Source organism: Puntigrus tetrazona, chromosome 11, assembly GCF_018831695.1.
Source record: "Puntigrus tetrazona isolate hp1 chromosome 11, ASM1883169v1, whole genome shotgun sequence".
Lineage (NCBI taxonomy): Eukaryota > Metazoa > Chordata > Actinopteri > Cypriniformes > Cyprinidae > Puntigrus > Puntigrus tetrazona.
The window spans coordinates 10,637,552-10,709,640 of NC_056709.1; the positions used below are offsets into that span (position 1 = coordinate 10,637,552).

The window sequence follows — 72,089 nt, forward strand, 5'->3', positions numbered from 1 at the left end:
TTTGTGTAATATAATAGAATATAGTGCTTTCAAACGATTCATCACGATTAATCGCTTTCGATATAAAAGTTTTTGTTCACATAGTAGATTTGTGTGTGTACTGTATATATTTATTATGTACATATAAATGCACACCCATGCATGTATATAAGAAAAAATATGTTTATAAAAAGTACATATAGATTTACATATCGTATAAATTGAATATAAATGCATGTAAAATATATATATATATATATATATATATATATATATATATATATATATATATATATATATATATATATATACTTTTTATAGTATAGTTAAATGTAAATATCACAAATAGTAAGTAAGCTTAGTAATCAAATATTATACACTCAGCCATAGTTCTTTTAAAACTTTGTACAAAGCACAGAACCTCTCTAAAAACATACGTTTAATGTATATTCACTACAAATCTACATTAATATTATAACATTGGTAAGCACTGATTAATGTGCCTTCCCCTCTTGTGGTTGTTTTAAGTTAATACGGAACAGTAGTGAGAAAGAGGCGGAACAGAGTGGACAGGCTAGAATCCACAGTAGAAACGAGCTACACGCTTCCTCTGACGTTAGCACTGTTTTACTCACTTCTATCAAATATAGACTTATATGGCATTGATTCGCGACAGCGCAGATACGCTCATTTAGAGTTAAAATCCTCAGCCTACGCGTCTGTAAACGTCTTTCGTCTCGCTTTAATCGAAAAACAGTATTATTCTGTTAAATGCGCACTGCATACATTGTGAAAGTATGCGTTTTGAAACTATGTTGCGAGCTTTGTTGCATATCCACCACACGAGTGCGCTGTTGCAAAAATGAAGGCAAAAGATCTTGCTTCTGTGGTTCCGCCAGTGACACCTGTGTCGAAATAAAACGAAACATGCAAAGTAAATAAGATTGCAGTGTTTCTCTACGTATATGCTGTACTGTAACAATGCGCGAAAGTAGGCTATCAATTAATTTTAGCATTGCTAATCATATTGTGTGCTTGCGGATGTGCTTTGATAACAACAACAACGGTGACTGTAATGTATAAAGCAATTATTATTATTAATGGGAATTTATGCAGGCTGTCATTTACACCGCACAAACCCAAATCTTTTGCCTGTTATACCTATAATTTACGTCCATTTAACGTGATTTTTGAATGAGATGCTTTGTAAGCAATCCAAAAACATTGCCATCATTTGCATTTTCAACAACTGTCAGTCAAGTTGTTAAACAGAAACAGCAGCTGATAGGCTACAGACTACAGAGAGAGAGAGTCCCTGTTATTAATGTGCCCTTATAAAGAGCAGCAGCCGTGTCTAATCTTTCTGTAATGGTTTCTAAGCTATAATCTTGTAAAAGCCGTTACCAGATTTCAAATCTCTCATTTATATATTATCATTTTTTTGGCCTCTGGGTTTTGCCCTTTAGTCTGATGTCATCACCTCTAGGTATCGTCGTCATGGATACAGATGGATGCGCAAAGGTCCATCTGAAGTTCTGGGGAAGAGAAATGCAATATTCCCTGATGAACATTCAGAGTTACGTAAAGATAGTATAATCAGCAGCAGGCCTGATAACGCGCTGTTAGTCTTAAGGTCATCACCGCTTTAGAGGAGTGTTGAGAGGGACGATCATTCATGAAGTGGAACTTTTAGTCGCTTTCGTGGCGTATGTCAGTCCTCGTCAAGTTTTCCTTTTGCCTTCTGAGATTTGAACTAAATAAGCGACTGTGTTTGTGCATGTGCGTGATGAGCTCCCAAAGATGGGCTTCTTCACGCTTCACGTGGCAGAGGAAGAACATAGATATGAATCAACATCTCTTTATAAGTGTTTTTTTTTTTAAAATCAACTCTGGGGTGTAAATATATATCTGACACAGCAAAAAGAACTTTGATGCATTCAGAATTTAAAAATCAGTTATAAGAGCATGTAATGTAGGATATTAGGTATTGATTTCACATCCAAAACATGATCGATAATTATTATATATGCAAAATAAAAATAACATTTTGGCCATGTAAAAGCAAATTCAGCTGCATTGTTTGAGTTAATATTTCATTTCATGGTGTAATTTGCTCCTTGAAGCTACATTTGTGTTAGCAGCATTTTTGAAACAAATATGAATCATACCAAAATGTACAATTAAAACTGAACTAAGCAATGAATCACCGCATAATTTGTGATGATAATCACATAATCAAAGTGAATCACCGCCAGAACAAATATTTACACCTACAGTGGCTGAACATCCAGATAGATAGATAGATTCATCAAAACTTTTCAGTGCAATGGTATTTCAGAGAGTGGTTCTTGTTGCCATGTGAACAACACAGCTCATAAACATGTGATATGAAGCATGAAAACGCTGTGTGCGGTGTTTTCTACATGTGGCTCTGCGCATCTGAGCGTCTCAGGGAAGTGCGGATGAAGGACAAACTATTCATAGATTACTCTTCATCTCTTTCGATGAATGTAGATTTCTAAGCGTCACTGAGAAGTGAGCCATTCACCGCGCATTCATCTCCCGTCCTGCCGGAAACCTGATGAGTATCCACGCACACTATATTCATGTCTTTAGAGTTCTATTTTTAGACCCTTCATGTGTAAAGTATGGAAACCCCTCTCGGATATTCACAGCGATCTGCATAGAAACACTTGCTCTTTTTAGGAAATAAAAAGGTCAAGCGATGAAAATGATTCATGCCTTAATGACAATCAGTTCAAAACAGCATCGATGGAGATTAATATTGGCCATTTAACATAAGCCTACCTTTTTCGATTTGATTGGCCATCTCAATCGTTTTTACATCGATAAATGCTGCTATGGGCTTCTGAGGCAGACCGAATAAAAATAAATAAATAAAACATTTGTCAGATCAACAGAAAAAGCAACATCAGTCTGGTCTTTCCTTAATGTCTATGCTGGACCCAGCTCTTTAAGGTTGGAAAGTAGAGATTCACAAAGTTTGAAATCTCCCATCGCTCCTCGATAAGCGAGTGGTTAGAAAGTCTTTATGACGTTCTGGTCTCTAAATACAATCCTGCAGGATTTTTAAACCCGTTTAATCATCCACCAGGTGAAAATCATAAGATTGCTAACCAAGCGATTAGGCGACCTTCGGTTTTGTGGTTGAATCATTGCAAAGAGGTCTATAAGGTTAATACACCTAAATACTCCCAACCCTAAACTACGATCATTAAAGCTTGACATAGAAGGCACCACTAACGATGCATGAAATCTCCAAATCTCCTGTCACGAATTCAGACAAGAAGCGCTTGCGATCTGATAATATGTATGAGATTATCGTAGTGTTAAACTCTTTAGCCTGGTCTGATATGCTTTGAATGCCGATCCATTATTTGACAATGAGATAGAGGAAGGGGTGGAGGGGAGTTGAGTGTTGGCAGAGTGAGAGAAAGAGAGAGAGCGAGTGAGCGAGAGAGAGATAGCTAGTGCTGCCAGTGTCCGTACACCACACACAATCCCAGCTCTCTGTCTCTCTGTCACTTTATCTTCAGCAAGGGCTGCCCACTGGGATAATATTCTCTATCTGTCTTTCACAGCGCATTAATCAGTCATTCTCCGGCTTTTCTCTCTCCTCATTATTTGACACTTTTTCTCCATCTGCTTTCTGTCATCTTTCTCTTTCACCTCCCTGTCCTCCTCCTTTATCACTTGCCTCTCACATCATCTCACAGACTGGAGAACTCACAGGACGCTGGAGGACAGACAGGTAAGACTGCGTGCGAGAGAGAAGTAAAAGATGCTGTGCATGTTTAGGCAGCGTGGCATGTTAGATTGATAATCCATAATCTGCTTAACTGTAAAAGTCTCTTTTAGCTTCATTTATTGTTCGCGAAGTATCATCTTGGTGGTAGGTGTTTTAAAATACTTTAGGAGACACAAATGGAATGCCGCCAATGTCATATGCTGTAGTAAATTCACGATATTGCGTTGGCTGCGTGGCTATGGTCTTGGAAGCTTGTGTGGAGATATCTGACTTTCGGCTGAATCTGAAGCGTTTGATGAGATTTCTTGAAAACTCACCTGTAAAAATATATTTTTGTAGATGTTATGAAATGGTAAATCTGTGTGAATAAATCTAAAAGACATTTGTTGCTAAATTTCACTGTTATTCCGTTGTGCTTTCCGACATTATGTTTATTTGAGTGATTGCCAGACATCACAGAAAATAATATAGAACTGTTTTTAGAGCGTCAGTGGAAATCTCACGGTGACCGGGAGAGGGACATCTTTGGTTCACTTAGTTTTGTATCGTAGCTACGATTCGTTACGTTGAGGGAGCGATATATTTTTCTCGTGGCACGCCAAGTTTATTGCAACAAAACAAACGGTGTGACCATACCGGGATTATCAGAAAGATTACATTATATCTTTTATTGTTTTATAAAAAAATTATTATATTGACTGTATGCTATCAGACAATAAGTTCATAATAAGTTTATCCTGAAGAAATGTGAAATAAAGTAAATTGATAAAGTAATATTTGTATAACATCGTCATCATTAATTATAGTTTTATGTCATTTTTTCCCTTAATTTTGATCTCTGTACAATTTTAGACATGCCAACATTGAAGCTGACGTCATGCCACGTAGAGTTCTGGGAAACTGCTTTGTTTATCCGCCATTTTGAAAGGATTGCTATGACTCTCCTTCTATCGAGTTCAGGGCAGGATTTTGATTTGTCATAATTGTGAGAAAATGGCGTCATAGTTTGTCTTTCATGCTGCATGAGAATTGCGAAAGTATTTTCGATCATCAGCATTCAGACCAATCAGCAGAGGTGACTCTCTCTTAAAATGGCGCGGCGCCCAGCATAGCACGCAGATTGTCTATAAAGCTTTGATTTTGCTGGCGGGAATTTTTAATTTAAGATTTTATTTTTTGCAAATTTATTCGACACGTTGGTACTTTAAAATTTCCAAAGTGCCTTCTGTGTGAACATAAACAGGGTTGGGGACATGAAGTAACATTGCGGGTTCGGTCCCAGAGCGAGCTCTGTGTGAACAAAAGCGGAGCCAATACCCGATCTTTGTGCTTTATTAATACTATGAATGTCAGTTTCAGTTTTTTTAAGCAGTCAGAAAGTTTCTCATCAGTCAGTCAATAGACTAATTTAGTGAGCGATAAAACGTCCCTCCTTTGAGACTCCACTAGAAGGTAACAAAACAACAGGCTGAGATAAACAGATGTTTCTATACACGTCTGAAGACATTTATCTATGTAGGTAAAGTGACCTTGATAGCAATTCACACATCTCCTCATGTTGTTTAAGTTTTAAATAAAAGTGAAAAGCAGGTGTTTTGGTTTCAGAGTTTGTGTATCTGTCTACCCGTGACTTCACCCTGAATTGTGAGAGAACTCATCTGAGCATGAGACATATGGCTGCTGTCTTTTTCTGCCCTGCTTTTCAATTGAAATTCCACTAAGGTTAAAGCAGCGAAGGCTTACCTGTGGTCTTCACAGATGGGCTTCTAATGGCCCAAATTTTCAGTGTCATCTTTTTCAAACTAATTTCTTATCACTTGCTTTCCATCCATCAGTCCATCCATCTGTCCACCTGTCTGTCTGCCTGTCTATCTATCTATCTATCTATCTATCTGTCCTTCTGTTTGCCTATCAATCTGTCATTATCATCTATCATCTATCTATCTATCTATCTATCTATCTATCTATCTCTATCTATCTATCTATCTATCTATCTATCTATCTATCTATCTGTCAGTGTCTGTCTATCTGTCTATCCCTCCATCCATCAAACTATCCTCCAATCTGACTAACTATCTAACTGGCTGCCCATCTTTTGTGTGTGTAAAACGTTCTTTCTTCATGTCTTATTGCAGATTTTTTGTCCTCTTTAACATTATCTCCATGTCTGTCCTTCTGTTTTCCCTCCGCTCTTCCTGTTCACAACCGGCTGGAATCTCGCTGTCACTTTGACAGATCTATGTTGTGATGGATTTGCGTGTGTATCCATCTATAGAGCCATAAAATATTTGTGCGTCCATTTTAGTGGCTCCGAGGTCATGCGAATTTGGAATGGGCCCATCGGTGCTTTGTTCCAGATCCATCGGGAGGCGAATGCGGTGTGCATGTGTGCAGTGAACATGCGATTCCCGTTGTTACAAGTGCACATTAGTGACAAAAGATTGAAGCAGTGTGTGCTGTGGACCGGTGTGATGTGGCCATTGTGTGATTCATAATTAATGCTATTATTTTCATAATTTATGAATGGGTACAGTAGTTGGGGAGAGGAGTGGGCATAGTAATCAAGGTTTTGCTGGGTTAATTATGTTGCTGCTTTTAAAAAAGGGTCAGGCACACCACTTTACGAATGCAAACTGGTCTTTTAACAGCTGAAAGTAAATGAGTTTATTTTTAAACTCAGGGAGCGTTTATGCTGTTATTGTCAAGCGATTTCAGTGGCGCTGTTGTATTTAATGTCAAGTGTGTTGCCATGTTGTGAACACCTCTGGCCATACGCTTGGTTTATTCCGTTCAATAATTAATGGATATAATTATAATTAACGTTATATTTCAGCAACATTTCTCAGCTCTCACGGTTCTCCGCTGGGAAAAGCATTGATTTAGTTTGGAAAAGGAGAGTCAGGTGAAGTTTTAAAGGTGGAAAGGAAAGTAAACTCCCACTTGAAATGGCTGTATAAAACAGACTAAAGTGTGCATGCATGTTTGTGAAGCGAAAGTACGACTGTCGTTGTTTCCCTCTCCACGGGGAAATCAATCCAAACATGCGAGTGCTGGGCGCTTATTGCTATTCAGCGCGCGTCTGTCTGTATCATATCTTTAAATCTGCTAATTAACCTCATTCACGGCGCTCAGCCTGCAGGGGATCAGTGTAAACCAAAGCATACGCTCATACACACACAGATTCACATGAAAACTACTCCAACCCAATGCAGACTGCTTTTCCAGTTTAATTATAAAAAGCCAATGATTGAATAATTAATACCGTTGGGTCACCCTCAACATCTCACTAAACAGAGCCAGAAAGTGGTCACTGCGGTCAGATAGATATGCTCTAAATAATCCAAACAGTCAAAGACCTCTGTAAAGTGCCAGCAGCCAAAAACATGACCCATGCAACTAAGATTATACCCTTCGATACACAAAGCACTCAATACATGCAAGCCTTCTGTAGATTTGCACCAAAGCCTGATCATTGAACAAAACATCAGAACATAAGCTCTAACCACACAAAATCAAGTAAACATGTTTGTTTTGCAAGGCAAAATGATGGTGGTCTTCCGGCTTTGGCAGCTCACATAAATGACTGAAATTGCACTTATTCAAAAACAGGCTTCACTGATACTATGGAACAAAGCATTTTAGCAGCAGTAAGGTCGTCAGAGCTAGTTGAAAGGCCCTATAAAATCTGTTTTATTTATTCCGAATTCAGTTTTTCCATTTAAATCTTTTTGGTATCCTATTTTTCTTCGTTCAAATTTTCTAAATTAGAACATTTTGCATTAACAAAGCGCTTCGTTTAATTGTCCGAAACTTACAATATTAAACGAAATTCATTTTAAGGCCCCTTTAAAATATGTTTTATTCCTTCTTAAATTCTTTTTTTATTTAAAATATATATTTAAATATTTAATACATTTAAATAATGCATTATACGTTCATTAAACAACAGATTTTAAAGCTGAAATTTACATAACTGATAACAAAAATGATTGAAAACACACAAAATGTACTTTAAAATGTGTAGTGTCACGCAAAGGATATCAGGTTACAGTTTTTGACTGTAAACTATACGTTGATTTGTTCTATTTACTTCTAAAAACCGTACAATTAACATCATTTCACTGAAATGACCGGTTAGATATTTTACACTTTAATGATCATTTACATGTGTTCATATTCTGTTTTTATTTAAGAGAACTGACCTAATGTTGATGTATCCATCTAAATTCTGTTACATTATGTAACATTCTCTATTGAACGTTTTTATGGCTGCATGGATTCTGGAAATCATAGGGCACTACAGTGAGTAGATTACATTTCACATATACGAGGAAAGACTCTAAATGATTATGAAGGAGAAAAGCAATAAAAAGTTGCCCACTTTCTGGGAATAATTATATTTCTTCATTACTGCAGTTACAAAAAAATGTCTGACAAAGTACAAAACAGTGAAGAAAAAGGTAATGAATTCATAGTGATTTGCTAGCACTGGTTGGCGATTTGATTCTCAGGGAACCCAGTTACTGATTGAAGAATAAAACATATTTTGAATGCATCGTCACTTTCATTACAGGTACAAGCTTTACGTGAGAAAGTATGACAGATGTGTTAAACAATAAATCCATGTTTGCTATTAAGATAAGTTATCCCAAGTGCAGTCAGGGGACCGAAGCCCATAATTTGTGCTGCTCCAGTTTCTTTGTTTATTTCATCACTGATTTGATTTGCTGCACACTTAAAGTGTTTCTGGTATCAGGCATCATATGAGAAAGATCTCAGCATCTGCTGTGCAAAATAAATTGCAGAGTGGGAATGATTTGACAGTAGACACCTGAAGAGGCATAGAGTGAGTATGTTTAATTTTTTTTTTTGTTGCTTCAATTGATTTCACAATAATTGTGATTAATCGTTTGCATAGTATAAGAATTTTATATTAGTATATTTTATATTATAAATAAATATATTTAATATAGAAACATATATTTTTAAATATATGTGTTATATATGTGATGTGTGTGTGTGCGTGCATGTGTTTGTATTCACATATACATAATAAATATACACATTCATATATTATATGTAAACAAAAACTTTTATTTTCAATGCAATTAATTGCGATAAATTGTTTAACGGATGGAGCTGTTGTTCTAATTTTATCGTTCCTAATTTTTTCACATTATTTTTATTTTTTTGTGACAGTTTATCTAAGAACTGCCTTTAAGAAATGCCTAACCTAGTGTCATTCAATTGATGTTGACATCTACAGTAGCATGGAACATACACATCCAGAAGTTTTCCTCTGTCCTACTCTAAAGTTGTCTTTTCTCTATCATTCTAACTGAATACTAGACAGCAGCATTCTGCTGTTTTGATCTCAAAAAATACTGCTGTGGGCGTCCAATGCAGCAGTCCAGGACTTTCACGAAAATTGTGAAGTTGTGCTAGAGTCTGAGAACTTTAGAGATGATCCTGCGGTGATGATACAGAGGCATCAAAGCACTGACAGCACCTGATTCTGTCGGCCCTTCAAAGCATCACTGCCAGGACTTTTCTCGAAGCAAAATAGCTACTGGACAACTTTCGATGCATGTCAATGTGAAGTAACACATATTAGTTCATCAAAACATTTGGATTTTTGTTTCATTTAATTGCATTTTCTATACATATCGCTATGTCTGAAGGACCGTTTCCCGGTGTATCAGAGGTAGCTCAATGTCTAATCTTTCATAAACCCACAGCGTTAGCAGATAAAACAAGAAAGCTTTATAAAAAACAAGGTTAAAGCGTTGACATTTGTCTGAGCATTTCTCTCTGTTGTTTCAAATGAAAGTTGAGGCAGCGACTCCAGCTCTCATAGATCCTGAGCCCAGCTTTCCAGGCCTCACGGCTAAGAATCACAATGGGACTATGAAGAACAGATGAAAGAAAAGACAATCAAAGACAACTCAAAAAAAACATGTTGAGTTTGCTTTAAGTGAAACACTTTGAAACCCACTTCCGCACTGTTTTTATGCAGAAACTCTCATTAGTGTGGCACACATGAAAACAACAGTATTTCAATCTGTGTGAAAAATTAGCTCAAAGACTAATAGACTCTCTATCTCTGCGTCTTCAGTTTTACTGCTGTAAGTCTTTACTGTTTGTCAGATGTTGAGTTATTGAATGACGGATGCTGTCACTGAGAGCTCCTCAACATGGCAGTTCTCTTTTCTCTCAGCATAGATCCTTTATTTTTTTTGATGTACTACGCACAAAGGACCCATATTAGATTTTTGCACACCCTGGCCAAAGGAGAATAAATTTAATGACCATAAATCTTTCTTACTGGCCACAAGAATTGTATTTTATTTTGTATTTTAATATTAAAGCTATATTTTCATCCCTTAGGCAATGCAATTATTCCAATGTTTTCCCCAGTGCATGTCAGCGTGTGACTCACAGCATTATATATGAGATCTCTACTGAAACTATATCTGACATTTGATTTTTGTTCCTCATATTTTTTCATGTTGGTGGTTTAATCAGTGTTTGTTTATAGTGCAACCAGCAGACAGATTCTACCTTCTTTTTTTGGTCTTAAAGCAGTCAGGTACTTCATTTAATACTTAATAATAATAATAAATTATAAATTATAAAGATGATTATATATATATATATATATATATATATATATATATATATATATATATATATATATATATATATATATTTATTTATGTCAACAACAATAATGCTGACAATAATAATGTTATTGCTAATGTTTTGCTATTTGAAATAGAAATATAGAAATAGAAGATGTTATGTTAGACATAATTGTCCATTTCATATCCATTTCATCAGCTTCAGAAAATCAATTAATCAATTTTAAAATAAACCATATATTATATTTCCGTTCCTGTTAACATAAAATGACTCATTTTACTTGCATTTGGTGCCTAGTGAATGCAAATTGAAGACCCTGAACGTTCATACACGAAGCGGACTGTGGTTGAAGCCTGAAAGCCAATTTCAGAGCCCCTGGACATATCTGTAATTGCGCTCACTCCATTTTCCATACACTTTACCAATTAAAGGTCTACACCTCATCCTATTTAAGAGCTGTCTCCAGCCACCAAGGAAATTACAAGAACAGATGTTCAATCCAGCAGCTACACGCACAGCTCTCATTTGAACCCTATAGACACTACGTTTTTATTGATTCTTTCATTTCCACTTGGATTCATAAGTGTATGTGCGACAGTTTCCTGCTGAGCCAGAGCTGGTTTGGCCGTATATAGCTGCCATATGCTTCCTGCTGCAGAGCTCAGGGCCACAGCAGGAGTCTGTGTCCCTAATTGAACTGTAATTGACTCAGCAGCAGGGAAGGTCAGTTTGTCACTGAGCACTGCATACAATAAGTTGTCGAGCCCTGTTACCTGATCTCACAGTTATGACTCATGCCACTTTTTATGAGATAAAACATGGAAACTGGTGCTTTACAATTAAGAACACGCATACAGAAGCACCATATCAAGTGAAAGAGAGAAAATGTACATATTCAGTGACATGTGGATTCACATTGACTCTAAAGTAATTACCTAATGTAGCTGACGCTATTGATTCTTGGATTTCTGTCTTGTATGTGAACACTAATTAAAGACAACAGGAATTTTGCTGTCCTCACTATCCCGCTCTAGACACACGTTCTGCAGGAGAAAATGTATATTATGCAGTTTTTCCCCAGAAAAAAAAAAAAAAAATACAAATGATAATAATGATAAAAGTAATAGAATAATTATAAAAAAAGAAATCAAAGTAATTTTATTTATTATGATTTGTAATGTTTTATTATAATAATTGTAATAGTTTAATGTATTATATGTATTGAAAGGCATTTTTATTTACACCAAATTCAAATCTTAAGAGTCAATAATTAGTTTTTAATATAATATGTAATTAATACTTATGTACTTTATACATTTTAAATTGTGTTTTTACTTTCCATTTATGAAAAAGACAACAAAAACAATTCAGTTTTATCGTCATAAGAATAAATTAAATTCTAAACATACAACTGAAATTTTGAATTGTAAAAAATATTACAGTATTTCACATTTTAATATACCATAGGAACAGAGTATCTCAATGTGGCCAGTTAAACCTAGCATCATTAACCATGTTGCTACACAATTAATTTCGATGCATAATCGATATGTTTGCATCGTGTAAAGGGCATTGTTATGCCAAATGACCGTCACCTGTAAGTGCTTGTGGATCTCTTTGAAGTTGCTCTCTCTATACATTTGCACATTAATTATTCTGATAGAAAAAAACAAGATCTCCGATTCAAACAGAGGCAGCATCTGCGAGAGCAGCCGCTGTAATAGCATAAGATTAGCTCTAACCGTCTCTCTAGGTTAATTACTACAATATCGCTGGAAACAAAGGTTAAACAAAGGTGAGTCTTGTTGGCATTTAGCTTGGATATCCGAATTCCTCCTCAGCAGAAGCGTGAAAATTTGAGTCAACTCTAAACCTCAAGCGTGGGAGATTCTACGAAGGAAGGGTGAATTTTACTTGCGCAGGAGTTAAATGTTTTAAATGAGAAGCTCTTCCAAGGCTGGTATTATGAAAATGTCATTGCACTTCTAGTGGGTGAAAAGTGATTTCAAGTGGTGAGGCGTCCTGCAAACCCACCTGAAAATCGCTGTGGAAATGAATGCGCGTGTTATTGCCTTCTAAATGCATGTGTGTGCAGTAAGCGGCTTACTTTGAAACAGATTGCCTCGAATAGACGTCTTAGGAAGGGGGTGTTCGTGAGTTTCCTGCAGGTCTAATGATGCCTGTGTGTTAAAGATTAAAGACAAATTTGTTCATCATTCTACAACCCCTCGACCCTCAAAAACAGAGCAGAAGATTTGAGGCTTAATGAAAAGGATCGCCCGTTTAATCAGCCAAACAAACTATTTAATTAAACTTTCCAGCGAATTCTCGAGTCCCATAATTCCTCGAATCAATCCGGCCTTCTTGAAAAATGAGTGTTGTAATCAGGCGGTCATTTGTAGGTGCTATTTCTACTTCGTGTGTGTGCGGATGCATCGGAGTCTGCACATGTGTGAGTGAATGGAGTCCTGTCGGAACTGATTAGCTTTGTAATTACTCTCCGGTCTCGGTCAGCGCTAACAGACATGTTTAATGCTAGGCGTCAATCTACAGTCCCACGATGAAACGAGCGGGGAATTTTGAGATAACAGCACTTGGAGGAGCGCGAGCGGAGAACTGTGTCTCGAAGCTCACTTCAGTTGTGACAGGCTTTTCAAACTGTGTGACAGAGCCGAATCAGCTAACCAAACATTTGATGCGGATCCAGTCAGCGTTGTAGTACTGTGGAAGGAGCGTGATTTACATTTTTGGATGGAAATTGGGGCAGGGATTGTGGCGAAAGGAAGAGACAGATGTGGAGAAAAAGGAGGAATTATCTCTCAGAAACATCAGGAAATAGAATGGGAAGTTACAGAGCTGAGTAGCTAATGAATGGAGACTATTGGAAGCAGAAATAAGAGCTGTTTGCAGACCATTATAGCCAGTCGACAAATTATTTAATCTATGATCATCAAAGAATCCGTACCTCAGAACTATAATAATCATTTCAGCATACTTCAGTCAGAAACCATATTTTTTAATTTTGATGATCAAGAAACATTCCTTCTTATTAGCATAGTTTAACATTTTGTGGAAACGTGATACATTGTATTTTTTCATTATTAGAAAGTATTGGGCAGCATTTAAAAATATATATCAGTCTTTTTGTAACATTTTACTGTTACTTTTGATTAATTTAAAGCATCCGTTAATACTTTAGTATAGGACTGACTCTCACTGTTAACTAGTTTCTTATTAGCAACTACCTGACTATTACAATTTATTAAGGCAAATAATTATGTAAATTAAATGTGACCCAGCATCCTTGCTAAATAAGAGCATTCTTCTCATTATTCTTATTCTGAATCGTACATATAGATGAATCAATAAACTGAAAAATATTAGCTTTCTTTTGAGTTGACTTTTTCATAAGATTCAGTACTGAACCATATGCCTCATAACCCTGTTCTATTCCAAATCATATTTGATGTCAATGGAGCAGTGAACACACAAACAGAAACACACACCTTTTTAGGTGCATTTGGAGTGGTTTGACTGAGTTAAGGACCTCCTCCTCATCCTTCTCAGAGGTTAATTGACTACTGTTTGTCTGAAACAGATGTTCCAGTTCAGATCTACAATTATTTAGTGAATCCTTACAGCCTGGCGTCTTTAAGAGTTTTTTTCTCTCTCTCTGTCACTATACAATATTTCGTCTTTATCTCTCAGCTTTTCATCACCTCCTGTCTGTTCTCTATTTCCCACCTCTTCTCTCTCTCCAGCCTTTTCTTCTTTCTGCTAAATACTTGGAGTTTGACATGGCGGGAATGTGGCAGACGTAATTTAGCTGAGTGGAATCAGCCACGGTTCTTTGTGCAGCAAAGCACCGAGTGTCCTGTTCATCTCTTTAAATGTTCTCCTCGAACAGAGCGCACGCTTCATCCAGTCAGCTCTAACGAGCGCCAATCAATTCCTTCAAGAGCCTGCATGGATATTTTTTCCCCTTTAGGAAAGTGTTTATGTGTGCCTTAGAGACAGACGAATAAAACAAGACAAAGAGGGAGCGAAACAGAATCTGGAGTAAGGATTTCACAGGTTTAGCTTTTTCGTGTAAATGTGTTCACTGTCTCCAGGGGCGTATACTTCTTCTCACTTTTTTGATTTATTGTGCTAAAACTTTCAGACAGAGATTTTAAACTAACGTCTAGGTACCGAAACACATCTGGATCTGTGGCTGGAAGTTAATTAGTACTGTGCATAATAAGCACTGACATTTTGTATATAATATTGTATAATATTTCACCATTTTGACACATTTTGACAGTTCTTGATCAATTTAACCTCAAATTTGACTTAAAATCATAAAAACTTTGCAAACCGTAGCAATGGACCCAACGTAGACGATGCTCAATTATTAAAGACACTTACAATAACGTGTTTAAAATGAAAGCATCAAAACAAAGAGACATTAAAACAGTTTTAAACAACTTAAAATGCTGGTTGAACAAAATACTTCTGTGAGATTATAATATGATTTCGATATTTCTGATTACACTTGTTAGGAAATTATAAAAATATATATAATGAATAGACGTGAAAGGTCCTTAACTGTAGGATCAGTACAATTTGGTGTGCTTGGTGTAGGGGTCAGCGATTAAATAGTAGAAATTTGTGGTAGAGACTGAAACTGGTAGAGATGTTGCTATGTTGTCAGGTAATCTTAGCATTTGCGCACATTTTAAGCACTGCAGTGTAAAAACAAGGTTTTTTTAAGCGACTGAAATGCAATCAGCAGTGAAAAAGAAGTCGTTTCGCTACATGCACCCACCGTCGGAGAGGGACCGTTTCTAAGCTTTGTCAGAGAAGTGTGTGTATGTGAAGACAGTGCTCAAAGACCACGGGGGGTTATTTTTGCCACTGTATAGGAATTGAACGGTTAAATACACACACTTGTATGTGTCAAGTATCTTTCTAAACACAGTCATTTTAGGTCTTAAGCAAACAGGGAGACTGGAAACACACGTCACAGAATATTGGATCCAAGCTGCTCTTAATATACATTTATATCCGTTATACATTTGATTTGATTTAATCGATTTTTAATTAAATTAAATTAAATTTATTACTTTATGCAATATATGTAGCATTTCTTACATATTTGTTCTGCTGCAGTTTTTTGTCAATTGGTTACAATAGTCTTAATTAACCACTGACTAATTACTTGTCCTCATTTAGCTTGAGTTTGATCTATGATATTTCTATGGTATCAAAATTGCTAACAAAAAATAACTACATTGTGATTTAGAGAAATAAAATGACTCTTATTGCAATATAAACTTTTCCCCACCCCCTAGCTTAAGCCTAGCCTAGTCTAGCACTTAGCTTAATGGATGAATTCTCATTAGATTGAAGGAGGGTCTAGAAACCAAAATGTACAGACTTTGACCAGTGAAGTGTAAGTCTTAAATTTCTAGAACTAACTAACTAGCTATTGTGTATATTTCTTTGCAGGTTAGATACTAACAGGCTGACAAAAGATGGCATTTCTGAAGGGAGAGATTACCTTTGTCTTCTCCCTGTGGGGTTCCCTCCTTTATGTAGCACTAATGTCCCTTCCACTGGGGGCAGAGGCACCAAAAAGAAGCCAGTACATCTGGAAAACAGGTGAGTTGACAATATTTCCAACATTAGCTTTTTGGGAGACAGAATAGAAATTCTACATGTGGCCCCAGCTGATTTATGAGTGTTTTTCTTCCATGATTACTTGTTTCTGTCATCATTCACTCACTGCCATGTTGCAACAGTACAAACCTTTCGTTCTTCTGAACACAAATTGGGAGTTTTTGAAGAATATGGCCACTATTTTCCATATGAAAGCGATTCATTGAAAAGATATGACTCAAAAGATGTGTTCAGATACTTCTCTCATAGGAAGCTAAGGCTTTCCATGAATATCTAAAATGTGGTCTTTTGTCAAAGCAAAGCAATCATATGGCTTCAGAAGACTTTTATGCTGCTTTTTTGGATCCAGACACTCCTCATTTGCTTTTAAGAACAGCCAAGATCACCTTTCTGGGCTCTACAGAAGAAAACAAATGCAACAAATGCATTTTCATTATTGCATTAATTGTTTCTTTAACAGCGCACATGGTAAATCTTCATACAGATAAAAATGCAACCATTATTTCAAGGTTTTGAGACATGTTAAACACACAGCTTGTGTTTGTAAGATCCATCTATATGAGCCAGAGAATTCTGACACATTTTTTTCTAATCCAGTTGAAGAAGTCACTTATTAGGATTGCATAATCAAATGTGAATGACAGTGTTTGGTACAGTACAGGCAGTCGAGAAGCTAGGTAATGTACATTTCTGGTCTGCATTTGATAGAGGAGAACAGAAGTGCTAAAAAAATGGTCCACGTTGGATATTGATCTTTGTTGTCGCAGATCTTGAATCAGCAGGCATGTATGTACAGCACTTCAGAAAACTGTGAGACCATCTGCCTGTGTTATCTGTGAAGTCTGATCAATCTTATATCCAGCTGGAGTTGCACTGATAATTCTTCATGTCGCCATAGCAACAATTGTTAAGTGTGAGATTGACAGCTCGCAAAGAACAGAAGATTATTACTTGGCCTATTAATGCCGTCCGGCGCATCCAAACTACATTTCAAGACGCCACAATTAAGCACTTCTCCAGAACTTGTAACAAAACATCCTACATATGGCTGTGAAGACCTCAGGTAGAAACTTCATATCAGGCAACTGTGATTCTCAGTAAATAAAGACAGAAATGAGTATCCCTCAGTTTCTCTGGCTGGATGCAGGGACCAAATTGTGGGAGTTTTAAGTGATCTGACAGCTCTTGATTAGATACATCTATTCCATCGAACAGCTTTTAATAGGATATCTTTAGCATATTCGTTTTTTGTAGGTGTTATCATTTTAAACATTTTTCGATATGTATTTCTTTGTGTAAAACGTTTTTACAATAATACCATCCTTATATTTCAACAGAATTAATTATTTTATGATAACTAGCTGATTGACGGCTTCTTTTAAAAAGTTTACTCCCTTATTGTAAAATTCAAACGCTGGATGGATGGATTGATGCATGGATGGATGGATGAGTGGATGGGTGAGTGGATGGATGGATGGATGGATGGATGGGTGAGTGGATGGATGGATGGATGGGTGAGTGGATGGATGGATGGATGGATGGATGGATGGATGGATGGATGGATGGATGGGTGAGTGGATGGATGGATGGGTGAGTGGATGGATGGATGGGTGAGTGGATGGATGGATGGATGGATGGATGGGTGAGTGGATGGATGGATGGATGGATGGATGGATGGATGGGTGAGTGGATGGATGGATGGATGGATGGATGGATGGATGGATGGATGGATGGGTGAGTGGATGGATGGATGGATGGATGGGTGAGTGGATGGATGGATGGATGGGTGAGTGGATGGATGGATGGATGGATGAGTGGATGGATGGATGGATGGATGGATGGATGGGTGAGTGGATGGATGGATGGATGGATGAGTGAATGGATGGATGGATGGATGGATGGATGGATGAATGTCCAGCGCTGCTGATGAAGGCAACTGTAAAAATGCTTTATAGACAAAAGTGGTGATGATAATAGAAGTTTGGTGTGAAGTTGTGGTCAGTTCTCTGAGACTCTGAGTGAGTTTCCTCACGTGCTTTGTGTGGATCGAAGAGCAGCTCTGCAGGGCCACGGGGTGATGATTCCTGGAATGTAAAATCGATACTTGTTTCATCCTGAAGGAGTGGGTCCACTTTCACACTGTGAAGAAATGCTCATTTGTCCACCTACACACTTGCTATTGTACTCAAGGTCTAATTTTCCTTACCTGTTTTGTTCTTAATTTTTCTTCAGTTTCCCTGTTCTGGAAATGAGAATACTGTGTGCAGACAAGAAAGCAAATTCCTGAGATTGTGTCTTAAAGCACTCTGCCTGCTTGAAAATCTCATTTTAAAACCAGTTTCCCTGGAGTTCATGTAACTGACGTCACAAGCTGGACAGATAATGACTGTCTCGGAAAACAAGAGGTGCAAATTAACCTTCTAGAGATAAAGACAGCTAGCATAAGGTTGTTCTCAAAGCTAACAGGCATGTACTAAAAGCCATAAACGCATTTTAATGCAGGAATTACTTTCATGCATCAGCCACACTCAGTCTTTTCAGCTGCACTCTTTATAACGCTAAGTGCTTCAATAGTGCCTTAGGATAAACTATCACTTAATACAGTGAAAGCATGATGTTGATTTATTTTCTTTCATTATTATATAGGCTGCTCTCTCTATATATATTTATTTATTTATTCATTTATATTTTTGCCTGTATGAAAAGACACTGGTGACCTCTCACTCTAACTCAAACCCCAGTTGCTAAAAAACAACATTTGTTTTATATTAATAATAATATATACATATATATATAAATACTATAAATACAAATCTAAACATGAACATGCATATTATATAAGCTGAATGTAATTATAAAACATATACATATACAGACTGTTAAAATACATAATATAATACAAAATATACAATTTACATTATTACAAAAAGGCACCAAACACTTTACAGGACGATCAAATATTTGTTTAATATTGACCAAACAATTCAATTTCTTCAAAAAAAACATTGACATCACAACCCTTACCAAAGTTAACAATGGTTTTATCATAGTAAAACTCCTTAATTTCATTTTGTGTGATTTCTGAATCATCGAGACCATAAAGTCAATCACACTGTATTAATAAAATCATATATCTGTACAGAACTTCAATTGTAATTAATATATAATACAGTTGAATTACAATTCATTTATTTACATTTATAGTTTATTAAAGTTCTATCTTGACCCCTCTTTTGAGGCCCTGACAGTAAGTACTAATTTACTGTGGGGTGAATGAGGAGAAACCATCACCATGTACAGATGTTCACACACAGCCTTTCACAGAATTATAGTTGGTGGTCGTGAAATGAATAGGATTCCTGTTAAATCAAAAGCCATTCTTCTCAGAGTGTGAGTTCTCTTTCACAAAAGACTATAAAAGGTTGGCATTACATAGAGACTGAATAGATAATTGCATTATCTTTATGACCTTTATCTCTGACTCTAAATCAGCCAACTACATTTCTTTCTGTCATTATTAAAATACTAGCTCCAAACTGTATGCATTTGATCTTACATACATTAACAGGAAATAAGAGAAAGTAAGCATATTGCAGGTTTTATTGTTGCTCAAAATGAACTTGTTAGTTGTCAGATGTTATTAGAACATGCAATAGTTAATGTAATTTCTGTCATATTTTACATCCAAGAAAACAAAAAAAGCTTTCCAGAGCAAGATCCAAAGCCTTTCACATTTAAGACGTCAGAATCCACCCAGACTCCAACCGACTCGTGACAGACCAAAAACAGCTCCATTTCCTTTGCTAAAGTGTCGGTGATAGGCAGAAAAGCACTGTAATTGCATCTGTGACCATCAGCAAGTAATTAATTTGTCATGTGCCCTATTGTTTCACCGTGGACGTATCCAAAAAGTGTGTGAGTGTCAGACCAGAACATTTCTTTGAGCTGCTGAGGGAGGATTTTGCCATCTCCAGAGACCTCTGGGTCAGGAAATGTGTTTTTCTTTCTTTTCTTTTTAATGTGTAAACAACACTAATGGCTCTGACACTTTCAGACATCATAAATACATAATTTGATTTCTTTCGGCATAAACAGTGGTTGCATTGTTGAGTCATGCTGTGTAGCATATGGACCAATGCACTTGTTCATTCTGACAGCCAATCTCCAATTATACTTAGCTCTCTTATTCAGCTAAACAGCATGTGATTTGGTTTAGCATTGCATACTCTTAGTCAACTGTTTTAATATTACAAAAATGCTTTTTAACATACTGTAGTTGTGTAAATTCGAGTCACATTAGACCTAATATCTGGTTTATTATTATTATTCACTATTTTGAATGGTACTGTTCAGATGTTTTCATCTATTGCTGGATCATGTATAGCAACAAAAAAAAGTATTAGCAGCACAACTGTTTTTAAAATTCATAATAATAAGAATTAGCATATTATTTTATAAAATCATGATTTATGTTCATATATATTCAACTGTTTGCATTTCTGTGATTAATCTGAAGAGTTCTCAGATGCTTGTAGTGTGTTTAGTATCACATCACAGTATGCAGTATGCATAAATGGTAACATCATTGTACTAAAGTATATTTTTGTAGGCTGGAGAAGACTTCATCTCAGAGTATGCAGCTAACAATGCTAAGGTCACAGGTTAGATTGCCTGGGAATTCACGAGCTGATGAAATGATAATTTTGCATTGTTGAACTTTTGCACTAGAAGTATAGGCCAAATGCAAAATAAATAACATAAAAAAAGAGACCAATAGACAGGTGTTTTGAGTGTGCTGCAGAGGTGATACAGCAGTACAGTGCTGTTGATGCCGGAGGTCTTCATAATAGAAGTACAGCCACTGAGGAATCCCACCATAGAGAGAACTCTGGGAGCCTTGTGTGTTGTGGGTGATTAAAGCTTTTGAAATTTTGAATAGCGGAAAATAACCTGTCTCGGGTGTGTTTGAACCAAAGCATCTGATTGGTGCTAATGAAATATACCTAGCAGTGGAGGACGATGGGTTTTGCCTGGGGCAAAAATAAAAACCCTCCTGCGGGAATGAAAACCAATTTCAATTTTCACTCAAAATTAGATTTTTTTCAAGTTAATAGATTTAAAATTTTTAGATAATGTGTAAGGAAATAATGTGTATTCTCCCAGATAAGATATCCTAGTTCAAACTGTATCTCTGTCTTTGTGCTGCCAAAATTGAGTAAAACCACTCTCGATCTTGCCGACAGTGACTTTGCTTGCGATGCCCTGGGAGCGACCTCATCCCATCTAACAGCTTTAAGTTGCTGTGACACCACGGGACAGGGTCCTGCTCGTATCTCAGTTCTGTTTCTGTCCGCCTGCCTGCTGAGTTTCAATGATGACCACATGAGAGACAGAGGGAGATAGAGGATCAACTCCCTGTGAGACATACAAGTCAGTCTGAAAGTTGGAAGAAGCTTGTCACAGCTGTGAGGGTGATTTTGTGTGTGTGTGTGTGTGTGTGTGTGTGTGTGTGTGTGTGTGTGTGTGTGTGTGTGTGTGTGTCTTCCAAAAATTTAATTAATATTTGGAATTTTAGAGTCTCAATGTTGTCGAATCAGATTTGAAAATATCACACTTTTCAAAATTACTGCACTGCAGAAACACTGTCTGACCGCAAAATATTAATGGGTTATGTTCATACTGTAATTTGGTGAGCGCCACATGTGGTAACTCTGGTAAGGATGTGAAAATCAGCTGGTCCGTGGTTTTCCTGAATCGGTTTATGTGTTTTTTTCAAGCAATAAGGTATTCATTTGTGAAAGTGACAGCAAATATTTTTACTTTGAATCCATGCTGCTCATTTGAACTTTCTATTTACAAAAAAAATCCTAAAAATGCAACATAATTCCACAGTATAAATAAATAAATAATACTAAGCAGTGAAATTGTTTTGAGCAGCAAATATTAGAATGACCATATGATACTGAAGAATGGGGTACTGATGCTGAAAATTCAGCTTTGCTTCAAAATAATAAATTACGTTTTACAATAAATTACAATAAAAAAACAGCTATTTATATAATACTCACGATACACACCGTTTTTACTGTATTTGTGATCCAAAACATAAGAAATCATCCCAACCCCAGAGTTCTAAATGCTAGTGTGTAAACCAAATCAATATATAATCTTCATAAGCATATGAAAAAATAATATAATGGATATAGATCTACATTTCTGATAACGTGGTTTTCATCTTCCAGTAAAAAGTAGAGTAAATGTATCTCCCTTCACAGCTAAAAGCGTCGCATTTTCCTTTTCTCTCTCATTTTCTACCCCAAAAATGTCAGTTCAGACAGAGAACAACACAACAACAACCAAAAAAAAAAAAAAACCTCTTTCCTGGCGCTTTTTCTCTCATCGCCTCAGTTCAAAGCGATTATTCCCACATCTAAAGTCTTTAATCAGCATGCCATCCATCAGAATCCTGATTAGCCGGGAGATCTCTGTAGGACAGGCCTCTGCGGTTAAAGTTTTACCTGAACCCCCTGCCTCAGAGTAAATTGATATTTGAGTAAGGAGGATGAGCGCGCGAGCAGTAATTAGTACGCTGTGAGGACTGACAGTCTAATGATCAAATGTGTGTTCGGCTTTGACTGGAGGGGTTTGGCTGACCTCGGCGCTCATACAGTACCGATGTCACCCCATATGGCTCTGTCACATGCTTTATGTCTGCTCCGCTGTGCATTAGCTGCCATTTAGGGGAAGGCGGGGTCTCACTGGTGACCTCACCAGTGGTGTGATGAGGAGAACATGGTCTTTGACGTCCCCTGAGGAACAGCAGCAATGATGTCAGACTTTTACTGTGTGTTTGAAGCATCTGCTCCCTCTCTTCCCGTGGCTTCTTTTTCTTTCTGTCCACTCATTTCTAATAGGGGATAAATGAAGCAGTTGTAAAAAAGTGGCAGTTTTTTGCCTTCCTTTGAATTGAAAAAAGTATCACTAGGTCATCAGGTAAATGATTTAACATGAATGATCTGGATTGTTTTCGTGGCTGTGAGGTCGGAAAAAACTGTAGTTGCAATCTGGCTGAAACCTTGAATTTTGGTTTAAATAGAAATAGTTCGATAGACATTGTTCTGGAATGTTTAGGAATAGTTAGTCAAAAATGCCGATTAAAACTCTTTTCCATACAAAGGTAGGCAATTTCTGACAAACTGGACTATTATAATATTATATTATATACAAAAATTTAGGAACCCATTCTTTATATTTTTTATAATATATATTTAATGCTTACTAAGGCTTCAATCAAAATTACAGTAAAACACTAATATCGTAATAGTTTATTTAAAACATGTTTTAAATGTTTTACTGACATTTTGACATTTTTTCAATTATACGTTCTGTCTTTCTTTTATTTATTTATTAAAGAATCTTGTAAATTGTTTAAGTTGTATTATTATATTATACTATATTATATTATATAACTATATTATAATAAACACTAAAAGTTTAGGTTTTTTTACTTTTATTTTTATATATTTTTGAAAAGGCGTAATGCAATAGTAAAAATATCAATGTTGTGAAAATATTAAAATAACATTGTTTATTTGAAACAAAAATATTTAATAACTTTATAAATACTTTTACTGTGATTTTATATGCATTTAACGTAACTGATATATTAACTGACCCCAAACTTTTAAATGTTCTTTTCTATTCTATTCTATACACTGTTCCAAATAGACTGATTTGCTGCATCTTGTTAGAATCGCTCCCTATTTTCATAATCTTAGCAGGTAGCAAAATCCAGATTTTTGTCATTGTTTTTTCCCATCTTTTCCTCTCCAGTTCATTTCTTTTGACAGCGCCGTTCTAAAGTGATTAAAGATGATTATCCTTCTTGTGTGGCTGAATCCACATGTACAGTATTTCAGCTCTAAAGTGAGATGAATAGCGGCTCATCATTGTGCCTGCTTTGGGCTTTAATAGACAGCAATTACAATAGCAATATAATTCACGTCATATTCTGTCTGCCTCTCCTTTTCTTCTCCTCTAGATGTATGGGGTGTATGCGTGGCCAATGATTGCGGTTCGGTCGGGCTTCAGAGTCGCTCTGTGTGGTGTGTCCATTCTGAAGGCTGGAGCACGCATCAGTCCAATTGCTTTCCATCTGATCGCCCAGCGCACCAGAGAGTGTGTGTGAAGATGTGCGAGTGGCAAAGGATCTGTTTGAGTGGCGCTCGTCTCCTTGGGGTCCCTGCACCCCGGTCCTCTCCTCCCAGCCAATCGATGTGTGACCGCTCAGCGTGGAGTACAGAGCCGAGATGTGTGTGTGTGAAGCGTACCAACGGCACCACGGTGAGCCAGCATATGTGTGAAGCGTTTTCAGCAGCGCGGGCGAGAACAGGCGTGTTTGTTACCCTGCCCGATCGACTGCGTCGTCTCCGCCTTCACCCACTGGTCCACCTGCAGTCGTACCTGCGGGTCGGCCCTCCAGCAGCGCACCAGACACGTGCTCGCGGGCGCCTCTGTATGGAGGAGCAGACTGTCCCAGCCTCACCCAGACGCGTCCCTGTAACCACGAGAAAGCCCACCCTGCCCTTTGTCCCTCCGACCAACAGGAATACAGTTACAGTTTGTGGGTGGGCCCTGGAGCCCTTGCAGACTTAAAGGGACAGGGCCTGTTGGAAAGACCACAGTGGACTTTGGTTTCGGGCTTGATGGGAAAAAAAACAATCAAAGCCGTACACCATCAAACGCCACGCTGAGAGTAATTACCGTCCAAATCATTATGATGAAAGAGGCCATAAAGAATCCTGGGAAATTACCATTGGCTATCAGACTAGGCAACTGCGCTGTATGAGGAGCGATGGGAAGAACGCCATGCTAAGGTGGTAATGAGTGTAGAAATGCAATCAATTTAATGTCCATCAATTCATAGATCGATCAGTCAGTGTACCAGTTATTAATTTTATTTAAATGTGTTTTTTATTTTATTTTATTTTATTTTATTGACTGCTTCATCCACACCATAAGGGCAAAACTGCTTAAAACGTACCTATCAAAAAGTGTTTTAGATACTTTTATTATCTAAGTAAAAAGACATTGTAAAGTCATACAAAGAGACATGAAACTAGCACAACTATGTAAGAAATTGATCAATTATAGCATTTTACAAAAAAAAAGTCCACAGACTGCTTCAATTAGTTTATTGCGATAATGAAGAGAGAGCTGTGTAATAAAAGCTTTTTTCTGTAAAAAAGAAAAACGAAGAACCTAATGTAGATGTATTCAGAATTGTCTGTGGTCAAATAGAGCCGCAATGAGGACTCATAATCTGACCATGAATAAATGATACAGGCCTATTAGCAGACAGTTATGCAACAATGTTATGCAATAAATTTACTTGTTTTATTAAATGCCTCCCCACAGTGAGGATATTAGAGTCTTCTGTATTAAGCACTACCATCCTGCGAGTGCAGATGGATTCCCATTTTACCATATGATGCTGTTTGCATCAAAGAACATGCTGATATTTATGTATGCGTTACTGGTTACACTGTCAAATTTAAACTGAATCTAAATTTTACCTTCTGTTGTGGGCGAGACGGAAAACAGAGAAGATATTCCGCCTTTTCTTTTTCCTGCTGAGGGAAGATCCCAAGTCAGCTGCTTTTTTTATTAATTTTTCATTCGATTTTAATGGAAATAGTACTTGTTGCACCTAGAAAACTACAATAATAAGCTCCAGAGAGAGCAGGACTGCCGTGTATTGTAGTGAATATGAAAAATGAAGAATCATTTCAGAAAATATCCACATCCTGTCGAGCATACTATAGAACAGTGGGAATCCAGTGAGACAAGCAAGCTATGCTTTTTGATTTGCTGCAAATATTTTCAAGTTCTGTGTATTCATATTTGATAAAATCGTAGCACCCACTGAGAGCCATCTATTGACAAAAAAGGAAAAGAAAAGGTGGTCTGACTGAACCAACTTTGCAGAGGTCTTAACAAATCTCACAAAAATTGTAACAAATCCAGCGTTTAAGTTGAGCATAGTGAAGGGAGACTATTATGCCCCTTTTTACAAGATGCAATATAAGTCTCAGGTGTCTCCAGAGTATGTCTGTGAAGTTTCAGCTCAAAATGACCCATAGACCATTCATATCATCATTTTGACATCAATGCCTATTTTGAATGGAAGCAGAAACAGGCTGTTTTTGTGCATGTCTCTTTAAATGCAAATGAGCTGCTGGTCCCAGTCCGCTTTTTCAGAATTGGACTGTGCCTTACAGCAGTGTTGCCAAGTCCTTGGTTTTTCCACAGAATTGGGCTACTTTAACACTGTTGCCTTTTTAGTGTCTGCAGGTTAAAGCGACCCCAATAGCATGATATTAATCCCCTGAAGTGTGAATTTCAACCCCCCCCGGGACCCCACTCGGAGCGGGATTGGGCGAGTTTTGAGTAGCAATTGAGTGGGTTTTGCTGTGAAAACACGGCAACCACTCTTCACAGCTCCTACCTCTGATACTCTCCTGGAAAGTATCTTCTGATACTTTTGATTTATAATGCCTGTCACATATAAATCATGCGTTTTAAAGCCATAGTAGTAAGGGAGGTGTCTCTCGCCAATGCAGCACTGTTTTCAGCAGTCGGATGGGGCTTGTAAATGTGACATCACACACTTGTTTTGAGATACTGCTTATGATTTACGGGATTAAATAAAGCAGCAGGTGGATATGTATTATTAAAGGGTGGTTGTGTTCACACACTGCCAGTGCATTTATGTTCAAACAACAAAAGTGATTTTTGCATAATAGGTGCCCTTCAAGGTTTAAAAATGTCCATATAAATCTGTATTTAAATATCGCACCTGAGTGGGATGAGTTTTAATTCCCATCACTATGTGAACATTTTAAGTGTTTTTTAGCGTATCAAACTCATTATCCCAGTGAAATACTGTAATATTATTTAATCAAATTCTTTGCTTTCTATTTCATGACTAATACCTTTTTAATAGTATATTGAAGATTAGCACTTGGCGGTCCCCTATTTAACTAATCCACTAATGTTTATTCAGTGTCAGTTCAACTCTAAAACAAGCACACTCGCAATCAATATTTTGCAAGCGCTGTTTTGTTGTCTATGCAGTAGCATCAATAGTGTTACCAACAATAAGATGCTAATGCCGGTCTTTATTTGTCTGCATAATAAATTAACATCATTTTATGTCTTCAGATTATACGATTCCCATTGCGGTTTGCAAACTTTTTCGCATTCGTATTAAGCCAGACTAAACTTCTGAATAAATTGAACACCCACGGAACACCCATCTCTCTCTCGCAGGATTTCATAGTTTGCTTTCGCTTGTTTTCTATGCCAATATATTCAGTGAGAATCAGCAGCAACGATAAAGCCTTGGAGAGTTCGAGAGACAGCTTGAAAAATGTTCTGTTTATGTTGCTACCTTTTTTGTCATACTAGCCAGAGGCTAAATGCATGCCAGCAGCTTCAGAACAGGCAGATGAAGCCTCTTTTTAATACAAGGCAATACATAAACATGAAAATCCTTTGAAAGTAACTAAACAGTAACTGCTGATGTAATTTTTTGAATTGTAATCAGTTTGTTTTTTGTTTTGTTTTTTTAATCAAAGATGCAAAGAGGACAGTTCAGCCAACCAGTTAACCTAGAAAATAGCAGCAGAGCGCCACAAACTATCAATCATCTTTTTACAGCGGTACAATTCTTCATTTTACAGTGTCATAAAAATGCGGTAAAAAAGATGACACTGTAAATTTTCTTCTCACCCCCAGCCTTTGCGACCACGATAACAGCCCGGTGAACTTTCGCTCATGCGTGATGCCCAGACACTGCAAAGTGTCTGATTGGTCACGGTGGAGTCCGTGTTCAAAGACATGTCGGACGTCTGATCAATCGCCTGGCTTCAAAATCAGGAGCCGCAGCCTGGAAAGAGCAGCCATTGGTGGAGGAGAGCCATGCCCCGCCCTGAAGGAAAAAGCTAACTGTAATGTTTTGGAAGACACTCTGCCACTGTGCCCAAGGTGAAGAGATAGCTTTGGCAAAATCATTTTTAAATGATAGTTTTTAAATTCAACTTGAAAATAAAATTTACCAAAAATGCACATAGGCAATTATCCCACCGTGCAGTTTCTTTAAAAATGACCACATAACTTTAAATCATATCTTACTATACAGTTTTTTTTTTCATTTTTTGATAATTGTTTAGCTTGGAAATAATATAGAAGAAAGATATGTTGCTATTTCAGTTTTATTGTGACTTTGAAAAGACTGAATCGATGACTCTTTAGTTTGTCTTCAAGTGTATTTTATGTATTTTAATGTATTTTAATTGGCTGGAAATACAGGTATGAGTGGAGGGTGACCAACTGGAAACCATGCCAGGTGACCCCACTGTTGAGTCAGCAGGACCATCGCCATAACAACACCAGCATCCTGTGTGGACGTGGCATCCGGACCCGAGAGGGATATTGTGTCAGAATCCATGACAACAAAGTATCATCCCATAGTAAGAACTCAGTTTTTAGAGTCAACTGTGGATCATTAACAGAAATATGTTTTTGGTTAATATTTTACACAATGTTACATGTTTTTGCACAATGGTAGTATCGCATTATTATTTGAAATCGTTTTATGTGAGTATGAGTCATTTATGTGAGTCATTCAGGACTTGGTGAAAATCAGTATACCGTGGTCTTGACAACATCCCTATCAGCTAAAGATTTCACAGAAAAATTAAGTATTGCATTGATCATCCACAAATTTTCTTCTCTTGAGCAGTAAATCAGTATATATATATTTTAAAGGATCGTATGACACTGATAACCGGAGTAACAATGCTGAAAATTTAGCTTTGCATCATATGAATTAATTAAAATGTTATCCATATTGACACAGTTAATATACAGTTATTTTAAATTTTAATAATATTTAACAATATTGCTGCTTTGCTCTATTTGTTTAAACAAATGCAGCCTTAATGAACATTAAAGAATCTTACAGACACTAAACCTGTTTTACAATTTCAGTCGCAGTTTTAGTTGTTCAGACTTACGCATCATTATCAACAATAATGTATTAATAAAAAGATTTTAAACTAACGGCAAAATTTCACCTAGTAATTGTGTGCATTATATCGTTTTATGCTTATTAGGGTATTGTGTCGTTACCTTAGCAACAAGAAGAGTCTAAATTTGCAGCCTATGAAGCGTGATCCAAGTCATTTATAAGATTCCATTTGAGTGAAGATGATGCTTTTGAACACTTTTTGGTTTTGGATCAGAGCACTAATAATATGTCCATCTCGCGTTACAATAAGCAAATGTGATTAACACAAATAAGAGTCTTTTTTTTAAAACATTGTTGGCATAAACAATGTTTAAAAAAAGATTTTGTAGATTGCTTTCCTTTTACTTAATCCTTCATAGGCTGTTAAATCTCAGGGCAGAACGCTAAGGGGGAGATTTAGTTTCCTCTATATTTCTGGTTTTTGATTTAAATGGTAATCTGCGGCCACACACAGATGGATTTGAATTACATTTATTTTTGTGTTTGATGCATTTCATATAGCTGATAAAAATATACCACTTTTTATGGTAAATCTCTCCGTTTTTTTTCTTATTAGTGAATCGGCCTGTTGGCAGAAACTTGTGCACCGGGCCTTTACCGCTATTGGCTGAGTCTTGCTTCATTCCCTGTCAGAAACATTGTCCCCTCACGCCTTGGTCACCCTGGGGACCCTGTCTCCATGACAACTGTTTGGAACTTCAAGGGAGAAGAGGTGAGAGACGAAAACATCCCATCAAACCAGATCGCACACATCCAAAGCTAAATCGCACACATTTATTCCCACCCCCTGTCCATGGTTTCTCCTCTCAGTAATGTAAATCATGTGTGAATACCAGGTGTAACTTATATCTGACCCTAAGCTGTGGTGCCGCCCACTCAGGTCAGCTGCATTCCTGCATTTAGACTCGCCATAAACGCCTTTTTCTGCATATTCCGTTTTCTATTTCTTCTCTCCTTTCCTGTGCATATATATCTGGCCAAGATATTCGACTGCTGCACTGTTTATTTTGCCAGAGTGTGGGAACAATATCTGCAAAAACGTTGGCATCGAGCAGGTTTACTGTTTGAGTCATCGCTGTTATTTTGCCTGCGTTCACCTCACTTGCAGGTTTCAGGGTGAGAACTCGTTCTGTAATTAAGGAGTCATGGGCGGAATCCGACAGTTGCCCTCACGTCAGCGAAGCGATGACCTGCGATGACCCCGTCTGCTTCAAGTGGAGAGTGACGTCACAGGGACCCTGTGTTCCTCAAAATGGGTCGTGTGGCCCAGGATTCCAAGAACAGAGTCTGGAGTGTTTGTCTGCCACAGGTATATATATGCAGCTCATTGTTTCCTTTTTCTTTCTATTTTTACTGGAGTAGTTGACCCAAAACTGAAAAGTCAGTCTTGCCTTCATGTAGTTACATACCTGAAGACTTACTTTTGTTCATGGAACAGAAGAGGACTTATTTTGCAGAATGTCAGATGTGCTCTTTTCTGTACAGAGAAAATAAAAAGCAAACTAACAGTATCATGCAGTCCATTTGTATATTTTCAGTTATTCAAATATTTAATGTTATACCTGTATTTTATTTTAACCTGTTGTCTAATGTTGTAAGCCCTTTTGCCATTTTGCCCATTGCCTTTTTACCAACAAACAAATTAATGACCTGACTGATTATAAAAAGACCGATGATGCTTGATGTAACTGACATCAGTTCTGGCGTCTTGAGAATTTTTAGGAACGTTTTTTAGGAAGTATCACAACTATTTCATGGCTTCAGAAGAATATAGTAAGACAAATCATGGTGGACTGTAATTTCATAGTGTTTGTTGTCATTTTTGGAGCCTAACATCCCTAATCCTACACTTCCAGTTTGAGTTTTGGTGCCAATTAAATTTTTTGTTGTTATCATTTTTTGCTGTTACTCAGCAAGGAACCATTATATTGTTCAAAGTATCAGTAAACACATTTATAATGATACTGTGTTTTTTTCAAATAAACTGTTATTTTAAACTGTCTATTCATTAAATAATATTGAAAAGCTGTTTACTTGAGCTAGCTGTTTCTCAAGCAGCAAATCAGCATATTAGAATGATTTCCGATAGAATGATCACGTGACACTGAAGACTGGAGTAACGATGCTGAAAATTCAGCTTAGCCGTCACAGGAATAAATAACATTTTAAAATATATTAAAAAACAAAAACATGTATTTTAAATTGTGCTGTAATTTCACAATATAGCTGTTTTTGCTTTGTTTTTTCATCAGGTAAATATGTAGCCTTATTTTAAAAACATTTCAAAATCTTACTGACCCCAAACGTTTGGCAAAAAAAAAAAAAAAAATCTCCAAAGGTATTATTCTAAAAACATGCATGAAGGTGATTAAAGGAATAGTTCATTTAAAAATGAAAATTCTGTCATAATTTCGAGTAGTATAACCTCAAGTGGTGTGAGGGTGCCCAACACAAAGAAAGATTTTCTGCAGAAAGTTAATCAGGCTGTTTTGGGTCACCATTTCTATACAATATTTTCCTTCCAAAGAAATACATAAAAATTTGGAACTACTCGAGGGTAAGTAAATGATGAAATACAAAATTAGGATTTTTTTTTTTTTTTGTGAACTGTTCCTTTAAATGAGGATACCATTTGCATTTTGTGAACTATCCCTTTAATTATCTTTCTCAATCCCATCATTCTTCACCTTCATCTCTCTAATTACTTTCAACCTTCTTTTATCCCCATCCTCAAACTCTTCGGCGATTAGTTATTTTTACTCCCATAAGCAAATGATCAGCTATCTTTTAATCTCCTCTCCTCCCAGAGGGTACGTGGCGTATTTCTTATCCGTCCTCTGCGCTTCTCACTGAGATGAGTTTGAGATGCAGTTTTGACACACAACAGCCAAAGAGCCTTAGGTGTTCTCTAAGGTCTTTCTTTGTAATGTCACTCATCCACGTCAAGCGCAAGCATGTGTGTTGTCCATCAGTAGTAAGCATATAAGTGGTCTTAAGGGGTTTACAACTGTATGTGAAACATGTCCGTCTGTATAGGCAGTCATCGGGCATGACTGGATGCGTTGGAGCTGGAAATTTTACATCCGACTCGCACATACTGTATCTGCATTAAACCTTACAGCGTCATCCTCCCAGCATGCACTTGGAATGTTCTACAAAACGCAAAGTGAAGCTGAAATGCCAAAGCCATTACAGCTGAACTGCAGCTGGTTTAATGTGATAATGTATTCTTGCTGGAGATTTGAGTTGTAATCACTTTATACTTGGTTAAAGTTTATGTAAACCATAAACTTGATTTTTACATTTTCTGATGAAAATTTAGTTGGTGTTTTCTGTACTGCCATGGTGATAAAGTACAATTCTGTATGTATATATGTATATATACACAGTTACTATGGTGCTAGTTTTGATCACATTACTATGCATTTGCTGTTATAGGAAATTGCTTATTGGAAAGAGCACAAAGTGTAAGAGTTTTTGCAATGGCCAGACATGGTTCATAGCTTCATTTGCTAAACTTATCACTCCAGTTTCTGTGATCTGACTGCAAGTTCGATGTTTATGAAGTAGCACGCTATTGAATTCTGCTGTCTATCAGCAGTCCTGCAGTTCTGGCGCACTATAATGCACTTTTTAAGGCTCTAGGTAGATAATCACTCTGGGAAATTGCTTCTTCTAACAGTACAAATAGGTGAAAAATCTCCTGTCTGCCATGTGAAAAGAAAATGAAATAAACCCTTATAACGCAACAGGAAAGTGGTGATTACAGGGGTCATAAAAATACATATTAAGAGCTGTGCATCTTCAGACGAGACAGTCTCTTTAAAAAAAAAAAAGCTCAGTTTGTTCATTTATATCTTAGGCAACGAATACAATTCAGAGAGATTGATTTTTAAGGCCTAACATCAATTGGTGAAACGTTGCCCTTCCTGCATCTGAGATGTAATGAAGAAATGAACTATTGCGGCTCAATATCTGATTCTCAGAGGAGAGTCTGTCCAGACCAGTTAGGTTTATTACTCGCCTTTTATCTTTGTTCTTTTATCTCACAAACAACCTGAAGAGCATGGTATACTAGTTGATTCCGTATGTGTCTATTGTTCTTTCCAATCTCACGAATAAAAAGATCTGTGAGATCGTTTTGTATATGGGAGTTGATCTTTCCTCAGTTATAAGTTAATAATGTTTAGTTAATGTTTGGTTAAATTATGCTCATTACAAAAAAAGCTGAGCCTACTAAAATGTATTAAAACTCATTTAAGTATATATCTTGGCTGTTTTGTTTTTTCTTGAAACTAACAACATATAGTAAGATTAATGTTAAAACATAATCAGAAATTGCCACTAAAATCTTTCTTTCCTTCTTTATATTTATTTATTTGTTTATTTATTTGGCAATGAAGCAGTTAGGACTTCAGAGTATTTTTCATAGTGAAGTTTAGCGCTAATGTTTTACCGCACCATTAATTATCAGATAATTATTTTCAAGCTGTCTGGTAATTAAAAATCATGGTCTTTGAGAACAGAATAGAGCAATCATAGTGCTATTCAGCATCTTATTTGCATATTATTCTATTTTAATTAAAGAAAAGTGATTGTTAGGTGCAAGATAACAGTAAACCGAGATTCTCCAGTACTTACAGCAAGCCATGATCATTATTTCAATGTTCTAATTTTGTTACTTGGCAGTAAATTTAATTGCATATTTTTAAAAAAACAAAAACAAAGAAAAAACACATTTCCTTTGGTTGTATTCGAAGATGTTAATTAAATGTACTTGTTTATTGGGAAAGAATAAGTGTTGTTCAAAAAAGGAAACTGTAAAAATATAAACATTATACAGTATGTTGATATAATTAAAAAAACTTAAAACAAGGGCGTTTTGTTGCATTTAACAGAAATGTCTGCCTTCATCTTTGTATTATAGGTGAGCCGGTCCCTAATGACGGGTGTTCAGAAGATCCTCCTCCGGTCCTGCAGGCATGTGAGATGCCCTGTCCTGGGGACTGTGTCCTGGGACACTGGAGCCCCTGGACTTCCTGTTCCCAGTCCTGCTCCAGTAAGCACCAAGAGGGAAAACAAACTCGCTCGCGTCTTATTCTGGCTCTTCCTGGAAAGTGTGAGTTCAGATTGAACATTTGGTTCACGAGTATTCAGTTTGTGCAGCGTACTTAGGATGCCGGGCCAAATGATTGGAGCGCAAGTTGAGTCATATTTTCATTGTGATGATATGGTTATTGTAAAGTTATATTGTAATTATTACAACACACAATGAGGACAAATCATGAATACACAAAGCCCAAATTATAAAAACGTGTTAGAAATGTAACGTTTCCGGCAGTTGCAGAAGAACTGAGTACAGCAGCAGGCTTTATTAAAGCTCTTCTTTGTGGCTCATTCCATTTAATTATTCAAATGCCTCTTTTTAAACTGTACTCTGATTTACCCCGAGTACAAATCTCTAATCACCGTTTTAAAATGATATTCTATTAATCTCGTCCTGTCATCCCCTTCTTTCATGTTGGTGCAGCTCTTTCCAATGAACGTCTCGGTTACGTATATAACCCTCGTTCCCTGAAGAAGGAACGGAGACGCCACGTCGGATGACCGACGACAATTGGGATCTCGCCGAGAGACCAATCTACTTCGAGTGTATCTAAACAAGCCAATTGAAGATTGGCATGCGCTAATCGCATCCAGCTGCCGCTGATCACAGCGCGTGTATAAATAAGCAGCGGGTGCAGCGCATATTCAGGTTTTCGCTGAGGAGCCGAGCTAGTGACCCGCCCCTTCAGCAGAGGTGCAGCACCGTGGCGGCGGGCGTGACGTCTCCGTTCCCTTCTTCAGGGAACGAGGGTTACATACGTAACCGAGACGTTCCCTTTCAGTCGGTCACTCCGAGTCACGTCGGATGACCGACGGTGGGATCCCTACCAAAGCGCCATGGACGCTGCCTCTTCCAGTGTCCTGTGGGAGCCCACAAGCCCCTCAGTCTATCGGCGAGGCCGGGCTCAACCACAAGAAGCCAGCTACTTTTGTAACACTACCCATTCGTAAGACTGGAACATTGGGAAACGCCCCACGCTCTAGTGAACAGGGACGTGCGGAAGTCCAGCCTTCCCGTAGGAGGTCTCGGAACGAATACGCATATGGACAGTATTTCAGTTTGCATATGGAAAATTGGAGGTGATTGAACCCTCTTAGACGGGCAGAAGGTCTGCCGGGAAACACGGGCTCTAAGGCTATGCCGTGGAAATACACACATAAAGTCCTCTTGGGGTACTTTACATGGCTCCCAGCCTCACCGGTTCTCACGGATTCATCGAGAGGGCCTGGCGCCGGATGCTCCGCAACATCTGGCTGCCGAGGGGAATGGAGGAGCTCGATAGGGTCTACTGTATGGACGCTCTGGAGCGGTTAACAAGCCGACCAAACCGGGCCTCTCAGTGCTTCTACCAGTTTGAGGTGAGAACACAGGAGGATACCGGTTCCACACGTAGGCTATAGAATCTAGCAATCGTGTTGGGGGTCGCCCAGCCCGCAGCTCTACAATCTGTCAGCGAGGTGCCACGAGCCACCGCCCAGGACGATGCAACACTTGCTGAGTGTGCCCGCAACCTGAAGGGGGGGCAGGGCATACCCTGTGCTTGGTATGCTAGGGTAATGGCGCCCACTATCCAGTGAGCCATCCTCTGCTTGGAGGCGGCACTCCCCTTCTGCCGGCCTCTGTGACAAAGCGAGAGCTGGACTGAGGTCCTGAAGCTTTGTGTCCGGTCAACGTAGCATCGGAGTGCTCGGACGGGACAAGCAACGTCAGGGCTGGGTCTGCCTCCTCCAGGGGCAGCGCTTGAAGGTTCACCACCTGGTCTCTGAAGGGGTAGTGGGAACCTTGGGCACGAGCCGGGCCGTGGCCTCAGTGGTACCTGGGAATCCGCGAGCCCAAACTGTAGGCACAATCGTCGACCGAAAAAGCCTGCAGGTCCCCTACCCTCTTGATGGAGGCCAATGCGAGCAGGAGCAATGTCTTCATAGATAAAAGAACTTTAGCACAACTGCTGGCAAGGGTTCAACGGAGCCTACTGCAGTGCTGTCAGCACTACAGACAGGTCCCAAGAGGGTACTGTTGGGAGCCGTGGAGGATTCAACCTCCTGGCTTCCCTCAGGAACCTGATAATCCGGCCATGCTTACCCACAGACCTCCCATCTATGGGGTCATGATTTGCAGCGATTGCAGCCACGTAGACTTTAAGGGTGGAGGGAGACAGCCTTCGCTCCAACCCTTGCTGCAAGAAGATAAGCACGACTGATAGGGCAATTCAGGGTCTTCACCCTGAGAAGAACACCACTCGACTTAACAGGCTCTACTTCAAGGCATAGGCCTGTCTCGTGGACGGCACTCTAGCCGAAGAAATGGTGTCGACTACCTCTTGAGGTAGGTCACCTGGAGAGCCTCCGCATCCCATCCAGGGACCAGACATGGAGTTTCCAGAGGTCTGGACGCGGGTGCCAAGAGTGCCCCATCTCTGAGTCAGAAGATCCTTCCTCAGAGGGATCGGCCAAGGAGGGGCTGTCGCGAGGAGCACAAGTTCTGGGAACCAAGTCTTCACCAGTAGGGTGCTACTAGCAAGACCTGCTCCTAGTCCTCCTGACCTTGCACAGTGTCTGTGCAAGAAGGCTCACTGGGGAAATACATACTTGCAAAGGCCCCGCAGCCAGCTGTGTGCCAGTGGGCAATGGGAAGTCTCTGGAGAGGCAAACAGGTCTACCTGAGTGGCTCGGAAACGTTCCCAATCAGCTGAACCGCCCGGGATGGAGTCTCCATTCTCCGGGTAGTGCAGCTTCGCGACAGCTCGTCGGCTGCCTGGTTGCACACTCCTGGAATGTGAATGGCGAGAAGCGACCTCAGAACTTCCGACTCCATAGGAGGGAGGAGGTGGTGGGCTAGTTGCGACATACTGACGGAGCGTAGACCACCTTGTTGGTTGATGCACGCAACGGTCAGTATGTTGTCTGTGCGGACTAGTACATGCTGGCCTCGAAGGCAGTTCTCGAGACTGCCTAGGCGAGATGTACTGCCAGCAACTTTAGGCAGTTGATGTGCCATTGCAGTTGAGGGCCCGCCCAAACCCCTGACACTGCATGCCCGTTGTAACGTGGCCCCTCAGCCGGTGGTGGAGGCATCCGTGAAACCACAGCATACCTGGAGACCTTCTCCAGGGCACTCCGGCCGAAGGAACGAGAGGTCTGACCACGGGTGAAGGTTTGGCGGCAGGCCGGTGTTATTTGAACCCGGTGAGTGCCACTTTGCCACGCCCACCTCGGGACTCGATCGTAGCCAATGTTGAAGCGGTCTCATATGGATTAGTCCCAGCGGCATCACTGTGGCCGCGCTGCCATATGCCCCAGGAGCCTCTGAAAATATTTCAGTGGGACCGCCATCCTGCTCTTGAACATATTGAAGCAGTTCAACACCGAATTGGCACGCTCCTCTGTGAGGTGTGCCATCTGATCGATCGAATCCAGCTCCATCCCAAGAAAAGAGATCCTCTGCGTTGGGCAGAGTTTGCTCTTCTCCTGGTTGACCTGAAACCCCAACTGGCTGAGGTGCTGTAGCACCAGATCCCTGTGTTCGCACAACTGAGCCCGGACTGAGCCAGTCATCCAGTTGGTTGAGAATGCGAACGCCTTACTCTCTCAGTGGAGCAGGGCTGCTTCCGCGACTTGCATGAAGACGCGTGGCGACAGGGAGAGCCCGAAGGGTAGGACTTGTACTGATATGCTCGACCTTCGAACGCCAACCTCAGGAATGGCCTGTGGCATGGAAGAATCGACACACGAAAGTACGTGTCCTTCAGGTCGATCGCTGCAACCAATCCTGGGACGGACGCACTGAATAGGCGTTTCTGTGTCAACATCCTGAAGGGAGTGCTCGATTCAGGACTCACAGATCCAAGATTGGTCATAACCCACGCCTTTCTTGGGCACTATGAAGTATGGGCTGTAAGCCCGACCTCATCGGCTGGAGGAAGCGGCTTTATCGTGCCTTCACTAGAAGGACAGCAATCTCCGCCCACAAGACAGGGGCACACGCATTGTTCACTGACATATAGCGGATCCCACTGAACTTGGGGGACGCCGGATGAACTGAATCATATAGCCAAGTCGAAGGGTTCGCAGGAGCCACCGGATAGCCTGGGAAGATTCAACCAGGCATCCAGAGACCGAACTAGCGGCTCGAGCGGAACCACCGACGTGCAGGCGATGGGGCAGCGAGGGGAGTGCAGGACCCGGCCCGGCGCCTCGTGGCCGGTCCGGAGCGGGTCTGAGTGTGTGCAACTCTTACCTGCATCCCCCGCAGAAGTGAGGCGGGTAGGCTGTTGGTTCGTCCTCCCAGTCTTCCCACTGCTGCATATTAGCCCAAGGAGAGCGTGAGTGGCGCGGAACTGGCCCGCTCAACTCCTCGCTCTCCTGGGGACCCAGAGACAGAGGAAACCGCCCTTGTCGAGGTTTTAGGTAGCGGCAACATTCTCTGCCCGGCAGAGCAGCTCCTCCATCCCCGGATCTGAGGGCCTCTTGCACCTGCGCTTTCCTCCAGGTTTGGCAGGAGCCTGGACAGGCTGGGTGGCTGCCCTGCTGCCAGCTCCACGGTGCTGCCTAGATGGGGGCTGCTGCGTTGACTGCACGGGGGCGGTGGCGGCAGCAGGGGGCACCCTCGGCGACGAGCTGGCTGAGGTGGGCCGTCGGGCTGGGTGAAGGCAGCAGCTGCACGCCGAGGCAGGATGTTTCTTACCTCAGTCTGCTTCTGGGCAGCGGAGAACTGCTGGGCAAAGTTCTCCACTGCGTCGCCGAAGTGGCCGGTCTGGGACATGGGGCATTCAAGGAACGTGTCTTGTCTACCTCACGCATGTCGACCAGACACAGCCACAGATGGCGTTTCTGGACCACCGTAGTGGCCATCGTGACAACCCAGAGACGCGTTGTGACCTTTCGCCGCTCGCCGTGGCGCGCGAGGTCCATCACGATACAGAGTTCTTTCAGAACTTCCAGGTCATGACCACCCCTGTGCAGATCCTTCAGTGCCTTGGCCTGATGAACCTGCAACAACGCCAAAGCGTGTACTGCAGGCGCAGCTTGTCCACAGGCCGCACAAGGCACTGCCGCTCAGAGCCGACGAGTACCTGCAGGCCCGGAGGGGGAGCACAGGATCACCGCACTAAGCGGAAACGGCATTGGGACACAGCTGCATCCCAACTGACCGCTCCACTGGGGCGATCACCGTAACTCCTGGCTGTGCCACTGTCAAGGGTGGTGAAGGAGGAGGAGCCACTGGGGCAGTTTCTGGCAGTGAAAGGTGCTTTCCACATCCCAGTAAGCTCCTCATGCACTTCCGGGAAGAAAGGTACCAGGGTGGGGCCCTGAGAACCAGCGCAAGCCACCCTTAAATACCAATCGCCCAGCCTCGAGGGCCGGGAAGCAGTGGAGGTTTCCACTTGATCCCGATCACCTCGACGGCCTGGGCAAGCATAGCCACCATTTCTAGATCTGTATCCAGTACATTCAACGCCTGGTAGACGCAGAGCAACCGGATCTTCACTTCCAGAAATGTCTGGCTCACCTTCCGATGCAGCGATTGACTTCTGATCATCAGGGGAGCCAAGAGGGTACAGCTGATACCCCACGTGAGGGTCCAGACTGCCCCTTTGCAGCTCCACTGGTTGCAGAGTTTAAGCTTTGTGTCACAACGAAATGGAGCCCACCTGTCTGCAGCCAGAATGAGAACCAAGTCGAGCAAACACAAGCTCCGCCTCCTTTTTTCAAGGCGACAGAGCCCGCCCATCACTCCGAGATGACCATCTCCCCGCGAGGAAATGATTCATCCACAACCGCCACCTCAGCGTGCTAAGCCCAGGCACGCGAGGCAACGATTGTGACCATCACCTAACACCAGGTAACAACCGCGATCCAGAAACACACGGGTGTACGTAGTCTGAAGCAAGACCACGCTGTCTTCCAAGACGCGTCGAGTTTGCCAGGCGTAACGTCGTCTTTAAAAAGACGCACCCGCGAATGCTCTTTAGTGCTGCGGCAACAGGGGATAGCCGTTTTGCACACAAACAGGGGGGTAGTGCAGCCTGATTGTGGCAATCCACTCGACGCAGGAAAACGACCTCCGCTGAAACGCCGTACTCCAACACTCGTAGATCGCAAATCTTTGGAGCGGAACAGTCCGCTTCGGCTCCAAGCGAAAACCTGAATATGCGCTGCACCCGCTGCTTATTTATACACGCGCTGTGATCAGCGGCAGCTGGATGCGATTAGCGCATGCCAATCTTCAATTGGCTTGTTTAGATACACTCGAAGTAGATTGGTCTCTCGGCGAGATCCCAATTCGCCGGTCATCCGACGTGACTCGGAGTGACCGACTGAAAGGGAATTATAGATACTGTCTTTATGACAAATTCACCGGGACATATCCTTTGTTTGACCCTCAAACATATGGCCCTTCATCCCTAAAGCGCTCCTATTATGGGTAATGAGAGGTTCACAGGTTTTGTGTGTCGCTAACAACAGGTTAACATGCATGCATGGTCAAAAACACTTTTATTCTCTTATAATATGCATTTATTTTTATTTGCTCAAACAATTAGCTTTCCATTTTGTTACAAAGCTACGTTCATGTGTGCAGTGCTGCTTTTTGTACAGCATTAACGGGAAACAGCTATATTTTACCGCTCCAAAAGCGGCACCTAGTGGCAAAGAATGAATTAGCATTTTCATTCAGACCAAAGCGAAAAGACCAACAAGTTTCAACTTGTAACGGCTTGGGATTCATTTAAAAAAACGACTTGTTTCAATGATTTGAGTCAACTCTTTCTTTTGAGAGGCGATAACTTTATAAACAGTGCAAAAATGTCTTTTCATACAACGCCACATACTGCATGAAAAGTAAATTTCAAAAATCCATAATAGGAGCGCTTTAAATACGCGATGGATGGGTGTGTGTATGTATAGATTTTTGTAATATATATATTTTTCAAAGAAAATCTTGAGCTCAGCAAGGCTGCATTAATTGATCAAAACAAAGGATATATGTGATTATATTACAACTGCAACAGACATTTTATATTTTTACATTTTACATTAATTTATTCCACAATTTTTAGCATTCATTACTCAGTCTTTGTTGTTACATGATCCTTCAGAAATCATTCTTATATGCACACAATTTTTTTCTGAATCCTTTAAAGAATAGAACGTTGAAAGAAACAGTATTTGTATCACTCCTGAGTAACTGAATGTTCTTGCTGAATAAAGGTAATACTTAAAACATCTTACTGACCTCCAAACTAGTGTGATATTATGCACAGCTAATGATTGATATGTATATACAGTATAATACTATAGTGGATGTCTAATAAATGATTCTATGATGCCACATTAAATCAATGTGTAGAGTTTTTAGAGTACAGTAGATTTGTTGAGGCTATAAATAATTACACCGTAGTTGTTGGTGTCGACAGATTTGGGATTTAAAACTACTTTTTTTTTGTTATAGCTGGAAAGCCATGTCCTCCGGCCCCTGAGCTGGAGCAATGGAGACCCTGTGGCACACACTCATGCACAGTATACTATTGGGATACTTCACCTTGGGATCCCTGTGTGCCAAACACCATCACAGACGAGAGCGAAGGTAACAGCACAACTCCACAGATGGAGAATGATGCCACCTGCGGAACAGGAGTAGAGATTCGCCAAGTCACGTGCAGGAGAGCGGGAACGGACATGTTCTGCCAAAACGGTAAGGAACCTCAAAATCGTCCATCCTAAATTCGGTCACCATACAGATAGTCTCATCCTGGAATATACTTTAGGTGTCCAGAATCCTCCGTCCTGACTCGACCACGGTCTTGTCCTTTACCTTGCAAAACTGACTGCGTTGTCACACCTTTTAGTGAATGGAGCGCCTGTACCACTTCCTGTTTATCAGGTAAACATAGTCCTAACCAGACTAACCAACTTGACCAGTTTAAACTCTCAGTACTGTGGATTTCTTTGATTTTCTAGTAAATGCTACCGCACCAACCCAGTCCCGTCACAGGATCATAATCCAGAGACCTGCTAATGGAGGTCAAGAGTGCCCCGATACTCTTTATGAGGAGAGAATGCGATCCACCTCCTCTCTGCCCAACGTACAGGTAAAGAAAGAAGTGGTTTCATAATTGAAATGTTGGTGATAAATGGCAAAAAAAGTTGAATAATCCTGAAGAAGGCCCAACAAGTTAGCTAGCAGTCAAGTCATTTACAACAAATATCAAATGAAATTTGTAGTTTCAAAATTCATTGGTTGCTACGCAAAAATTTGGTTTTGGTAACTAAAAAAAAAAAAAAAGAAAGTCTCTTAGGCATTGCACAGCATTGCAGCATTTATTTTTTCAAAATACAGTAAAAACTATAGTATTTTCAAATATTATTATAACAGATTTTTATTTTACTATATTTTAAAATATTAATTTTATTTGAAATAGAAATATTTTATAATGCTATAATTTCACCTTAATCACTTTCACCTTAATAAAAACATACATTTCAATTAATAGCGTATAACAAAGCTGCTGTACTAACGTATCAAATAAATTATAATCAATTTGAAAATGACATAATATCATCATCAGTAGCTCATTAGTGATTCGTTGTCATGAAAAATCCGAACTGTGTACATAAAACTGAACTTTAAATATCATTTTTCTCATTTGTTCTTAAAAATTAGGAAAGTTTTATAAAGTACTCTAGCGTTTTAAGAACCTGTCTTTTAAATACCCAAATGTAATCAAACATGTGGTGTTAGACGTGGTAATGTGTATCCCTACTAGATGTGCCAATAAGATACAAAATGTTCATAAGGTATCACTGGATGTAAGCCAGACACCGCAACATGTTTTCTGTGCGCTGATGTTTCCTGGCAGATGGCAGACCCACCGCTGGCATCAGTGCATTCTGGTACCTGATTCAGGGTGAGGCAGGCTGTGGGTGGGCCCGCAGAGGCATGTGGTATTGGCCTAGAGACAAGAGGTAAGTGACAGATTAGGATCTCTGTATGATTTAAAGTTTTATTAGGAAAGTTCTGCAAAACCGGGGTTACTGTAGGACGATAACTTATCTGAGAGATTCAGAGGGACTTCTTGGCTGCCTGAAGGGTTATTTTTCCTTGCGATTTTCCCCATATTCTCCCGTCTTATAAAACGTTGTCAGAATGTCAGAGAGGACACACAGCGCGGTGTGACATCTGACATCTCCGTCCCCGGGCACCTTTTTAAAACACCCTACTGGTGCTTCATGTAAATTTAAAGGTTCTGGCCTATCAAGACACAGTAGGGATCCTTTCAATGTGCGGTTTGTATGGGACCAAACTCTGTCTGTCAGTTTTGGAAAGTGAGAAGAGTATTTCTCAGCAAACAAACGCTTAGCGGACTTCATTTAAGAAACATGAGCAGAATGATTATCTATGTAAATTGTTTGTAAAACCATTCTTCCTTAAATTATTGAGTGGAACAATTTACATAAGGCCGGTTATATGAACGTTTTTTTGCACTCGTTTATTCTGCTCATCATTGAGAACGAATGAAGCTCAGTATGTTACAGCAGGCTCCAAAATATAATTTTACTTTACTTGGGGGCCCATTGGTGCGCAACTTGACAAAATCCCCTCAACACAATGGAAATAAGTCTCAAGACAAGCGGCAGCAAAACAAAAACAAGTCGCAACTTGTTTTATACATATTAGTTTTTATATATTAGCATATTTTAAAAACAGTTACGCTAATAACAATAAAAGGACATAGATGACATTAAAGCGCAGGCATCTGCTGACGAACATCGTGCTGCGTTCGTTGTCACGGGAACATCCCAGCTGAAGGTAATGAGGAAATTACTTCGCTCCTTTGACAAGTGCGTTCAAAACGACTAAATAGTGACACGCACGTGCTCTGCTCACTCAAGTCTCCACTAACAAGGGGATAGGGATGATCACTACGATTTGGAAAAGGACCATGAATCGTACGATGCACAATATGCAAATCGTTACACCTCTAACTCAACGGAAACATTTTACATTTTATACGCATGTTGTAGAGATTTCATTGTGTTTTGCGCACTGCTGTGCTAACATATTTAAGGAATAATTCACGAAAAATGACAATCTGTCAAAAGCGTCCAAAAATGGTGTTCCACTTAGAGCATTGTCACTGAAGCGTCTTTTCCCTCTCCATCATGTTTTCAGAGGTAACGTGTGTTGGTGCGGACGATTCTCCAGCAGATATGACAGACTGTGTGAGGTGGGCTGGGCTGATGCCCGTCCCGGTGAGGGAATGTCGTGTGCCTTGCAGGGATGAATGTAGCTTCACGTCCTGGAGCAGATTCAGCCAGTGTCAAGGCTGTGGAAGTTGGCGCACTCGTTCCCGATCTCTGATAGGTAACATGCTCAACCATAAACCATGCTGATTATCAAAATGTTTTCCGAAAGCACACACACCTTCCCAGATTCTCTTCCACTTAAAATCTCAGGTCGGAGTAAGAAGCGCTGGAGATGCCAACAGGAGGAGACGTTTCCTCTGCTGGAGAAAGAAGCCTGTCCTTGTTCTGAATATCAAACCAAACCTCAGGGTCCCTGGTCTCCTTGTTTGCTCTCACCAGCAAAGAACATTGCTGGCCATCCTTTCATCCAAGGAGTTTTCCACCAAAGCCAAAAGGCAGTCCAGGGCTGGCGAGCTCAGAGGAAGAACAGCGAGTGTGGGCATGGAAAGCGTTTCAGAGCTCTTGCCTGTCTGGATCACATGGGACGATTGGTGGAGCCAGCCCTCTGCAGCAGCCCTGGTGATGCACTCTTTCAAAAATATAAAATAAAGTATATATATATATATATATATATATATATATATATATATATATATATATATATACTGTGTGTATTTAATATATTTAATATTAATTCCTGTAAAGCAAAACTGCATTTTCAACATCGTTACTCCAGTCTTCAGTATCACGTGATCCTTGAAAATCATTTTAATATGCTGATTTATAATCAGTGTCGGAAAAAGTTGTGCTGCTTAATATTTCTTAGGACCTGTGATACTTTTTTAGCATTCTTTAATAAATTAAAAGTTAAAAAGAACATTCTTTTTGTTACAATATACACTACTATTCAAAGTTTGGGGTCAGTAAAAGGATTTTAAAATAAATTCAGCTTTTATTCAGCAAGGATCTGTTAAATGAAGTGATGGTAAAGATTTATATGGTTAGAAGAGATTTCAGTTCGACTTTTTAGTATTATCCTTTAGTCCGTGTACTGTGTGTGCTGTTACAGGATTAGAAGAGGAATCGTGTCATGTAGCCTGTTCTACAGACTGTAAGCTGAGCGAGTGGTCGAACTGGGCCGACTGCAGCGCCTCTTGTGGTGGAGGCGTAAAGGTTCGCTCTCAGTGGCTGCGAGAGAAGCCTTTCAATGGAGGTCGGCCGTGCCCAAAACTCAATTACAAAAATCAGGTGAGAATGAACGTTCACTTCAACTTCTACCTCATCGCCCTTTTAAGAAATCAACGAATTAGTCCAAATAAGATATGAGTTGTTCTGAGAACTTCAAGTATCCCGAGACCTTTAGCTGTTATTGATAATAGAGCTGTTCAGTGTATTTAAATTAGCCTGGAGGAAAATCGCCTGCTGTGAAATTATACATGCACTTGTATGCTTTAATTATACGTGTTCATTAATTTCTAAGTACTGTATCTTCATCTGTGTTGTGGAGTTACAGAGTACAAGTCAGTGTGTGAAAACCTACTGTATAATTTATTATTAATTTGGCCTGGCTTTGGGGGTCTTTCCCAGGCTGCCCACTTTGAGCTGTTTCCACAATGTTTCTCAACCTCATTCTGTTCTAGTAAAACAAGACTGGAGAGGATCAAGACCTCCAGGGACTGAACATCTTATCCCCGCTTGCTTTTTGCTCTTTTTCTTTTTTTCTCTTTTATTTCACTCTCTTTATTTTATATTCCATCAGGGCAGGTCAAGAAACATTAAAGTTTCATCGATCTGAAGTGGAGTCGGCAAGCATTTCCTTCAGCTCAGTTTCTCTCATATAAATGAACCACTAAATAACAAATCTACGGTTGGGGCGAACATGTTCTAATAGAAACTAATGGAAAATCTTTCCTTTGTTCTTGTGTCCCTTTCTTTACCTTTTCTCATTCCGTCTTTGTTTACTTTCTTTTACATTATTTTCGCTTTCCTCCTCCTCCACCTCCTCTTTCAAATTTCTATCCGCTTTATTTTAATTTCATTTCCCTCTGTATTCCTTTCTGGTTCTTATTCAATTTCTTTCCCTTTTCTTTTTATTCCTCATTCATTCGCTATGCATTACTTTCCCTTTTCATTTTCGTTTGCCTTTTCCTTCTCCTTTTTCCTGTTCCGTCTGTTTTCTTTCCTTATTATTTTGACCTTTTCTTTCTATTCACTCTATTTTCTTTCACATTTCCCTTCCTTTTGTTTCCTTCCCATTTCCATATTAATTTCATTTCCTTTCATTTCACTGTTCTGTGTACCTTCCTGTACCTCTCCATTTCCTCTTTTCCTCATTTACTTCCCTCTTTCTTTTGTTTTCTTCCTGCATCCATTCCATTTCCTCTTATCCTTGCTTTTCTTTTTCTTTTCCCATTCCATTCCATTCCGTTTCCGCTTTTCCTTTTGTTTCTCTATTGCTTTACTTTTCCTTTCCACCCCTTTCATTTCTTATTTTGTTTTCTATTTTTTACCTATTAATTTCCTCTGCCTTTCATCATATTTTCGTTCTTTTGTTCCGTTTAATTTCTCATTTCTTTGCTTTTCATTTTCCAATTCATTTTCTTTCCTTGCCCTTTACCCATGATTTCATTTCCGTTCTTTCCTCGTTCTTTTGTTTTCCTTTCTGCTTCTTTCCAATCCCTCGTGTGTTTTTTCTGCTGGTCATGCTGATATGAATATCTACAAAGGCTCAGGTGAGTACACTGAAGAGTGTGCGTTCGTAATATCATGTCCTTCAGTGTATATGGGCCTGCTTGTATAGGCATTAGCACGCTGTATTTTTCTTTCACACACACACACACACGAAACCCTAAAAACATAGCTATCTTGTCTGTGAGCAGGTGTCTGAGGTACTGCCCTGTTACTCTGACTGCAGTCAGTACGTATGGGAAGTGAAGTCCTGGTCCATGTGTGTCCTAAACCCACCAAACAATCTCACGAAGGCTGTATGTGGAGAGGGCTTCCGGACGGCCAAAATCCGGTGAGCTCATCACAGCGAGCCTTTAAATAAACGGTTAATCGAAGAAGTCATCAAAAAAGTTTAAAAGAACGTCTTTTAAAGCGTCCCCATTCTGCCAGAGAACAGCTCCACAATATATTGTGTTTTACCTCCATGCGGTACAATGATAAAACAGATCCTGTGTGCGTCACGCAGCAAAATTGTCTCATAAGTCAGCGTTCAAAACCGTGGAGGGGTCACAGCAGTGCCAAACAGATTCATGGGGTCATAACTCTGCTTCTTAAAGATAAGTGAGGTCGTAACTCTGCCCTTCAGACCAAAGTGAGGTCAGGGGGGACGATGGGAAACCATGAGTAATGTTATAACTGAACAACAATGTTTTCTGCTTCAATTTGTGCTCTAGATATTTTCTAGAAGTGCTCCATTTTAGGCTCGTAATGGGTCAGTTTTCGCGACGAAAGATAATATTTGTTTGTCTCTGACCTGAAGCTGCTTGAAAATGGGAGGAGAAAACCAGTATGAGGTCGTGGACGACTCGCACAATGCGAGCAAGAGGGGACAGCCAATCACAGTCGAGGCCTGCCTGCTGCCGTGCCCGCCCACTGCGTGACATCAGAGTGGAGTCAGTGGACCAAGTGTACCGTGGTCAGTTTGACTAATGGATGCGTGGACAATAAACGTCAGGATGGAGGGAGGCTTGTCATGAAGAATGATTAAAAACGAGCATTTACTGCCTTAGTAAATATACGAGTTTGCAGTGGATTTACAAAAATGATTCACAGCAGTGCTAAAACACAGGACAGGTAACAAAATCAAAGTTTTAGTGTACCTATGAATCTTGAACTTTTTAAAATGGTCCTCGGGAGAATAGAAAAACCTCATCTTCCTACAAGAAAGGACTTCATTAATGATTACATAATCTTAATTCATATCTAAAAATGTCAAAAGCTGCATTGATTTTTTTTGTAGTAGTATTATAATCAGCTTATATTAAGGGAATGTTTCTTTTAGGGCTGAAATAACACGATTAATAGAAGCGCTTTACCAAAATAAGTTCTCCTCTGAAATGCTTTAAATGCATTACTTTAAAAACAATGAATGGCAGGTCCCCAGTGGAATATACATATCCCAGTGTGTATTATGTATTGTTTTATTTGCATGTGTGATTCGTGCCTGTGTTCCTCCAGGACTGTAATGAGGGTGATTTGAGGTGGAGGAGTAGAAGTGTCTTGAGGTGGCCAGAAGGAGATCATACCTGCCCTGATCTAAACCAAACTCAAGCCTGTATCAACACGAGCTGTCTCAAATACTCCTACTCCTACTCAGGTGCTGCTACAAGCATTTACACTCACAATTTATAGATGGCATAATGTGTTCTGTCCATGTTCTGGAGTGAAGTGAATTATTTGTGTATGTTGTGAAGACTGGAGCAGCTGTCAGCTCAGTGAAAACGCAGTATGCGGCCTTGGGATTAAGACCAGACTCCTGAACTGTGTCCGCAGCGACGGGAAGCTGGTGGAACTGAGCATGTGCAAAGAGGTGGTGACTGTTCTTTTCTCACTGGGATTATTTCTCAACAAAAGCTCTATTCAGTTATTTCATTTTTTCTTCTCTTTTCGAAGTTGGGTCCTTCACGTGGAAAGCTCTCTGCCCCTGCGAGGTCGGCTGCCCTGTTAATTGCCTGATCACAGAGTGGTCCACCTGGTCAGGATGTTCACACACCTGTGGAAGCCAAAGTACGATCTCCAACTGATACAATTATAATAATGACAATAAGAAGAAACCATTCTTTCCAAGAAACCAATTGTTATTGAATATTACATAAATGTTTAATTCTATTTTTATTTTAGAATAACGTGATGAAAACATAAGTGTTCAACACTAGCCTGTAAAAGAGAAACCAGTATTTTCGCAGAGATAGCACACAGCTGTTTACAACCAGAGAGACACCCAGTCATGCTTCCTTGAACTCGGCTGTTGTTAGGGGCCTAATTAAAAGCTTTTATCAGTCTCATTTATCTCAATTCAAGGCTCTGCCAGTCCCACGAGTAAACTCTTCCCAGAGCGCTTATTAAATTTCAGCATGCACGAGTTCTCACACTGGACTTCAGCTTCTGATCCCATGCGTTTATGTCTTGTGTGCAAATTTGCCAGGTCAAATGACACGATCCAGGGTAGTTTTGCAGCCCGCGGGTGAAGGAGGTCGTCCCTGTCCGTCTCAGCTGTCCCAGACTCGCCCCTGTCCCATCAGGCCGTGCTACAGCTGGATACTGGGGGACTGGAGACCGTGCAGGGTGGAGGTAGTATTGACGCGGAACACCTGATTGAATTACATTCAAACAACAGCCTCTGCCGCTGAGACGTTGTCCTTTACATGCACAAATGAACAGACTGAAGAAATTCACATAGCTGAAGGCTACTGCTTTCCATTAAACTGTCAAATTGAATGCATCATGTCAGGGTTTCCCCTGAGCTCATATGAGATAAAATCATCCACGCTGTGTCGTTATGAACAGCCCTGATAGAGTTCTCTTTCTCAATCTCAGATCTTTATGTAGGTGCTGCATCACATTAAAGTAAGTAATGGCAAAACTATATTCACAGATGTATCTGTCCTCTATTGATTCATTTCACAACTGAAAGCATACAGTATAAGGGGAATTGAGGATGAAGATGAATAAAAAACAAGCACTAAAGTGATCAAAAGTGACAGTGAAAAGTGAAATATCCCTTTGAACTTTCTATTCATTATAGAATCCTGACAAAAATGTATAACGGTTTCCACAGAAATATTAAAGCACAACCATTTTCAGCATTGATAATAATAAGAAATCACAATTCAGCTTCGCATCACAGGAATTAATTACATTTTATAATATATATTTATAGACAATAAAATGCATAAATATGTTGCAGTAATATTTTGTACCGTATGAGCAAATAAATGCAGCTTCAGTGAGCGTAAGAGACTTGACTTGGAAAAAAGAAAGTAAAAATATATAAATAACTAAAAGTATGCCTAAAATGTATATCGTTATAAAGAAAAACTATGTAGTAATGAAGTCAAAAATTATTTGGGAGGTGTAAAATATGCAATTGTAAAGTATATAATTACAAAATAAAAACGAGTCAGTGGAACAGCACACTTTCTTGGCCAATCAGACCAGCAGAACACTCTCTGGCTGTGAATCATTCGCGTCTTGGACTCGAGCCCATGCGGAGGCCCTCACGGTGTTATGAGCCAATTATATTACGGGTTAAATCTGGAGCCGTTTCTTTCTACCCAGCAGATTTACACTTTCTAAATAACAGAATCCAGAAAAATGTCCTGATATATTTCATTGGCGCACAGAAAATGAATAATATATCTAAACAGCCCAAAATAACATCGCTATCTTGATCTTTCGATCTTCTAATATGAAGGTGACAGGCAGCTGAAATCCTCTCTCTCTCTCTCTCTCTCTCTCTCTCTCTCTCTCTCTCTCTCTCTCTCTCTCTCTCTCTCTCTCTCTCTCTCTCTCTCTCTCTCTCTCTCTCTGTTTGCAGGGGGCTGACTGTGGCGAGGGAGTAAGTCGGAGGGAAATATCCTGTGTAGTGCACTGGGGTTCTCTTTCAGGTCCTCCTCGGCCCGTTCCAGTAGAGGATAAAATGTGTGCAGGAAATTCACAGAGCAAAGTCAGCGAGGTGGAGTTACTGCAGCCCTGCACAATCCCATGTCCAGGTCTGCATCTCACAAAAAAAACAAAACAAAGCTTAATAATTTACACAGTGACTGCATGATGGCGACATTTATCTAAATTAAGGGTTAATTAGTGATAAGGATAGGGTTAATTGCTTTTAATTAATCATACATGTCTTTAGGCTACTGCTCGTTGGCTGTAATTGGCTGTAATTTCAGGAGAATGTCACCTGACCAAATGGTCACCGTGGAGTTCGTGTCAGCTGCTGTGTTTGGATGGGAGGAGTTTTGAGACTTGGGGTCGACAGGCTCGTTCTAGAGCCGTAGTCACTCAGGTCCCGGAGAACCAGGACACCTGTCCCAGCCAGATGTACGAGGCACGGCCGTGCCGAGGTTCGTGGGAAGCCGTGCAGTCCGACTGAGTTTGAGTTTGACACTGAAAACTGGTGGGACGGCAGCTAAAACATTTAGCCAGCACGGGATTAAATTACTGCTAAATAGTATAACAATTATTTCAAATAAATTCATTTAAAATGTAAGAAATATTGATAAATATCAAAAAAATATTTGTTGTTTTAAACAGTAATAATATTTGACACTATTACAACTTGATAATATTTTTAAGCAAATATATGGTGATAACAGACGCCATTTAAAAAGACTGACCGACCCTAAACTTTTAAACAGTATAATAAAATGTTTAAAGTAAATAAATGCAAATAATGAATGCATTTTTAGGTGAAATAAAGTCAGGTGAAATAAAGTTAAGGTTTAAAGTCTTTATTTTTTTACAAAAAATAGGAATAGTTTGCAAGAGCGTTATTAGAAGCATACTAATGTGGCTGTAAAGCAGACTAGTGAGTCGATGAGTTAACCTGTTTAATGTCCGGACAGTCTCAGTTGTTTTCCTGTTTTACCTCTTGTTAGCAACCACCTGTTTGAAGACGAGATAAAGCTTCCAAAGAAACTGGTACTGGTGTGTTTTATTTTGACGAATAAGACACCACCGTGAATAAGCACATACCGTACCTCATTTAAGACATTTAACCAAAAACCCTTTCAGAAAACACATTAATGTCGGGACGGTGGAAGCAGAGGTTGTAAAAGCCCTCTATGTTTAAAAGAACACAATACTCGTTTTTTTCTCTTCTTTTTCTTCCCAGGGTTGAACAAACAAACCCCTTTCTCTCTTCCCCTCGGACGGGTCCGAGCTGCTGTTTTGCCAAGCTGTTATTTCCTCTCTAGCTCTTTGAGAAAATAGCTCTAAGATGGAGAAGTGATAGACAGGAAGTGTTGTTCAGTCACTAGACCAGAAAAGCACTCTGGTGTATTTTTTTGTCTGTTTTTCCAGGAGGAACATGTCTTAGTTATGAATGGATGACCGGTGAATGGAGGCATAACCGTAGACTGGTGTGGTGCCAGCGCTCTGATGGAGTCAACGTCACAGGTGTGCACTGCTCCATCCTTAAAATATTATCAGCGTTGTATCTTATTTCACAGCTTTATGTAAAGGTCTTATAATGTCAGATTTCAATTTCAGCCGAATGTAATCAGTGTTTCTGTACATTAGGAGGCTGCGTTGCTCAGAAGCAGCCCTCTGCCGTACGACAGTGTCACCCTCCCTGCACCAAACCCTTCTCCTTCTGCACACAGGTGACACCCACAAAACACTGCCAACACACTCGCTTTCATCTCACAAAGCACGGCAATTCTTACTTATCCTTTTATTTATTATATATTATTTGTGACAAAAACATTTAAATGAAAATTTGGCACATTTTCCTGTCCCTCCTCCCGGTATGGTTATTGTTAATTCAAACTAAAGTGATTAAAAATCATTGTCATAATTGAAATCAAGCTGAAATTTATTAACGTAAAATTATAAACGTTGCCATTGCAACTGACTAAGTTGAAATAAACGCCAAAATGACTTGGACTAAAAATGATATAAAATGAATAAAAAAATATTGAATTATCTGCAAAAAAAAGTATAACAATTAGTAACTTACTAAAACTTGAATCAAAATAAAAATGGAACTTTCATAAAAATAATATTCAGATTATTAATAAATACTATAACCGTATATATTGTAAATAACACTAAAATAGCGCTGCCTTCCATACTCTGTGTGTGGAAATTTGATTATTTTGATTCCCATTCGGTTAGATGCATTGCTATAATGTAATGCAAGTAATACCAAGAACAATGCTGGTTGCTATTGTTGTTACTGTTGTTATTTCTACATATAATTGTTTCAGGAAATATGAAATATGGAAGTGAAATATGATCTGAACGTGTGACACCCTTTTGATAATACAGCTACTGTTAAATCGTGACTTGGATAATGATAACATCACCCAGTGCTTTAATTGCTATAATGTAATATTTACCAGCAGTGAATAAATTTTAATACGAATGATGAACTATGACAGATCCTGAGAGTTTGCAAAGTGTGGTATCATTTGGCGGTCTATTACGGTGAGATCTAAACACCTTCATTATCACATATCGCGACTTCATCTCATCCTCTAACGCCTCGCAAGTAACGACTGTGTGTGCGTGTGCAGAACGTAGCACATCTCAGTATCCAGCTGTCAGCCCGCCACCACTCCGATGATGTTTCTCATAAGCTCTCTCCGTCTCTCCGTCAGAATGGAGTCTGCGGTTGTGAGAAGGGCTTCACGGAGGTCATGACCTCCCACGGGTTCCTTGACTACTGCACCAGAACCCCGGGGCTGGACCATAAGAAGGCAGATGTGAAGACCACCGCAGGCCGTCTTCGACCAGAGCAAGCCCGGAACAAGCACCCCATTAAGGACTGGGCGCTACAGCCTCTCGGACCAGGTGCTGCCAACACCCATATGCTTTCCTGCAGAGTGCTGCAATGGATATTTAAGGCTGAATTTGCATCAACCATCACCTTGTCTGTTAGCTCTCAGATTGTTCCCAGTAAAGCGGTGTTTCCATACGTCACGCTCAGCCGTACGGAAACGGCACCAGTGCTTTTAAGAACTGCAAGTTTCTCTAGTAATGGCTGGAACTAATGCGCTAATCAAAATCTTATTGGCTGGCACTCACATGCTATCGTCCCTGTTTTGATTTCAGCAAATCGATTCCAGCGAACGCAGACTATGTGATTAATGAGGCCAGCAGTTCAATCGTCCTTAGAGTGTTTTATATTATTAGTAGCAGTAGAATTCATAGTAGTTTTGTCATCTTATCAATTTCTTTTTATAGAAACACTAAATGACAAACAATATCTTAAGCGCCACCCTTCAGTCATCTATCATCATGTAAGGCTGAATTATCATAATATCACATTATAATGCTTGACTGACTGATGCCACACATTATTTATTATATCATGTGGATACTAAGTTCCCTTTAAAGTCTTACTGACCTTCAACTGTCAAAATAGATACAGGTTTATGGTAAAAACTCTGTGAAGGTAAACAGCTGGGAAAGAAATGGCATGTTTATATTAGATCTGTGTGGCAGCAGTGTAATATACAGCAAATAAATCAATAAATCACCGCTGTCCCGTCTCCTCTGAGACTCTAAACATCAGTCCTGTGCTCATCAGCGCAGCCAAAGATAAAATAGATAGTATGCTTTGCTAAAACTTTCACCATGGTGTTACTACTGATACATTATTACCTCTTGCTAAAACATAGTAATATGTTTGGTAATATTATAATACGATCCCCTTTGTATATCATTGGGGAGCAAAATCTGTCACACTTTATTTTCCCACACCTGCAGAGAAAGGGTTACCAAAAAATTTTTACCTTAACTTTTTCATGTTTTGGGTTTTTGTGGGTTGGTAGATGCACTGGGGACACAATTATAGCACTTAAACACGGAAACGTGGAATAGTTTACAAGAAATTGAACAGAAAGCGCAACGAGGTTGTAAAAGCTCTGGACTAGTGAGTCAATGATTTAACCTTTTTAATGTCCTGACAACCTCGGTTCAATCAATCAATCGATTTTTGAGCACAATAAAAACAACCGTAGCTGACCGCTGTGACTTACGGACTCTACTAAAAAGACATAGAAATAGATTTTAAAAATAATAATGGCCACAGTGCGCTAAAAGAAGAAAGTCGAGAGGAAAAGGAACACGGATAAATGACACATCCTTGTACTCTATAAGGCTTGGAAGAAAGGTACGTTTTTAGTTTGGTTTTAAAAGATCACAGAGATATTCAGAGCCGTTCCACTCAGAGCTTTAAAAACAAACAACCAGTGCAAAGAGCATAATGCACGGGACATATGATCAAATATGCCAGTCTTTTTCATCCGAGAAGGCGATTTATAGGTGTTTCTCCAATTGTTATCAGCCTCAGTGGTGTATTAAAACATCTTGAGGCGTGTAACTTAAAAGTAATTACAAAAAAAAAAAAAAAAACACTGACATCTAGACAACTCTTAGACTACAAAATAAGTCATCCTTGCAGCACTCTGTTATTGTCTTTTTTGATTGACAGCTAGTGGTCGAGTCATTTTCTCAACCAGAATCAAGTCAAAATGATTTACAAAAGCTGTACTTTGTGAGCATTACTGTGTATTTTGACCGACAGGACGGCCGTGTCAAGTTATGGGTGTATGGGCTGATGGCGGCGGGTTTGTCGTGATCCTCCTCCTCATCATCATGTCCTTCCTCCTGTGGTGAGACACGGCTTCACTAGTTTAATGTTCTTCCTATTCTCTCTCTTCTCACATTAAAACAATCAGGGTCCTAATCACCCTCCCCGTCGGTTTATTTTGCTATAACGACTGCCTGGCTGAACATTGTCTCTAAAAGTGACAGCTGGCATGCGTCTCGTGTATAAACGTGGCTGTCTATGTTCTGCACTCTAGTGGTGATAGTTCAGACCGCAACGCGTTGTTGTGCGAGCTTACGCGTATGCTGGTGTGCTTTACCTTTCAGTAAAACCCGGAGGACAGTCCGGCAGCAGTCCGCAGAAGGCGCTGGCTCTGGCGTACGACGGGGACGTGGACATGTGAGCCCACCGTGGGTACGCGCAATGCTGAAACATGCTCACAACGCACGTCTGGCATCTTTCAGAGCGCAACATAAATGTTTACGGCAGCGCACGAGCTGAGCACGACAGATAGCCAGGCCAGAGACGGCGCTGACCGGATGTTTAAACGACACTAAGACTAAAAGCGAGGCTGTCTGTGGAGGAACTGTTGAGGAGATGCACAGAGGAAAATGTCATGCAGCCAGAACTGAACGCGGCATACGGTTACCATAGCTCGAGTGTGTGTGTGTGTGTGTGTGTGTGTGTGTGTGTGTGTGTGTGTGTGTGTGTTCATTCATGAGGGTGCCCATCATGAGGAAATAGTCCTGTTCGTCTTAAAGGAATCGTTCACTCATTTTGTTTTTGTTTTATTTTTCTTTCATTTCAAATCTGTATGACTTTCTATCTCCTGTGAGACGCAAAAGAGAATTTCACTTTAAAAGAGGCAGTTGTATAAACTACTTTTATGATGATTTTGTGATGTTTGTTTGTTTGTTTTTATCCACATTCAGTGTAAATGTGTAAAAAAGAACAAACAGACCATCCTTGAAACATTTAATTAAAAGTCTTTTATGTTCTGCAGAAGGAAGAAAGTCATATAATTTTGCAATCACATAAGACGGATAGCAGAATAGTCTTTTATTATTATTATTATTATTATTAATTTATTTACTTATTTTTGTGTTACTACGCCTTTAATGATCCTTAAAAAGGGATGGTTTCTGATGCACTACATTAGTGCCATCTTAAGTGCCATATTTTTCATTTATTTATGTTTTAAAACCTACATAGCCTTTCAGATAGCCTCCTTATTATGTGTAAAAAAAGTTCTTTTGAATTCACCCTGATAAGCTGCATTTAAACTTTATTATCCTTGTGACATGTTCTTTTGTAAATGTGTGTGCTGTGAATATTTTCTATCTGTGTCTTCAAGTGGTTTATAAATAAATCTGGATCTCAGAGAGGAATCTTATATTTAGATAAGGGACGCTTCGTGCGGGAGGCTGTTTGAGATTTCTCTCCATCTTTGCGGTTCTGGGACTGTGCTGCTGTCATTTGTGATCAGTATCAATACGCTGAGCCAGATTCTATGGGCCAAGCTCAGATTGTCATATTCCTCTCATGAATTGTAATTAGGATGTGCATTAGTTACAACAGATGAGATCAAATAAGGGGAAAACGCAGGTGCCACACTGGTGTTGTATTTAGGTGCATGGGCCAGTAGGTGGCAGTAGAATACAATTATAGAAACCCTAAGTGCTAGGTTGCTGCTTGATTGTGGTGTGCTGATATGATGCTCTATAAGCATAAAACATCTGAGTTTTAAGCATTAGTGATCGTGCAATTTATAATTAACTGGAGCATATTTAATGCAAAAATCAGCTTTTGTTATGAATATTAACAGAACTGTGTAATGCATAAACAAAATTTTATTTTTAAATAATTTTATTATATTAAAGATTAAGGTAATATATTAATTTAATTTTAAATCACCCTTCAAATAAAAATATAGCAATTAAAAAAATACTATATGCATCTGTGAATTCTAAAAATCATGTTTTGCAGCTTAGTTTTCCACATCACCTTGTTTTTTTCTAAAATATCTAACAAATTTTTTTTTACATTAATTACATTAATACGGTTATATTACTGATTCGAACCCATGATTTCCATTGAACAAAAAATAGGCTTTTATACAAGGAATATTGCACACTGGTACTGATTCATCAGACATGTCTTCACAAGTTTAACGTCAGTGTCGCCAAATGTAAGCGGTGGTTTAACGTTTAAAAAAATGCAACTGTTTATTTTTGCATCAGCTGTTACTTTAAAAGTGCCTATAACATGTATATCTTGGCCTCTGGTGGGTGAACCACCAAGCCAAGGGAGAGAAAAAAAAAACAAAACAAAGGTTTTGCAATCTTTTTAGCCTCTGCATGCTATTAAATACTGGATTGTTGGCATAAATGCATGACAGAGAAATTCAATCAGCAAATGTGATTGATTTGGAAAGTTGTTGACGGCGAGGTGTTTGAGCGAGTTTTCTTCACACCTCACTTTGCATCAGGTCACTGATAAGGTTTTCCAACAGCCCAGATTTCGAAATTGGATTCATTGATTTACGAGGGGAGGTAAACGACTTTTTACTACTCTCAAAGGAAAATATTGTAGGTTATTTGGACCTTGAATTATTTTCTGTCTAGCTAAATTCAGCCAAAGATGATCAAATTACCCATTATAGGCAAATGGCGGCCCACAGCAGCAGTCTTTTTGCATCAAAATGTATTTTGTCTCTCGCAATCTGGTTACTGTTGAAGGACGACATCAATTTTACATGTCCGTTTTTGCGACACTGGATCAGATGTTCTGAGGCCTTTTTTGTAGATATGTGGTTGTTTTAGACACAGTTTACTAATTTAATTTAGTTTTCGGTCAAAAGAAGACCTCTCATCTCCTCATTCCTCTACTCTCGTACCCTCCCCTCCTTTTCGCTCCTCTATCAGTGAAGAAGTGCATTAGAGAGCTCTCGTTCTCGCTCGTGTCTCTGTGCGCCTTATCAGATGAGATAAGCTTGAGTGCTGAGGTTCTAATAGGGTTCCAGCCCAGCGGGATTCTCCTCACGTGCCCAAGAACAACAAACACATACATCACTGCACCTCGAGATCAGCTCCACTCCCACAACAACACAGACGCTGCCCAAATCAACCACTTTCTGGCGCCGAGATCCCAGTTTACTGAAAGCATCTGAGGTTGCCCAGCATTTGCATTTAAAGGGATAGTTTACGTTCAAAAATTTTAATTCTGGCATAATTTACTCACCCTCAGATCACTCCAAACCTGACTTTTTTCCATGTCGGCATGTGCACTTTGACCGAAATCGATGCACTGTTTGTCACCGATTCAGCGTGAGCTGCGCTAACAAATATAAAATGTTACAATGCCAACACTGGTGCCTTAAATCATTGCGAGCGGTTTGTAATCGTGCGTTCCACGATTGCTCACGCGTGCAAAACACCTCTGACAGTTTTTAGAACATCTTATAAATCCTAATTTTGTGATAAAGCTGCAATTTATGGTTTTCATCTTTGTTGTTTTTTTACTCATTCTAGTCCCTATACATTTTGCGCGCGTTTTTACAGAAGAGCCGCATGGGTTAGAAACGACATGAGAGCGAGTCAATGACAGAATTATCATTTGTGGGTGAATTATTCTTTTAAAAGCGTGTCTTATTTGTTTAGCCGTTTGCCAGCTCCCCCAAACTCACACTATTGGTTAAATCGGAGTTGCTGTGTTGGGACTGACAGAGCACTCGAACAAACAAGGTTTTAAAGAAGCCACGGAGCTACAGTGAAGAAAAAGCGTTTATCGTCTAAAACATTGATATTTTCCATAAAGTGCATAAAACATAAAAACACAAAAAAAAAGGTCTGCCCCGGCAACAACAAGCTTTACCTTACGCTTTCCAGAGGCCAGCTCACCTTCCAAATATTAGTAAACCATTATAAAACACAAATACTAAGTGGAAGGCCGGTAATGAGAGAGATAAAAGAAAGTGGCAGAGCGAAGAAAAGAAGAGTGTTGGCAAAGATAACTCCCGTCTCTTCATTACTCCCTTCTCTCTTTCATTAAAAGCCTTTTCCAGCTCCTCTGCCCCGGCTGAAGACTCTGAGAGAAAGTGTAATTGTGCATGGAAATTAAGTCTGCGACTTGCGACGCTATTTAAAATACTGAGTCCCCCAAGGGTAAGGAAGTCTGCTAGAAAATGACAACCAGTCTTGAGAAAGCTACTTGAGAACTCTAGCATGTCAAGCTCCTCGTGACTTAGTAGTGGAAGTAGTTTACTAGAAAATGAAAATTCAGCCGTTGTTTACTTACCCACATGTTGTTGTATGGCTTGCTTTCTTCCAAGGAGCACAAAAAAACATCATGGCAGCTGTTGTGAATTTACTGAAATTGACTTCAAATGACACTAGTATCTCGAAAGTTGTTAAAAATGAGACATGGACTGTATATATTAAACTATGTCTTAATATGATAGTTTTATGTGAAAAACAGACCTTAATTTGAGTCCTTAGAAATTTCTTGACAGAAATAGATCTCCTGAGTGAAATAGCAATGACATTTCTTCTTTGGGTTAGACGTTTCAATGAATCTCTTGATCCATTTGACAAAACTGGTCTGAGTTGATTTATAATAATAATTTGCATTTCAAAGAGTTATTTGGGGTGTGGGGAAATTAAATGCATTGTAGTATGCAGAGTGGTCTTACATATGAAGTAGACTCACTCCCTCGGTCGAAGTCGAGTGGAGGAGTGGAGGGTCTGGACATATTATCTCCATCCAATAAACGAAGTGGAATGCATCAGTGGATTCCACAAATGTGTGTGTGTGTGTGTGTGTGTGTGTGTGTGTGTGTGTGTGTGTGTGTGTGTGTGTGTGTGTGTGTGTGTGTGTGTGTGTGTGTGTGTGTGTGTGTGTGTGTGTGTGTGTGTGTGTGTGTGTGTGTGTGTGTGTGTAAAAGTGAAGTGAAGTGAAACAAGTCTAAATGATTCATTCACGAATCAGACTCATCCAGTTCTCAAATTCAACATACATTGCCACTTCTAAGTCTCGAGAACCTGATCAGTAAACAAATTATGCTTTTTCAGATCTTTTAAATTAAACAATGAATCAACTGAATCACAGAACTGAGCACAATTATTTATTTACAGATTAAACTCACTCACTTCTGGCGTTGTTTACGTGGTTTACTTGCAAATTGACTCGAGAACTGAATCAGTGAACAAATCATTCATTTATTTGGCGATCTTAATCTCTAATTTAACCCAATTCATTCACAGGGTTTAGGATTTGATCCTACGACTTCAGAGTATACTTTTATGAGACTTTATAAAGTTTGACTTCCTGGACCTTTGTCCAAGCCATTGATGCTCTTACTTAAACACACCGCCAGCAAGTTGTTGTTTTTTCCATCATTAGTGGAAAAGAAGTGCATCATCACATTTTTTCTGTAGCAGAAGCATGAATAACAAAACTACTCGTCTTGATGACAGATTGCTTTAAAACTGCTGTGTTTTCTCTCCCCAATCAAATCTCGCATTTGTTCTCTTGTAGTAATTTTAATCAGTTAGTCTGGCAGAGTTCACAGGCCAACATTTTCCCTTGGGATCAATAATTGTATTGATGACAGGTCCGATAGAGGCAGTTCAAGCAACCCCGTCTCCACAGAGCCACATCGATTTCATTTTCTGCAATCCATTCAGAATCAGGTGGCTGCCAAACGCCATTGTGTTTCACCTCGCAGCAGACAGGCATTATCAATCACACACAGAGAATGGCCTGTCCGATCAGGCCAGAGTTATGTGCAGTCGGTCTTTCTCAGGGACATTGTCCCAGGCGTCCGCTCTTGAGAGATGAGATACACTGGGGTGCTTTACACAAATGCCGTCAGGTTGCAGTGCAGCTGTTGTGTGCTGGCCATAGGCAGAGGTGTTCAATCTCTTGCCAGACTTATGCAGCATGATGGTGGCAGAATCTCTGCCGTCTTGTTTTGCAAAAATCTGACCTGTGCTGATTAGATTTAACTGGACAAATGGTATATTTTGTCTTGTATTATATCCTCTTAATTCTTTTATAAATATGTGTATGTGTGTGTGTGTGTGTGTGTGTGTGTGTGTGTGTATACAGTCATGGGCAAAAATATTGGCACCCTTGGTAAATATGATCAAAGAATAATGTGAAAATTAATCCGCATCTAACCTTTCATTGGATAATAAGAAATTTAAAATAGGGGAAAATATTGACATTTAATATACTGTTTATACAATATATACATTATTTATAATATTTCTCATTTTAATTCTTGTTTTAGCAATTTTCTTGTACACTTTTGTCTTTTTGTAGCGTTCTATTTAGCTTTAATTATTTTTCTTGTTTAAGTCATTTTAGTACTTTTAATCTGGGTTTTTAGTGTCTTTGCATACTATTATAGTTCTTGTTAAGTATATTAAATTTAATTTAATTTGTATATATTGTGCTTACATTTTAATTTTAAGTCTTTTGTCATTTCAAAAATATGTTTATGTAGTTTATCTTTTTTATTACTAGAAATTAAAATATATTAGGTTTGGGTTTTTATATGTAATGAAAATGCTTTCTATACTTTTAGTTTCAGTAACAATTATAACATTGCTTATAGATTTTGTTTATATATTTATATATGTTTTTATATATATATATATATTATATATATATATATATATATATATATATATATATATATATATATATATACCTTGTCTTTTTGTTTAATTGGGACACTTTATTTACAGTACATGTAGTTAAATGTAGGGTTAGATATCAGGGTTAGTACCTAGTTATTACTTAGTTATTTTAATTGCTACAATAAGTGCACTTAGCACGTTCAGGAATAGGACTGTAAAATAACATGCTACCGTTTTGTGTTTAATTTTTAGTTAACACTAACAACACTGTTTCATACCACACAGACATTACTGTGGTTATATGTGCACAATGAAAGAACATTTCCAGACACTCAAAATTATTTTGCAAACACTTTCAATCAAATATTTTTTAAACAATTTTTTATTGAAATCCACTTTCCTAAATAAGCTCTTTCATATTTCTCTTATCGTTTTTGATTTAACTTCAGACCAGAGGACATGATGAAGCTGTCTTCTGGTCTTTATTAATGGACATTCTGCGGTATCACAGCCCTAGGCAAAGAGGGAACTCAGATGCAGCACTCGATGCCATGTGAAGTGTTTCACATCTAAAATGTATCGCCGGACCGCCTCTTTGTCAATAATACCTGCCAATGTGAATGTCAGGCGACGTATGACAATCCATTAGACACGGCAGCAGTAGCCTGACCTGTGGCATCGCATTCAGTCACTGCAGCCTGCTGTCATTTCTTTTGGTCTCCAAAGAAATATTCGGAATGGAGTGTTAACCCTGGATCATAAAACACGAGAGACTGCCATGGGCCATTTTGACATCAGCCTCAGATAAAGCTCCTCAGACACGTGTTGCTTCGTGAAAACCCACAATCTGCGGTATGAAATGAGCGTGAGATGCTCTCTTTTTTTTCATTTGCCGTGTTTATTTGGTTTTGGGGTAAAATGTGTCCTCGACAGGTTGCAGTGTGATTCACCTTAAAATTCAGTTCTGCGCTGGGAGTTTAAAGTAAGTGCTCAGCCTAATCTTAATTAAAGGGCTCGATGGCAAAAAAGGCAGGGCTGAGAAATCCTGCAAAAACAGATCTGTTCACAAGAAGAGAGAGAGAGGGGGGGGGGAGAGAGAGAAGAGAGAGAGACAATAGGTTCCTAAATCCCATGCCGGATTGATCTTCCAGCTTGTGGTGTTGGGAGTTCTGTAATTATGGCTGAACTGAGTCCTTGACCCACTTTTGCAGTCTTATCTCTCTCTCCTCTTTCTCGTTTTCTTTCTTTCTATCTGCCTTTCTTTCTCGGTCTCTCACTCTGTATTCTTCCTGTCTTTCGTGCCGCCGTCTCTCCTACTCGCTAAACTGCTGAAGAAGTGCATGTGAGTAGAAATAGCCTTGTAGATGCTGTTATGTGAGACGGAGATGGCCGAGTGCCCGGGGTGTTTAAACTGCGAGAGCGGGGAGAATTACTCTCCTGCTCTCTCTCAACACCACGTTTGGCACCTGAGGCCTGCCCTGGCAAAGCACCAAGCACCTCATCCTCCCGCCCCCTCTCAAACCCAGACACAATTCAGCACGCCACTGCAATCCGCTTGGTAATGCGGGACCTCAAACACCGCTGGCTGCAGGGAACCGTTGGCCATCTAATATTTCATTTGATCCATTTCTTCTTGGAGATGAGAGTGGATAGTCTTGCTCGGGCGATGTTTGGTGGTAAAGACGTTCTCTTTTAATACTACACAGCAAATGTGCCGAGACAGAAGACTCGGCTCATCTTTATTCCCTGGCGAAGCGGGATGGGCTGAAAGGGTGAACGCGCTCGAGTTTAACTCTCAACCTCATTTCACGTGTTATACTGGATAATTTTTATAAGCGTCAGAAGTTTATGATTTAGAACGATGTTGGAAAAAGCTTTATAAAACACCAAGGTGTCCCACTGCCGTGTTTAATTTCTAGCAACAAATGCATATCATTTGCTTGAACATAAATCTGTGAATCTCACGAAAACATGTCAGGTCAAATATAGGATAGAAAGTAATTAGAAAAATTTTATTAGAAAGATCAAATCCAGAAGAACTGTGGCAACCAATATGGCCTCCAATATGCTTCAAGAATGCTTTTAGAATTTATATATATATTATAAAACAAAAGATATATATTTTATAGTAGGGACCAATTATTAACTACTTATTAATACGCATATTGCTAGAACTGGGCCTTAAAATAAAGTGTGAGCCAATTTATTTTTATTTGGGAATGAAAATGAATCTGGACATGTTACGTTTCAATCCTAAACATTACTCTGATTTGTATAAAACAATAATTTTTGTTAACACTAGAGCATTGTAACTAACAGATTGAGCAGAGTTTTCACATTCAGGTTGCCAAGGTAATCAACAGGCGAAGACTGCTCAGCTCCAGGAGCCATACATCACTGTCACCCGACCGCTCCTATCCATGACGACCGTTCCAATGCACTATCACAGCTCCTCAACCTGGATGCTAATCACATCTACATCCTCCGTCTGCACATGGCCTTGAATGCATCCGCGTCGTTGTGTTTTCTTTAGTCCTTTATTTAGGCTTAATGATTTTTATCTCACAAAGAAAGCGTGTTTCTATAGGATCCTGAACCGACGGCAAAAATTAGAATCAGTCATAATGAATAGTAGTTGTATTTCTGTTCATCTTACCTCACGTCTTGCCTAACTCTGGCTGGCTCGTGATAAACTGCCTGCAATGTTCCTCATTTGTAAGTCGCTTTGGATAAAACCATCTGCAAAATAAATAAATGTAAATGCAAATGAAAATACTTCCCTTTCTCTCTTCATCCATTGGGTCTCATGACAGTATAAAAGTTGTTCGAACGGCTCTGGCAGAAAAAGCACTTTGCATTTTTCTCTCTGTGTGGACATTGACAGCACCATTTATTCTCTGCTGATCGTGCTGATACGAAGCCTGATGTTACTGCTGTTTTGAGGCATCATGCAAAATTCCTTTGTTAAGAAAAAGCACCTTGGAGTGCAAGTCCGTCCGGTGAGATAAAGATGCCTGGGCTGTGGAGAGATATTTTTAAATCTATGTACATAGACTGTTGTTTTTAATTTTTATTTTGACAACCACAAACCAGCAAAGACATACTAACCTTTCATGAGTGCATTCAGTTTATTGCACATACTTTCTTCATTGGCAGAACTTTATTTCTAAATCCATTTACACTGTAACAAATACATACTCCTAAATTGTAATTTTTTTTTTTACTGAGTACTTTTAAATAAATTACAGTGTTAATTCAATGTCATACTTTGGTTTCTTTGTCATTATTTGTGAAATTTACTAGCAGGGTTAATGTTAGTAAGTAAGGGTTTGGGTTCAAGTTCTTTGTCCGTGTTTGTTTTGTTGCTTGATGACACTGGTGTGTCCTATCATGTTATTTTTATGTATATTTTTCATTTTGAACACACCGTGTCTTCTAGGCTTACTTCTGCGGAAATATGTGGATACAGGTGGAGCTGGGGAAGTTGGAGAGTATTCAAGTATTTAAATATTCAGCATAGCAAACTCATTGGCACTGATAGAAAAAAAGAACCAATCAGCTGTGCTGTCTTAATAATGATGTCATTATGTTTAGATTTAGTTAGACCTATTGGACCATTTAGAATACGGATAAATGAAAATGTATTGTTGCTAAGAAAGAAAGGGCTATAAATACACTCTATTTGTTGAAGCACAAATTAAATATAACTTTTCATCCAATGAAAATTCTGTCATTAATTACTTAAAGCGCAAAAATACCTCCACAATGGTAGGACGCCGCTGCATGATGAGGAGAGAATTGTTAAATAAAGTTGTTATTTTAATGTTAGCTGTGCAATTTCTGTGAAACTATTCTCGTAGCTCCAAAAAAGTTGCAGTTCAACCCCTGATGTCAAGTGGACTATTTCACCGGAAGTCCTTGCTATGTTTCTGAACCTGGAAGCATTTGGAGTCGGAGGGTGAGAAGACTCTTGGATCTCATTAAAAATATCTTAATTTGCGTTCTGAACATATGCGACAGTCTCACAGGTCTGGAACACACGAGGGTGAGTAATTAAAAACATTTTTTGGGTGAGCTATCCCTTTAAGACTACTTTTGAACACGACTTCCTTATTTCTATTTCTCATTTTACAAGTTTTATTGACTAGTCTCATTCAATGAACTGCAAGCGTTCGATGCCTTTCAGATTTATTTAAATAATATGTGGTATTATTGAGCTTCTTGCTAGGAAAGGCATTTATGAATTCTAAATCAATCAGAGCATCAAGGAAATGCCATAGTATTAATCTTTTCCGCTTCATTAGATTTTCCGATCATAATTAAATGATTAGTAGATATGAACTTTGTATTCAGCTGTTCCACTTCATGCATTTCTCCACTTTCTAGAAAATTAAGCGACACAATGATCTCATATGATTGGGAAATTGAGGACTCCAAGGCTTGAGTGTTTCTTGAGATAATATTAGATGAAATTCATGGCTGTGAGTGTGTGTTTGCCTGGGTATGTGCGCAAATGGCTAAAGTTGTTATTTTTAGGAAATTTCGTGGTACGGCTTTGAGTCTCAATCTGGTGCTTTCGCAGCCCCCGTGAGCAGCCAGCTCTCTCCACAGAGACACCCTTAGCTTTTCCCGTTCCTCGCAGGGTTTCGCCCAGCAGACCCGGAGTGTGCCCTGCAGCCACAGTGTCTGAATGTCACAGGAAAAATTAAAAAACTTATTACCTTACCTCGGCCAAGGGCCTGGATCTTAATATAGACCCTCGCTAAATCCAATACGCTGGAGAGATTATGACCAGGTGACGGGGTCAGTAGGAAGTACCGATTAAAACCAAAAAGGTATCAGTAAAAGGTGGCCTTTGAAAAGAGTGAAGAAAGGAGAACAAAAATATTTCTTCTGAGGAGCTCTCTTAACAGACGCTTTAAGGCTGCGCTACTTATGTCAAGCGTATGAGCTGTTGTTTCGCGCTTTCCTTCCCGCTTTTCATTCAACCCAGACCTGTAATACCTGCTCAGATATGTTTTGATGTCCTCTGGTCTGATATATCGCTAGAGAAAAGGTGTGGAATAAAAATTGTAAGAACTGAGTGGCGTAGTATAAGCTGACTTCTGATTTCTCTGCATATGAGAGATATCGGGATGATGTTTGTATGTTGACTCAAAGGACTTTATAAAAGAAAACACCCTGTTTAAACATTTTCACAGCAGACAAATCAGTCATTTGTTTGTGACTTCAGATGCGATAAGTGTTGCTATTAGCAAAAATTCGACTTCTTTAGTGTAAGATTATGTAATGATTACCTGTGAAAAGCGCCACTGATAGCTGTAATGACCCTTCCATAAAGAGACCATCCATAAATACGCGATTCCTTCTGGCTTTTGTTTTCACAAGATGAGCATACGGTAAATATCATTTTAGGTGTTAAGTAGATTTAAGTTCAATTTGGAGTTAAATACCATCATTTCAAGTAACTGATATAATGTTAATATACCAACCTATTAACGTACTGAGATCAGATATTTCACCTTCGAAAACACTGCTAACCACCGAAATGCGAGGTGGTGGTGAGAAACTGGCGTGATGAACCGAACGCATCAAGTTTTATAAATATGAATATATATAGAAGGTGTCTGTGTGTCATTCATAATAAGCACTAAAAACACCATCATGGTGAGACTCATTAAACTGAAATATGCAACAAACATTCTATTTAACAACATTACATCTAACACACAAGCCTAATAAACATAAGCTAATAATGAAGAAGCATCAGAATTAAAACAAAATGTATGAAATGCAATGCAAATTTACATTTTTTCCCCTGTAAGATTTTACAGGAATTTACCATTAATCATTCAACAGGTTTTTACCGTAGCATTTTCACAGCAGTATTTTAACGTTAAAAATCCAAATATCATGACATAATCTTAGTTTTGATTTTAGTAATTGTAGTAACTAGTATTTCAAATGAAATGATGGCATGCTTTTATCACCTGTCATATTATGTTTAGCTTATAACTTCAATGACAAACGTTTACAGTTTATATAAAACAAGAGTGGCCAACGTTATAACAATAGGATATTAGCATTAATAAACAGCATCACTTTATATAATTCTCTTATAATGAAAGCAATTATAAGTGCAATTTGAATATCCATATTCCATAATTTGAGAAGTCTGACTGAAAGTTTTGTTTTGTTGCCAGTATGCAATTATTTAAAAAATAAAATAGCTACATTTGGTTTTTCATAATCATGAAAAGCTCCTTCTTCTTAAATAAAAGTTCTATTTAAAAGCCACCTTGCAGACCTCGGAGGACCCTTACAGTGGTTTGAGGGGTCCCCTAGTTACTAACACAGCTGATACTAAAACATAAACAAAAAGCACAATTGTGTGATTACTGAAGTGTAGTTTTTGAGGCAAACTAACAAATGGAGGAAATGGCACAGAATTAAAAATAGCGCGGCCGTTGTTTGATGACTAACTGTTCAAGCTCCTGCAATTAGCCTCAAGCCGTGCTGACTCTTTTCACCTCATATCACAGGAAAGCTTGGCAGAGGTAAAACGGCCATCCGCTCCTCCTTCACGAAAAGCCCAGGAAAACACGGTGATTTCTCATTCCAAAAACACTGGGATTTAGATATAAGTACAAAGAGCTTTAAACCGCGCTTGTCAACGGCTGGAGATGAAAGGGGAGTAACAGCCGGAAGCCTGTTTAAACCGTGACATTCCCCGTTGTTTCCAGCTCAGCGGCTGTGCACGAATATGCAGCGGGAATGTCTGCTGACCGATTCTTGCCTCGCGCTCCCTCTCCTTTCTGTCCTTTCTTCTGACAAACGGCAGGAGAGAAAGGAGGAACAGAGAGAGACGATGATGTGTTTTTTCTTCTTCTTTTTCTGTTTCTGAGGCGAAATAAGGATATAATTTCTTGGAAACCCAAGATAAACAATGTGTTTTGTGCGGGCGCTGTGTGTCTGCACATTTTCTCTGGAGGGGCCTTACTTCATTAAGGCTAATGTTGATTAACTTCTTACAGCCCTTCTCCCCACGCCCCCTCGCCTCTCTGTAAGCGGTGTGCATTTGTATACATACATCCTAATTAAACCAATGTCTTCTCAAGCTTTTTGTGCTTTTTGTTGATAATTATTGTGTGTTTTGAAATAGCCAGCCTACAGAAGTCTATGGCTCTTATCTTTCTGTGCAGACAGGCTTCAAAAATGTTGCTATCCTAAACGCTCACCTGTTACTCTCTCTCTCTCTCTCTCTCTCTCTCTCTCTCTGTCTCTCTCTCTCTTTCTCTCTCTCTCTCTGTCTCTCTCTCTCTCTCTCTCTCTCGGATTTGGGGATATATACACAGCTTCAGGTATATGCAGAAGACTAGTTGAAGCATGAAACTCAACCTTTATAAAATGTTATATCACTGCACACATTCCTGGTACTTTTCACCTCAATAAATTTTCAATGGTCACATGAAGCAGTGCTCTGCAGCAAGCACAGGTCATCATCTGAATGAGCTTCATCCGACATAAAATGAAATAGCATACAAGCAGAGCTTCCTTTAATAACGCTCTGGGAACTTTTAGTGACCTACGCACACAGGAACACACAAATTTGCGTAAACGGCTTATCTTTACGCCGCTCACCGGCACAAGTGCTCAGAAATTTGCATCCTCTCCCTGTTAGGCAAGGCTGGGTTTTCAACATCACTACTCCCGCCTTCACAGCGTATCTAATTTTCTAATATCAATAGCCAATAATCGTAAATCCATTATTTTTATATGCTTCTTTTATTGCAAAATATTTCAATTTTTTTCGATTCATCAAACTGTCTTGAAAAATACATCTGTGAAAACTGATTTCACAATGATAATATAATGATTAATATTAATAACAGGGCCTCAGTAATAGCCAGCTAACCAAGAATTTGGTGATCGGGCTGAAAAATTCAGCTTTGCCACCACTTCAAATTGCTATTTAATATATAAGATATAACAATCATAGCAAACTGAAATTGCAATATTTTAATATAACTGTTTTGATAGGCTAAGAAGAATCTAAAACATTGCTAAAAATCTTAATTATTATTATTATTACTTAATTATTTTTAATTGTTAATGTGTTATTTCAAATAACTAATTCAATGTGCAAAAGTTTATTTGAGTTTATTTAGTGTGATTTATTTTTAATTTAAACAGCATTATTATGACTCCAATTGCATTTTTTTCAGTTTCTTATACGTGAAAGCAGAATTTAAAGAGAAAGGACTTTGTATATTTTCATACTAATTCTTTTGATTCAAGCCTTCACTGAATTATAGTTAAAGAGCAAAGAGTGCCGCCTGAAACTGTTAAAGTGAAATAGTCTGGACATGGACAAGAATATGACGGCACTCTTCAGTAGTATTTTTGATTATGGTTTTGTGATCATGCTGTGGAAACACGGAAACTCAGGAGAGAGGATAAGGAATGAATGTTTTGCTCAATAAAAGGTCTGTGCAGTTTGACTTTGTGGAATCCTCTTGTAGACCTAGTTAATCACTTTTTCTCTCTGTATCCTTTCCCCTGTATCTCTCTCCATCCTCCTCTCATGCCAAAGGTTTTAAAACTCACATTACTTTCCCCGGATTAGAACAGAACTCAAACAATGAAGTTAATTATGACAGATGATTACTGCTGTAAAGAGCTCTTGGAGTTCTTAAGACATCGGTTGCCAGGGGTGCTTTTGCAGGAGCGTGCTGCAACCCAAACCAGCTCAGCTTAATCTGTTGTGAACTATTTTTGCTTTTTGTCAAAACAGGAGACAAAAAAAAAAATCTGTTAATAGTAGTGCATAATTAAAAATGTGATATTTTATTCAAAATAGGTTGTCTGGAGTAGAAGCTTATGTCTAAAAATCTCATTATTTTTAGGGTGCACTAATTAACCGACAACCTCACATGGCATCTATGAAAATTTCTTAAAAAAATTAGTCTATACTTTTTTTTTTTTTTTGTGATTTGTTACCTGTTTTATATTCCACCCATTTGTTCAAATAAATAGCAACTTGGCACTGCATGCATCGCTGGTAATACCAGAAATGCAGGCTAGAAAACTCTGAATACTGTATTAATGCACTGATAATGCTTTGTTTTGAAGTGCAGCATTTCCAGCTGATGAAACTGGCCAACAGTTTCCGCGTGTGTTAACGGTACCTTACCAGAAAAAGACAACAAACAAATAACAACAAAAAATCTCCATTATGATAAAACGCTCAAAACTGTTATTGATGTAATAGCAACGCTGATGCTGAAAACCGTGATCAAGCATCTTTGTGTCAGTCTCGTATGCGCCCGCTACCTGACTGTGGGTATTTGTCTCATAATTGGGAGAGCTAGAGGAACAAACTCAACATCAGAGCTGCTTCCTCTACTGTTAGTTCGTCTTTCTCTGTATTGCATCCTTCTTTTTATTATTAACATTATTATTCTTTTAATTGAGGGGGAAGCTAAACTGGCAGCTGTGGGATTACAAAAATGTCAGGTACTTCAGGGAACGGCTTTAGCATGTCAGATACTTAAACTTCTTATGGTACATTCTGCTTTATTCACTTATCGCCATCACTGAACTGGCTATAATAATACATAAATTGTAAATAATATTTTACAGTATGTAATGTCTATATGTGCAAAAGGGTTTAAAAATTTTATACTCTAATAGAACAGAGTTTGACTAGTCATTTTTACAAAAGAT

The 72,089-nt window shown here is 39.2% G+C and overlaps 1 pseudogene; it reads left to right on the forward strand.

Annotated features, from left to right (window-relative positions):
• The first annotated feature begins 3,617 nt into the window (after positions 1-3,617).
• On the forward strand, positions 3,618-55,906 carry LOC122353609 (annotated as a pseudogene).
• Positions 55,907-72,089: the final 16,183 nt, after the last annotated feature.